This window comes from Pleurodeles waltl, chromosome 12 (genome assembly GCF_031143425.1).
Source record: "Pleurodeles waltl isolate 20211129_DDA chromosome 12, aPleWal1.hap1.20221129, whole genome shotgun sequence".
In the NCBI taxonomy this organism is placed as follows: Eukaryota; Metazoa; Chordata; class Amphibia; order Caudata; family Salamandridae; genus Pleurodeles; species Pleurodeles waltl.
The window spans coordinates 150,693,863-150,765,951 of NC_090451.1; the positions used below are offsets into that span (position 1 = coordinate 150,693,863).

At 44.4% G+C, this 72,089-nt stretch overlaps 1 protein-coding gene across 3 annotated transcripts; it reads right to left on the reverse strand.

The window, feature by feature from the left end:
* Positions 1-17,381: 17,381 nt before the first annotated feature.
* Positions 17,382-60,110, reverse strand: CXCL16 (C-X-C motif chemokine ligand 16). 3 transcript variants are annotated; one of them, XM_069216371.1, is made up of 6 exons: positions 60,027-60,110; positions 39,685-39,823; positions 38,374-38,456; positions 30,967-31,200; positions 22,947-23,096; positions 17,382-21,900 (listed from the first exon to the last, which is right to left on the reverse strand). In XM_069216371.1, the coding sequence occupies exons 1-6, from the start codon at positions 60,073-60,075 to the stop codon at positions 21,821-21,823; spliced, it is 735 nt and encodes a 244-aa protein (XP_069072472.1). In that variant the 5' UTR covers positions 60,076-60,110; the 3' UTR covers positions 17,382-21,820. The 3 variants fall into 3 exon arrangements, with proteins under 3 accessions (XP_069072472.1, XP_069072471.1, XP_069072470.1); XM_069216370.1 differs by lacking the exon at positions 60,027-60,110 and adding an exon at positions 59,449-59,966 and having other exon boundaries at positions 22,947-23,093; XM_069216369.1 differs by lacking the exon at positions 60,027-60,110 and adding an exon at positions 59,449-59,958.
* Positions 60,111-72,089: the final 11,979 nt, after the last annotated feature.

A 72,089-nucleotide genomic window follows, 5' to 3' on the forward strand; every position in this document is an offset into this window, starting at 1 on the left:
TGACCAGGCCCTCAAAGTATTAGATAAGATAAGTATTACATAAGATACCTTGGTTACTCTCAAGAAGAGTTACTGGTTCATGGTTAAATCAGGGTACTGTAGTGGATTTAACTGGTAGTTGTTTGGACTTTAAAAATAATTTGCACTGCGGGGAATTCATGAATCAGATTGAACCTTCGCAAGTCCTTATACCTAGAATTTAGATATGGCATTCTGCAACTTAGCTTTCGCTGTGGATGGAATGCCCTATATATCTCCAGCTCCTACCTCTTCTGCCATGATTGCCCTTAATCAGAAAAGCATTTTCTACGTTTTGTCCTAGTTATGCCATGAATATGAAAACATGGCTTACTCCGACTTGCTGTGTTCTGGCGGTAGGACAAATTAGGTCCGCAATCAGAATCGTCAAAAGTGACAGACTTCATGGCTCATCTTTGGAATATCAAGATATTTATTGTATGCATGACGTGTTGGATGTAAGTATATGTTGCTTCTGGATAAATAACAGTGTTTTTTTTAACTGCTGTTGAATTATCTGGGGAAATTATTCAGGACATGAAACAAAATGCACTTGGGGTAATACCTCCACCGGAATTTGAAGATCTCTGCCTTTAACTGTTGACAGATATTTAGTCCAGTTTATTAATTCTATAAAGGTTTTTAAAGATATATATGAATTGTAACATGCACTAGGGAAGTCTAGGTTTTTAAATAGCTGTTAACTATTTTCAATTGTCTGTCTTGAGTAGGCATTTTTATGTACTTTTTAGCTTGCATTTTTATATTTAATTTCTGGAGGATTGTACATATTGTTTTATATTTATGTGCTTTTACATTTTTATTTTAAAACCGAATAATGTTATTTACTACCACTATTATAGACAAGCCAAAACATGGCTGTATTCTTGAATCTAGGTCTCTCCTGCTCTGAATGTTCCTCTCAGCATCGAATCCCTGCCCACTGTCTCCCAATAAATAGGCCAAGACAGTGTGCATATGCCAGAAGGCTTATTATTGTACAGGACCGCCATTCATTTGTGAACGCCTGGAGCATCATTCACCATCTCGCATTCTTTGTTCATCTGATACTAATCTCAATAGCATTCCTCTCACAAGACATTCTCAAAGTGGTGGCAGATCTTTTAACTTTCTTGCCCCTAAAACATGGAATCTCCTTACTCTCTTTAGCAGACGCATTGCCGCCCATCTTGCTTTCAGAAAGCTATTAAAATGTGGTTATTCAGTACTTCTACATCTTAGTATCTGCCATCCGCCTCTGTGGTTGAACAAACACCAGGATACATTTGTGAGGTCACTGTTGTGCTATATCATTTGTTTTTCCACTCATTCATCTTCTTACTTGTGCGAGCTCTCGTCACCCTTGTGGTACAATGTGTGATATGAGGTGTCATTATTTTGAACATATGGATAGATAACCAAACTTCACAACTCAGTGGATTTTTGGTTCTCCATGAAGGCATTTTAACAGAATGAACAACTTTTCCAGTGGATTTTTGGTTCACCATCAAGGAATTTTACCAGGATGAATAACAATGTTCATGTTGTAATACACATTGGGCCGGTAATGTGAATGCAGAATTGTGTGTCCTATTTTCGGTGACAGTTCGTGGCTAGTGCTTGCTGTAATCTAGAACACTCTCTTCCATTTCCAAGGATCCCAACCTAATATGACTTAAAAAAAGATGTATACAAAATATTTGCGAGCCTGTCACCAGATATAATATTGAGAAAATTGTGGTAAATGGTGCTGGACATACAGAATTCTTTATATGCTTCTTTACCAGCACACAACAACATTATGGGGGTCATTCTGACCCTGGGGACCACGGAAGCACCGCCAACAGGCTGGCGGTGCTTCCTGGCCAATTCTGACCGCGGCGGTAAAGCCGCAGTCAGAAAAGGGAAACCAGCGGTTTCCCGCCGGTTTTCCCCTGGCCAAAGGAATCCTCCATGGCGGCGCTGCAAGCAGCGCCGCCATGGGGATTCCGACCCCCTTCCCGCCAGCCTGTTCCTGGCGGTGAAGAGGCTGGCGGGAACGGGTGTCGTGGGGCCCCTGGGGGCCCCTGCACTGCCCATGCCACTGGCATGGGCAGTGCAGGGGCCCCCTAACAGGGCCCCAGCAAGATTTTCAGTGTCTGCTTGGCAGACACTGAAAATCGCAACGGGTGCCACTGCACCCGTCGCACCTCAGCAAATCCGCCGGCTCCATTCGGAGCCGGCTTCATCTTTGCTGGGGCTGTCCCGCTGGGCCAGCGGGCGATCTTTTGCAGATTGCCCGCCGACCCAGCGGGAAAGTCGGAATGCCCCCCGCGGTCATCTGACCGCGGGGCAGTGTTTGGGCGGTTTCCGGCCGGCGCTCGCCGGGGTCGGAATGACCCCCTATGTTTTATGCAGGATAGAAGTTAGGACATACAACAACTCTTACAGTCTGGGGGAAGAACGCCTATTGCCCATGCATTATATTACACCTAATGTTTAATCTTTATATGGTAGTATATGGTATTCCTATGTTTCAGCTCCTGTCAAATGGTCTATACTATAATATTTTAGGAGCTTTCAAAGATTGAAAGGCAGCACACATTTGAACAGATGTTGGCTCTAAACTAAACATGAAACAAAAAAAACTATGCTTAAAGTTTGAATAGCCTAGTTGTCTCCACAACATAATATCCAAACTTGCAAGATACCAATGAACATGGACGCTGCTAGGACATTAAATAGTAGTACTCTTTCTGAAAATGTTTGAAGAAAAGCCTACTGCAACTTACGTATGTGGAGCTTTTTTTGCACATGAAATAGTAGATGTATTTCAGGGGAATACTCAGGGAAGGGAAGTCTTTCGTCAAAGATGTGAGTAATGTCTGTTTGAGGACCACACCCATCCCTCCTCAACTTTTCCGATTTTTTAGATTTTTTAAGTGAACCAGATATCTGTTTGGTATTGCTTTGTTTTGGATGGTTATTAAAAAAGTGATGGATCATATGGTGAATTAATCTAAGCCCCTGGTAATTAATCAGGACTGCATCTGAGTCCATTGTTATTTTGCACACCATGCCACCTCCGTTTGGACCCAGCTATAGGCAAATCAATTTTGACCATGACCCAGTGTGGACACTCCAGCCCGGACTGCCAGGCCAGGTCCTCCCTGAACTGGAACACAAGCAACAGAGGACTGGTTTCACTCTTGTTAATGCTCATCAGCCAGGTACAGCTTGGTCCATTAGTATAGTGTGAATGGGCATACCCATCCCACTAAGAGCAACACACTGAAGTATACAAAAAAGTGTTGGGAGGAATGCTTGAATTAATATCAGCCACTGATACTTACTTGGGCCGCCTCCCAGCCCATCATTATTTTGCACAGCTGGACGCCTCAGTTTGGACCCAGCCACATCCAAATCAGTCTTGGCCCTACTCCAATGGGAACAGTCAAGCCCACATTTTCTCTGAACTGGAGCACAAGCAACCCAGGACTGGTTTTGCTCTTATTACCTTTCCCACTTAGGGTGACACACTGAAGTATAAGCATTAAGCTGGGGCCAAACCGAGGTGGCAGGATGTACAAAGTAACAATGTATTGGAATGTGGCCCTAAGTAGTTGACAGTGGCTAAGATTGATTCAACCAATTCATCGATCATTCTCTTATACACTTTTGTGAATGACTGGTGTTATGTCATTACCCAACGATGCTTCTGTGATGAAAAAGAGATCTGGTTCAAGGCCTGCTAATGGGTTGCATATGTGATTTCTGTTTGTGCTTCGTGATCAAGCATAAATCAGCACACGTCAGTTGCCTGTTATTTTGTCCCTGTAGAATTGTCAGGTCTGACAGCAGGCCTGCCACTAGTTGCTTGGGTGTTCAGGTTGTAATTCCAAATTTGATCTGTCAAAATATCCCTTGTTTTCAAACCTAAACAATTCTTTTAAATCTTAATATGTCACCCTTAAGTAGGCAGGGTGCATACTATTTAAAAGTAGGACATGTAAATGTTTATTGGTAAGCATGACTTTGCAATAAAAAAGCCTTAAAAGCTAATTTCACTGTAGCAGGGTTGGCTGTTCCATAGGAAAGCACTGGGATACAATACTATGTTTAATACATGTTATTTCTGCCTAGGAAACAGCTTCAAATTTAATTTTGGTACTTTTCGAAATTTTAATTACAAACCCAACTCACTGGTGAAGTACGATTTGTAAGAAATGTTTTGGAAAGATGATCTTTAAAAAGTCATCTTTGCCCTGCCTGAATTTCCTGGAAGTTAAATCTGCATTTTGTTTTCCCACTTCCGGCAGCCAGTAATTAGCATTTCAATAGGCATAAATGAGATGTGAAACTGCTCACAGGGCAGTAACAAAAGCCCCTGGGTGTGAGGAGCTGTTGTGATGCCCTTGACGGGATGGCTTGTGGTCCTGCCTTGTCACAAGCAGATGTAGCTAACACACAGGTCTGCGCTCCTCTTTTGTCTCCACAGCCGGTCCGCCTTCCATCACAGTAGGCCTCTTGTTGACATCACACTGCCAGATTCTGCTGGGATGTCAGGACTTGTTTGACAATTCTACTGGGGTTCTTCAAATGACATTTGTGGCACACTTAACAAGAGGAAAACAGAATTCCAAAACATTTTGTGTGTATCCAATGGCTGTTTGTTGAAAGTTCAGAGTTGTTCTACCAGGCGTCTGTCTCTGAGTTCGTTATGGGTACAGGAAGAGCACTTGGATTACCATAGTATACTGACCACATACACTACCAGTACTCAGACCCCAATTTTAGTGTGAACAAAACCTTCAGAAATCTTGAAAATGGCCAAAGTGGATAAGGTTAGCCCCTTTACCCAATTGGTTAGGTGTTCCCAGGGGTCATATTCATCTACTAGCTTGTGCTATGCATGAATTTGGCTTCTCCAGGCACCCCCTTCAGAATACTTCTGGACCTGTGGAAGATCTAAAAAAAAAAGGCTGAATCTGCTGATTGAGACCTGAGAAGAGCGTAAAATACTCAACCAGCTCTCCCTCTTGAACCACAAAAAAGTGGACGCCAAGGGTCATAGGACTCACCTCCTGCTAAAGCTACAGGGACATAACAAGATAGGAGAGACCTTTTCATGCAGCTGCCAAGCTGACCAGTGGCACCTGGACTTGATGCTTCTGTAAGCCTCTGCCTACCACCCTGAGTCTCTAAGTGCCTCCTCTGAGGTCCCGGGGGACTTTAGATGTTTACCCATGTGGTGTACACAGACTTAAAGGTATATAGTCTGAAGGTAAAATCTTTGACCAGGATGAATCTGGTTGGTGTATCAGATCCATGCTCCATCGTGGTCAGCGTCAAAATGAGCCTCGGTCCTTTTCTACCATGAACATTGACTATCCTTTGCACTTTGTGTCGCTATTTCTACTTAAAACTTTAAAAAGTTGTCTTGAGCAGTTACTTAGGATATAGAATTACCTTTAAGTTTCTTAGGTGGTTATGACATGGCTCATATGCCCAGTAGTTGGTGCAGAGAATGGTCGGTTTGTAGCTCAAGCTGCTGTGGCAGGAGAGCTGGTGAGGAAGGTCCAATGTTAGATTTGTCTTGGTGCTCCAATGTTCAGAGGAAACATTTTACTGGGTTTGAATGGGATAGGAAAGCAAGGTTACATGGAGCATTCGTAGAGGCCTAGGGTCTCATTATGAGTTTGGCAGGCCGACCATCGCCCGCCAGACCCACAGGGAGGAGACCACCGTGAAGCTGGGGGTCTGCTCCCCTGGCCGGATTACAATGTTTCCACTGGGCTGAACGGCGGAAACCTCTGTATTTGGTTTCTGCCTGTCAGCCCAGTTGAAACAGTGTGGCGGCATTTGCTCCTCAGGGAGCCAAGGCCAATGCCATCCCACAGAGGGTGCCCCGAGCACCCTTGGAATGCGCACTGTCTGCCACAGCAGATAGTGCGCTTTCCTAGGATGCTGTGCAGGGGGTCCCCCTGCACTGCCCATGACATGGTCATAGGCAGGGGCCCCCTGCAACTCCCAGCATTGCCTTTCCTGCCAGCCTTTTCATGGCGGGGACCCCGCCATGAAAAGGCTGGTGGAAAAGGAAGTTGTGATCAGCACTGCAGTGCTGAGGTCAGCGCCGCCATAGCTGACCACGACTTTGACCACCGACAAGCCATCGGGATCCATGATCCTGGCGGTGGTGGCAGTCCGACCGCCAGGGTTGTAATCTGGCGGTCAGACCAACAGGAGTGGGCCATCCCGTAAGTTTGGGAGTCACAAGACTGCCAAACTTGTAATAAGGCCCTTATTTAGGAATGTGATTAAGAAGTAAAGTAGGGGTCCAGGGTAGGTACGAAAGTGATTGGGAGGCCATGAAATGCAGGAAGGGAGTGAAAGTAGAGTTAAGATAGCTATTTTGGGTTTTGCCAGGATTCGAAACAAGCTTTTACTCAGTAGGGGTGGGCGGGGAGTTTTGCTATGCTGGTGGAGCTGACAGAGTTTTTGGCATTCCGTTTGGAGCACAGAGTTCACCCAAAAACTCTGTTAGCCCTGCCAGCGGAGTAGAGCTCGCCGCGTGCGCACTGCAGCCCAATTATGGGCCACACAGTGCAAGCGCAGAATTTCTGCGCTTGTGCTCTGTAGCCCATAACTGGGCTGCAGTGTGCACTCACCCAACGTCAATGGAGCTGCTCGCCGGCAGCTACAGAATGGATTCCGGGGGCAGAGGGAGGCAGGGAGCACATGCAACGAGGACCCCCTGGGAGAACCTAGGTAAGTCTTTGTTTTTTCTACAATGTGTAGACTGGTGCACAGCAGCTTTCATTGTTGAGGCCTGGCATGAATTCAGGCCAGGGCCATAGGCAGTGAAAGAAAGCTGCCATTTCAGTCCTCTTGTGCACCGGCCTGTCCCATGTACAATGCACACGGGACAGGCCGGTGCACAATAGGCCTGAAACGTCAGCTTTCACTGCTTATGGCCCTCTCCTGAATGCGTCTGATCTTGGAAGCGCTAAGCAGGATCAAGTCAGGCTAACCTGGCCCGACCCTGCCTAGCACTTTTGAGATTGGCACATTCTGAGAGAATGTCACGGCACGCCACATGGAACTCTGTCTCTGCGCAATTCCACTGAGTTTTTTTTATCAACTCCGTGAATTCCACCCAGGCCTAGTACTCAGGAGGCAGACATGAATCACTCTCAGCCACAGGATGGTAATGCCCCAAGCTTGGTAATCTTAATGCAATGGGAACACCTTCAAGGAGAGAAAAAGGTATGGAAGAAGAGATTCAGCAAGACCCCTCAGGAGCATTGTACTAACTATGTATGGAGTGGGATTTTAGAAGCATCGAGCACAGGCTGTCTGAAGCGGAAATGATGAGAGGTAAGAGCCAAGACTGGAAATACACTTTTTGCATAAATATGCCTGCATATGCTTATCCACTAGACTGCAGATTGTCACTGTAACTTGTACTCTAGCTACCTAGTATAAGTCAGAGAAGCAAACAGGAGGAAGACTGACTGAATTCAGAAAATCTAGGCTGGAGTTATTTGGCAGCCCTGGGGAAAGACCAAGAAACCGTAAGTTGAAGAATAAAATTAAAGGCATGAAACCCAACTGAGCCGACTGTCCCAGAGAGAATAAAACAAACGTGCAAGGATGCTGGATGGATGTGAACTAATTAAAATGCAAGATAAACAACCTAAGCTCATTACAGGATACCAGTGTGCCAGTTTCCCTGTTTCCAAAACCACCATGTTATAAACATGTGTGACATGCTGGAATGTGTACTGTGACTTGAGCCCTGTCTTCCTAAGAGCACCTCTCCCAAAAGGCTTCTCTTTCCCCTGTCTTGCCCTGGACCCTACTTCAAAGAATACCTGTGATAATACTGTTTTAGTAACTGTGGGGCATGCATGGAAGAGGTAGTTCTCAGGAATGTTGAGAGGTGCCTTAGCCCTTGTGAGATACTAAATACTGCAGTTGGCACTGGATTCTATGAGAAATTGAAATGTTATCGTATTTGTCCACTGTTACTGAAAGTGGAGAAGTGTCAGTCTTTGCTTTTGCCTTCTTGATTCTAGAGATGTGTGTAAGTGGATGCATGTTACAATTATGAGATAGGACCAATTACACTGTCAATAGAGTAAACTTTAACCCATTTCGCTGCCACGCCTTTTACCTCTCAGGTGGCAGGCCTTTTTTTGGCTATTCGGGGCAGTTCGCGCTTAGGCCCTCATAACTTTTTGTCCACATAAGCTACCCACGCCAAATTTACGTCCTTTTTTTCCAACATCCTAGGGATTCTAGAGGTATCCAGACTTTGTGGGTTACCCTGAAGGAGACGAAGAAATTAGCCAAAATACAGCGAAAAATCCGTTTTTCTTTTTTACAAAAATGGGGAAAAAGGGCTGCAGAAGAAGGCTTGTGCCAATTTTGGCATTTTATTGGGACATACCCCATGTTTACTATTTTTTGTTCTTTCAGCCTCCTTCCAGATAGTGACAGAAATGGGTGTGAAACCAATACTGGATCCCAGAAAGCTAAACATTTCTGAAAAGTAGACACAAATCTGAATTCAGCAAGGGGTCATTTGTGTAGATCCTATAAGGGTTTCCTACAGAAAATAACGGCTGAAATAAAAAAATATTGAAATTGAGGTGAAAAAAAACAGCAATTTTTCTCCACGTTTTACTCTGTAACTTTTTCCTGTGAAGTTAGATTTGTTAAATCAATATACCGTTATGTCTGCTGGACTCTTCTGGTTGCGGGGATATAAGGCTTGTAGGTTCATCAAGAACCCTAGGTACCCAGAGCCAATAAATGAGCTGCACCTTGCAATGGGTTTTCATTCTATACCGGATATACAGCAATTAATTTGCTGAAATATAAAGAGTGAAAAATAGGTATCAAGAAAACCTTTGTATTTACAAAATGGGCACAAGATAAGGTGTTGAGAAACAGTGGTTATTTGCCCATCTCTGAATTCCAGGGTGCCCATACTGGGCATTTCTCGAATAGACGTCTTTTTCATACACTGTCTTACATTTGGAAGGCAAAAATGTAGAGAAAGACAAGGGGCAATATCACTTGTTTTGCAATTTTGTGTTCCCCCAAGTCTCCTGATAAAAATGGTACCTCACTTGTGTGGGTAGGCCTAGCGCCCGCGACAGAAAATGCCCTAAACACAACGTGGAAACATCATATTTTCCCAAAGAAAACAGAGCTGTTTTTTTGCAAAGCTTCTAGCTGTAGATTTTGGCCTCTTGCTCAGCCGGCACCTAAGGAAACCTACCAAACCTGCCCATTTTCGAAAACTAGACACCTAGGGGAATCCAAGATGGGGTGACTTGTGGGGCTCTCACAGGTTCTGTTACCCAGAATCCTTGCAAACCTCAAAGTTTGGCGAAAAAAACACTGTTTCCTCACATTTCTGTGAGAGAAAGTTCTGTAATCTGAGAGGAGCCACAAATTTCCTTCCACCCAACGTTCCCCCAAGTCTCCCAATAAAAATGGTACCTCACCTTTGTGGGAAGGCCTAGCACCCGTGACAGGAAATGCAATATATAACAACATGGACACATCACATTTTCCCAAAGAAAACAGAGCTGTTTTTTGCAAAGTGCCTAGCTGTGGATTTTGGCCTCAAGCACAGCCAGCACCTAGGGAAACCTAGCAAACCTACGCATTTTTTAAAACTAGACACCTAGGGGAATCCAACTTGGAGTGACGTGTGGGGCTCTCACCAGGTTCTGTTACCCAGAATCCTTTGCAAATCTCAGAATTTGACCCAAAAAACACTTTTTCCTCACATTTCGGTGACAGAAAGTTCTGTAATCTGAGAGGAGCCACATATTTCCTTTCACCCAGCATTCCCCCAAGTCCTCTGATAAAAATGGTACCTCACTTGTGTGAGTAGGCCTAGCACCTGTGACAGAAAATGCCCTAAAACACAACATGGACACATCACATTTTCCCAAAGAAAACAGAGCTGTTTTTCGCAAAGTGCCTAGCTGTGGATTTTGACCTCTAGCTCAGCCAGCACCTAGGGAAACCTAGCACACCTGCGCATTTTTGAAAACTAGACACCTAGGGGAATCCAAGATGGGGTGACCTTTGGGGCTCTCACCAGGTTCTGTTACCCAGGACACATTTCCTACCACCCAACGTTCCCCTCAGTCTTCCGGTAAAAATGATACCTCACTTGTGTAGTTGGGCCAAGTGCCTGTGACAGGGAAGAGCCAAAAACATGTCATAATTGAGGGGGAACCAACGCGGGTCCAAAAGGGCAGTTTGAAAAAAACATTTTTAGGCTGACAAGTGCAGCAGAATTTGTATTAGTAAAGATGACACAATGGTGAGTGGTAGGAATTTTGTGGATTCCTGCAGATTCCGGAAGGTTTGATCACAAAAATGTGTGATTTCCAGCAAAGTTGGAGGTTTGCAGGTCATTGTGGGTAAGAAAATGGTGCGGGGTGCATGTGAAGCACACCACCTTGGAATCACCCAGATGTTTAGTTTTCAATGTGTCTGGGTCTTGTGGATTTTTCTACATGGCAGCGTCCCAAAGTCAAAAAAGTGCAGCCCTCACCATTCCAAGTGGGACGATTTTGAGAGTTTCCAAGCTCTCATGGCCCAAATGTAAAACCAAAACCCAAAATAATCAAATGTCCTCTTGCTTGCCGTGGGATAAGATGTTTTAGTGTACGGGGGAAAGCTGAAAGACTGTTACCTCCTTCAGTTGGGGTGGGGGCATAACCAGGCCCATACTGGTTCGTATCCACCACCCCACTATATATATATTTTTTTATTCCCTGGCATCTAGTAGACTTTCACCCCCCGGGTATGGATCGGGGGTAATTGCCCAATCTGCCCACTGATGGGCAGAACTTTGGCCCCATTTATTTGAGGTGGGGATATGGCCATACCCCCACCCTCTTATTTTGAAAAAAGAATCTTCCCTGGTCTCTGGTGGGCTTTCTTCCCCCTTGGAAGCAGATGGGCCGATCTGCCCCCAAGTGGGGCAGATATGGCCAACAGTAATGTGCCCCCATGGGGAGCGACTCTTGCCCAAGGGGCTGCCCCCCCAAACAAAACACACACATCAATCCCTGATGTCTAGTGGTTTCTGCCCCCCATGGGGGCAGATTCGCTCAACAAAAATAGGCCGATCTGCCCCCAAGGGGGTTAGATATGGCCTAAAAATATTTTGCCCCCCCAGGGAGCAGCCCTTTCCCAAGGAGCTGCTCCCCTTATGAGTAAGCATAAAAAAAAAAAAAGACTCCCTTGTGTCTAGTGGTTTCTGTCCCCCCCACGGGTGGGTCTGCTTAATTATATTAGGCAGATCTGCCCCCAGAAGGGGCAGAAATGGCCTAAAAATAATTTGGCCCCCAGGGGAGTGACCCTTGCCAAAGGGGTCGCTCTCCACATATAAAACAAAAATATTTAAAAACAAATGTATCCCTGGTGTGTAGGGGTTTTCTGCCCCCCATGGGGGCAGAACGGCCTAATTATATTATAGAAATGTCCTAAAAATATTTTGCCCCCCCTGGGGAGTGGCCCTTGCCCAAGGGGCCGCTCCCCTTATGCATAAGTATATAAAACAAATCCCTGGTGTCTAGTGGTTTCTGCCCCTAGGGGGGGCAGAAATGGCCTAAAAATAATTCAGCCTTCTGGGGAGCGACCCTTGCCTAAGGGGTTGCTCCACACATATATAAAAAAAAAAAAGCGAACAAAAAAATCATCCCTGGTGTCTAGGGGTTTTCTGCCCACCCTGGGGGCAGATCAGCCTAATTATATTGGGCCAATCCCCCCCCATGGGGGGCAGAAATGGCCTAAAAATAATTTGGCCCCCTGGGGGATGGCTCTTGCCCAAGGGGCCGCTCCCCTTATGCGTAAGTATGATAAAAAAAAATCCCTGGTGGCTAGTGGTTTCTGCCCCCCCCCCCCGGGGGCAGAAATGGTCTAAAAGTAATTTGGCCCCCCAAAGGAGAGCGACCCTTGCCTAAGGGGTTGCTCCCCACACATAAAAAAAAAAAAAAAAAAAAAAATGGAATCCCTGGTGTCTAGGGGTTTTCTGCCCCCCCCCCCCAGGGACAGATCGGCCTAATAAAAATCATTTGGCTCCCTGGGGAGCGGCCCTTGGACAAGGGCCGCTCCCCTTATTGATATGTACAAAAAAAAAATCCTTGCTGTCTAGTGGGCATTTCTGCTGCCCCCTCGCATCTCGATCGGGCAGCAGAAATGCTTCGAAAGACCCAAAAGGAAAGGTCTTTCCTTTCATGTCTCTCCTGCCCCACCTCCCGGTCGGAAGAGAAATACTTCCAGCGCGATCAGAGGTGACCTCTGATGAGGTCAGCGTGACCTCATCAGACGTACCTGGGGGGAGTGTAGGGGTCGGGGGTGGAAGGGTAAGCGATTCCCCTTCCATCCCCGACTGAGGGGTGTGGGAGGGTGGCCCACCGGAGGAGCGTTAGTGCTCCCCTCTTGGGTCTGGTGCAGGACGAGCTGGTCTCATCCCAGGCACATAGGAACCGTGTGCCAGGATGAGGCCAGCTCAACCCAGGCACCCTAGGGGTTAAGGGACAGCCATTCATTTTCAAATTTTTAGATTATAACTAAACCAAGTCATTTTCTTTGTATTGTGGTGCGGTAAGGTGGTGTCTGTCAAATAAAACGTGTTATAAATTGCTTTGGCCTTATGCATGTGACGGATTGCACTCTGCTGAATCTGCTGCTATTTTTATAACAAGGATTGAACTTAAGGGACTTGCAAAAAAGATAGAACTTGGATGTTACAAATAAGAACAAAAGCATGGAGAATAACTTAATGTGCTATGTATGCTATGTTGTTTGTTCTTATAAAGCACAACTACTCAGTCCTGTAGGAATATCATGATGTTAATACTACATTTCCAGTGGTTCCTGATTGCTAAAGCCTTAGATTTTAGTGAGGTGTTATAAATTATTATAAGTAAACTCTACTATAACCAGCCATTGGGCCCACTTATCTTGATGGTCCATTCAAAAAGCTTCTGAGTATTGTTACAGAGTTGACTGAGTCTCTCCATCTGCTCATAAGCCTGAGGGCTATAGCTGGTCGAGGTCAAATGAAGCAGCCTCAATTTTGTTGTTAATTCTTTCTAAACTGTGAACACAAATTGGTTTCCTCTATCTGTTACAATTACCTTAGGGAGACCATAGTGCCAGAATACCTCTCTAAGGAAGACCTCAGCTAGTTCAAATCCAGAGGGCAACTTGAAAAAGGAAATTAAATTAGCCTAATTGGTAAAACAATCCACTTTAAGAATCTGTGGGACTTACTGAGTTTAACTTTTAAGTCCATGGATACTCTTGACAGGTTGTTGTGGGGTGACTAATGGCTGAAGTAAGCCCATAGCGTTACTATGTTAAGATTTTGCTTGAACACAAATACTACAATAGTGGACATAACCCGTAATAGTTTGTTAAAATTTCAGTAATCAGAAATGTGTGATGAAATCATGAGTCCTTTGAATTCCTGGTTGTCCTGCTGCAGGACTGTCACAGCACACTTCCAGAACAATATTTTGGGTAGTTCTATCAGGAAGATTTGATTGTTCATTATTAAATAAACCACCCTCCGTTCTCCTTCTGTAATCCAGTCCTTCTTGCAACCATTTCAGTTCATATAAATGACTGATTACTTTACAACCTGGAAAATAATGAAATTCTTGTTGGTATCTGGAATCAATAAGATAGAAGGGGGACTGGGCAAGTTGAAGTTTTCTTCTGTAGTTTGAGAAAAAAGAGTCTCTTTTTTCATTTTGATTACCTGGTCTACGTGTGATTTGATAACTGAAATGAGGAAAAAAAAAAGACCAATGGACGTGTCTAGGGTGTTTGGACTTCTTTGATTTGAGATAACCTAAATTCTCATGATCTGTTCAGACTACTGGTACTACCTTCCTCCTGTGTGAGTTGTGCTGGGATGTGCACTGTGACCTGAGCCTTGCATTCTTGATATTTGGGGGTTGAGTAGTTAGTTGAGTCTGTGACATATGGTACGTCATATGTGACATATCTCATGATTGGGGCATGAGTTAGTGGCGGTAATGCACATTCATTTTGGGACTTACAGAGGCAGGTAAAGCACAGATAAAAGTGGGTGCTGCTTGTCAGGGTTGAGGGTGAAGGGTGAAATAGTTAGGCAACTGAGTGCTGTTTGGGAAAGAAGAGAAGCATGATGTTGTAAAAGTGTGAGTTGGGTTCAGGGGTTTTGTCATAGGTTTGCCTTCATCAGTGTAAGATGTGGTAAGATGGGTGAGCCCATATGAGTCGTTTCTCACTGATTGTTGAATGAGAGGATATATGTTTTGTGGGAAAATTTGGTTAGGTAGTATGTTCAGGCAGGTATACAATCATATGATAATGAAGTGCACGAAGTGTATATGTAGGTGCAACTGAGATGAAAGTCTGTAGTCCAGTGAGGTTCACCCAGAAGCAGTTTAGAAGTAACCAAGGATGAAAAATAAGCATCACAATAAAGGTCAGTATCAGCCACGCAGATGCCACTATAAGGACAAGCTAGCATGTAGCCTAAGAAACACAGGTGTAGATCAGTGTAGTGTACCCAAGAAACACTTTAACAGCACCTTGGAATGAAGCTTTAGCTCAAGCGGTAGGACATTGGGCACTGGCATACTAAGGAGTGCTAAGTGGGAAAACACAGGATGGGAACTAAGCACCACAGTGGTAGGTCAGTGGGAACTACGCAGAGACACTCTGTGGGCACTTTAGCATGTTGTGTAAGCATCCATGTTAGAATGGTGGGGCTAATCCAGAAGACGAGCACAGACAACCCCAGAAGGACACAAGCAACAGATAAAGTGGGTCTTGAAGTAAAACGGGGGACAAGGAGATGGAGATTAAAGGAGGAAATAAACAGATTGTTAAAATGATTATTTTGGGTGGGGGAACCAAGAGGAATGTGAGTTTTATTGAGTTAGCATATAGAATGTCCTTCCTCTCTGCCCTTTACCTAGAACTGGACGTCCTTGAAGAGGCATTTTTATAGTGGTGAGAAAAAGTTGGGGAGAGATGGGAGATTTTAGAAGGAAAGAGCACTTCCGTGGTGATGAAAGCCAATGGGACAAGCCATATGCTATGAAATTTTGGTTGCAGGGAGGGAAGGAAATTGCCAAAGAACCTGCAGAAGAAATACACAGACTACAAATACAGGCAGCCTACATACACTACAATTGGACGATCACATAAAAATGTGCAACAGAGGCACCAGAAGTATGGTGGATGCAGCTACTGAGCTCCAGGGTGTCACCAAAGCTGAGCAGCAGCACCAAATTGTAGTTATATTTGAGTGTAACACTTAACATATTTTACATTTTGCACTTTGTCGTGGAACTCCTGCTTCAGTGGGCAGTTACCTTTACTGCTCTAAAGTACTGTATGACATTTTCTTGCAGTTTAATACTTAGTAGCTGAGAAGTCCTGAGGATGCAAGAATGTTGAATTCCTATAGCCCGACACCCAGGGCATCTTGTTTGAGGTCAAGGACAAGAAGCTTTCATGTTTACTTTGTCCTTGAGACAAGTATGCTCAACCCGCTGCAGCACTAATCTTTTGGCTGCCATTTTATATTACCACATTATAGAGCATGAAAGGGAATTTTCTGCTGTTGAGGTAATATTTGAGTCCATATGTTGAAGCTGTTCAAATTTGTATTCATGGTTCATTAACAGTGGTGGCCTGTAATTTTGGGAGGGAGGGGGGCGGGCAGCACACTCACACTCATGCATTCACACATGCATGCACATCCATTCACAACACTCATCAACATTCAAACATACACGCACGCACCAAACATTAATTTAAAAAACACATACACTTACCTTCTCACAAACACACACACACCTTCAGCCTCGGAGGTCCCAGGAGGGTTGGGACTGCTGCCTTCCCTCACTGGCTGACCTTAGGTCAGCCACTAAGGGAAGGCAGCTGTCCCAACTTCGTCACAGAGTGGGATGGGGTCACTGAGACTGCTGACCCCTTCCCACTCTATTACGAGGGGTCACTGATTGACACTCTCCCTGGGCGCGTCAGGGCTTAAACCTGAAGCACCCAGGTAGGGGTCAATGGGTGACGCTTCCTCTCATCACCGAGGGAGAGGGCCTTGAGGCACCTTTGCTGACCCGAGGATGTTATGCCCATAGGAGCTGTGGCCTCTTCAGCCCAGCAAAGTTCAGCTTAGGCAACCAGGAGTCTGCACAAATTGTGCATGTCTCACTCCTGGCTGCCTGACCTGAACATGAAGAGTGTCTGTCAGGCTGACCTTTGCTCAGCCTGACAGGCACTCTCCTTGAGCGGCAAATGGTGGGGGGGCGTGGCCGCTCCGCCTTAAAGGATGGGCTGCGGCTGATCATCAATGCAAAGCCTTTGTTATTAGGATGAGCTCTGTAAATAAATGTTGTAAGCTTGGAATGCACTATTGACTGTGGTTCTAATAAAAAAAAAAAAGTGTACACACCAGAGCTGCCAACTTCACCAAAAACCTCACAGTGTGAGGAGGGGTGGGACTTTTGAGGGGGCAGGGACTCGTGAGGCACTTAAAAGGCACTTTTGCCCCCATCCCAGCCCCAAACCCCCTTCACACAAAAAAATAGAATGCTTGCTGAGGCTGCTGCCGATTTCCTGGGGTGTTTTTACACCCATTAATGGACTTCGGCAGTTGAAGGCCTCCGAAAAGAAGCTGAAAACTACTGTTTACATTGGTTTTAGCTCGTTTTCCTTGCCACCATGTGATATTTGCTCCTCACCAGGAGTCCGTGTGAGGGGAGCCAATATCGTGTGTCACATGGTGGCACTGTGTGAGTTTAAAATAACAATAAGAAGCTATGTATAAAACTCCCCTATTTGCTCCCTGTTTAAATGCAAGACTGATCACTAAACTACTGTGAAATTATAGGTACCATTCCTTTGAAGCGTCATTTAGTAAACTCAATAGATGCATGCTAGCATTTCCAAAAAATATTCTTAATGGAAAATCAGTGTACCCAGTTTCAACAAGATTATGGGAAACATGAAAATATACAAGCATTGGCAAAGCCAATAGGTCTGACATTGGTGGTCAGTATCTTGGTTTTGTTAATGTATGTCTTGTTTTTACATGGCTTTTGTAAAACTTTATTGTTGTGGGAGCTGCCGATCCCTCACCACTGTAACAAACATTGGCAAAAAGTAAAAATATCTTTTGGTCTCAACAAACACACATTAACACAGTAGTTCCTGGCACTGAGCAAAAATACTTTGTGTGTCGATATGCTCCTTGTGAATGAGCAGATTTCTGTCACTCACAGTGAAACCAGAAGATAACTGGATAGAAAGGGAGAGAGAGAGAGGGATAGAATTTTAATAAAAAACAAAAGGTCTTGGTTAATGCCAGACCTAATTAAGGTCTTAAAGAAAGTCACAAACGTACACCCATGGTATATGTCCTTACATTAATGCAGATTGATGCATTTCATGAACTTACAGGTATTTACTGAAGTAGACAGGAAATCATACAACTAGTAAAAAAGTAATAAAGTATTTGTGGGCTGTATTTTGGCACAAGCAAACCTACATGTGTAGATTTACTCATGTGAAAATCTATTGAGCGTGTACAAGTTCACTTTGTATCCAAACACTTTTTTCCCCAACTATGGAAGAAGCTTTACTTCTGCCCTTCACAGGAGTAAAATTACAAACATGCAAGTTAGTAGGTTTGCACAGTTTCAATGGGCATTCCAACCTTTGAACTACTGCTTACCGCTACCTCCAGCCCCAATATGTAGATCTGTGGAAAGGTGGCAAAATAAGGAAATTGCTAGTATTAAAACACTACTATAGTATTAGCCCTGGTATAATCTGAAGTCATACAGTCAGAGCTCTTCTTAATGAGATTGCTGTCATAATTTGTCCCCACGCTACATGGCACCAATAGGACAAGTAGATTATTTTACAGGACAAGAAGATTTATGAAGCAACCTGTCCCATGGACAAGTAGATATTTTATTATATTCCACACTCCTGAGGATGTCTTTCAATCATGGTGCCTCATTCAAGTTGGGGTTGGTGCTCATGATGTAGAAGGATCTTTGATGGGGAGAGGTAGCAGGGCAGCACACACTTTAGAGCCATGAAGAGGACTCCTATTCCAATACTTAGTTTTCTTTTTTGAAGACTTTATTCAAACAAGCATTCTGGGCAACAGTTTTCCTCATTAACACTGCGTCATATCATATTCTGCACCTGAGTGGACCCCATGCACATGTGGTACCCACTAGTTTCTTATGGTTGCATTATTTCACTTCTGAGTGAACCTCATATAGCCAGGTGCAAGTGCCATCTTTCGATTTTCATGGGATAGAGCATCTTCAGCTCCAGGGGGGATAATGCATGGACCCAAAACTGATTTCCTAGGGTTGCTGCATCTCTGAGTCCATACGGCCTACAAGAACTCACAGTCCCTGTGGACCACAAAGACTCACAAACAATAGCCTATCTTGATTTTATGGAGTCACATCACCCCTGCCTCCAGTTGGACCTCGTAGACCCATAAAAGAATGTATTTCTTGATGATCCTGGGCCAGAGCATTTCTGTTCTTGGGTTCAGTATGTAAGAATGGTGTATGCTGATTTTAATTAGGTCACATAGGGCCTGATTCTAACTTTGGAGGACGGTGTTAAACCGTCCCAAAAGTGGCGGATATACCACCTACCGTATTACGAGTTCCATAGGATATAATGGACTCGTAATACGGTAGGTGGTATATCCGCCACTTTTGGGACGGTTTAACACCGTCCTCCAAAGTTAGAATCAGGCCCATAATTTCTTAGTCCAGTCTAAAAATCTGTAGCAATTTACCAAGCACAATTACAACGATAGCTCTCCCCAATGTCAGCATTAGAACAATGATTGTAACTATGATACAGTAACCATATGCAAACCTGACTGTCTCCTACATATTCCTGCTTCACATCATGGTTAAGCAGATCCATATGTTTAACATGTTTGGAGCAACTTCTAGCTTTGTGCACAACAAAATACATCTCACCCAGACTACAACTGAGCTTAATCAAGTACATATTTACTCTACTCAACTGAGTGTGCAATCAGATAAACGATCTAAATGTATTCTAAACAATGTACATTAGAGCCAAGAAAGTACGTTTTCAGTCTGATACACCAGCAACAAATAAAAACACATGCAGTTTAGAAGTAAGAATTTGTTACTCTGCCATGGCTATTAACAGAATGCAAGTGTGCTTCCCTCTCTTTTTTCTTGACCTCTACTCTTGTGTCTTCTCTGAAGTGAGAAGGCACGAGACTTGGTCAATTCCAGGATGTGGCTGTGTGGTAAGTTGGGGAGGGCGTGGCCGCAGTATGCCAGATCCTAGCAATGCCACTGGGAAGTACTCTTAGGGAGAGGGGGCATTTATATATAGAGGGCTAAGAGAATTATGGGACACATGTTGCCAGTGCAGGGCGGCAGAGTAAATGCTCTTACATCTAAGGGGGTTATATTTACCTCAGTGGGTACTGCACTCTTAGTTTGAAGGCAGTTTGCTGAGGGAGTGGGTGTCCTCTGACACCTAGAGGATAGGTCGTGGCACATGGAGCTCTTAGTGCCAGAATGAGGCGGACCCCTCACCTCAAGGGGAGCCAGAAACAGCTCCTGCTTCCAGGATAGGGAGATACTTGGCATTCATAGATCCAGAGCACAGACATATTCGTAGTTCCCAAAACTACTGAAAAGTAGAGTGGGGGGCTTACCTTGTCTTTTTTTTACGCTATTATATTGTTAGATTGGCAAAAATGTTGCATCATATTTACAAAGTGCTGCAATGCACGCATTGTGCCACTTTGTAAACCCTTGCACCATATTATGCCTGCACCAGGCATAATGTATGCAAGGGGGCCATTCCGGTGGTAGGAGGCCCAGAAAAATGGATCAGTGGAATCTATGAGATTAAAATGACGCCCCCTTTGTTTTCAATGGGCCTCCTTTCACTATGCAGGATTAGCGTCACAATTTTTGGAGCTAATCCTGCAAAGCGCAAAACTAGCGTCACCATTTTTGACGCTAGTTCCCTAACGTGCACCATAGTGTGCCCTATCATAAATAAGGCACACACATGGTGGCCTTAGCAGGGGTGCAATGGGGTTCAAGAAAAGTGGTCTGATTCATGGATTTATAAAGCAAATCGAGATTTGATAGATTTTGTTACAAGTATTTATCACATTATTATATGAAATATGCAGTATGTCAGGCAGTTAGTGAGCACACTGGTGAAGGCCTTGTGCAGTACTATATACAAACGAGAGGCTGTGGGTTCATTCAACAGAAAAAGCAACAAATGGTCCACAGTATTTTTGACAAAAGCCACTGAGGGGGTCATTCTGACCCCGGCGGTCTAAGACCGCCGGGGCCAGGGTCGGCGGGAGCACCGCCGACAGGCCGGCGGTGCCCCGCAGGGCATTCTGACCGCGGCGGTAAAGCCGCGGTCGGACCGGCAACACTGGCGGTCTCCCGCCAGTGTACCGCCGCCCTTTGGAATCCTCCAAGGCGGCGCAGCTAGCTGCGCCGCCGAGGGGATTCCGACCCCCCCTACCGCCATCCAGTTCCCGGCGGTCCGCCCGCCGGGAACCGGATGGCGGTAGGGGGGGTCGCGGGGCCCCCTGCAGTGCCCATGCCACTGGCATGGGCACTGCAGGGGCCCCCGTAAGAGGGCCCCTACAAGTATTTCACTGTCTGCTTGGCAGACAGTGAAATACGCGACGGGTGCAACAGCACCCGTCGCACCTTCCCACTCCGCCGGCTCGATTACGAGCCGGCATCCTCGTGGGAAGGGAGTTTTTCCCTGGGCTGGCGGGCGGTCTTTTGGCGACCGCCCGCCAGCCCAGGGAAAAACTTAGAATACCCTCCGCGGTCTTTCGACCGCGGAGCGGTATTTCGGAGGGGGGAACTCTGGCGGGCGGCCTCCGCCGCCCGTCAGGGTCAGAATGACCCCCTGACTCTCCTAAACCGTTTGAGATACTCCAGCATACTATTTGCACAAGAGGGGCTTAGGTGCATGCAGCTCAATTGATCATCCTATCAGCTTTATCCTATGCTCTTAAGGTTCACGTTCATCCCCATCTTGGACAATCCACACACCTTTTCGCCCACTGGGATTATGTGAGAAATGTCACTGTGTTTTGTGAATAGCAAGTAGTCTGGGTTAACAATTCTGTCTGCTGTACTAGCCTCTCCAGCCACAAGTCTGGAGCAGCAGTGAACTCTACTGTACAGTCTGGTGCAGTGATGGATCCAGCAATACTGTACAGAGTAATAAACAGTCCAGCGGCCGAATGTGAAGCAAAGGTGGACAAAACTATATAGTTTAGTGCTTTGGTGGGTCGTCATTCGTTTCATCAAGTGTAGGGTCATTCTGTATAAATTAGAAAAGGTGTGATCCTCCCCCGCCGCTTTCTTTGTACCGTCTAATGTAACAGAAGACTCATGTCAGGATGCCTCTTGGAGAGTCTGGAACAGTGAGGAACATGCTAGGGCCATCTTGTAGATTGATGTAATCGAAAGCTCACATGGTCTGCATACTCGAAATGTCTGTAACTGTGGTGAGCTGACTCAGGTCATCTTCTTGTAGTCTTGTGTAATAAGGAGCACGGCTGGGATGCCTTTGCAAGCACTGGTTAGCCCAAGTGGACAAGGCCTTTGTATGTTCTGAGCAGGCTCTCTCCTAGCTGCGCAGTAGCCATCACTTAGCATTTTGTGTGAGACAGATAGATGCCTTAATTCCCAGAGAAAGCTTCATCTATTGTAGACTGAGTCTCCACTGTCTGGTCCACTCCAACATATTCATTTGGATGAGCTGAAAACATAAAAGAAGTGTCTGAGACATAAGCGCGTAGGACTGTACCAAGCTTCACATCCCTATCTCTCAGGTTCCCGCTCTACCACCTTGGCTTTAGGGATCCATCTCTACAACTTGTGTTTTCTGGAACTACTGCTACCGCCTTAGCTATCAAAATTCAACCATCTCTACCGCCTACACTGTGAGTATTCCCCTCCCCTGTCTATTCTCAGGATTCCTTCCTATTGCCATTGCCACAGTTCATAGGCTCTACCTCGACATCCGTAGTTCAGATGATTCACAGCTACACTCCTTGCTCTAAGGATTCATATATACATATTGTTTTCAGTATCTACTCCCACAGTCCTTGCTCTCAACAGTTATCAATTTCTACTGGCTCTAAGGATTCACCTGCATAACCCTTGCAATCAGGGCCCACTTCTAACACCAAAGCTGAAAGAATGTATCTCTCCAGCCTTAGCACTGAGGTCCACGTCACCCACTGAGAGAGGTGGATGATGTCACACCTTACAGATGATAGAATGTCGTGTGGACCTCTCTGCACCTGTAGGGAGAGTGGACGAACTCCTCAGGGTCAGCCCTAAGGATGATGGTAGTTAAACATCACCACTGCTGGGATGTTGCAATGCTCTCCCCATGTCTGCCACCTATGGACTAGTGGCAGATCTCAGTGTCACCCCTCAGTCAGCACTGGTAGACTTCAGGGTCACACCTGAGGGAGAGCAGTTCAAGTCCTCATTGTTAACACTGAGCTAGCACCATCCAAATGTCACGCTCACTCCCAGGGACACTGGCTAAGGGACTGATTTAGAGTTCGACGGATGGGTTACTCCGTCACAATGGTGATGGATATCCCGTCTGCCGAAATTTAAGTCCCATTATTTCCTATCGGATTTACATTTCAGCGGACAAGATATCTGTCACCGTTGTGACACAGTAACCCATCCGCCGAAATCTAAATAAGGCCCTCAGTATGATCTATACTTATCCCTGGTGGGGCTCTGCCAAAGGTATCAACTTGTAGGCCAAGAGGGGGATCTTACCTTTTTTCCTGCATATTAGGTAGGTGACCAAAGTGACAAGCACAAAGACCACAGCAAGCAGTGAGATCACAGCCACAGTCAGGTGCTTCATCTTATTTGCTGGCGGTGCTGGTGTTGAGTTCTTCAGCTCATCTTTAAGTCCTCCACCTGCTATCGATTTAAAATATATAGTAATAAAATATTAAATCCTCGAGGGCTTCATCTGCATTTGCTATTTTTTTGTTTTTAGTACGCAAATTGAAAGCCTTTAGCTGTGTGGATTAATTTTTTTCTTGGGCGACAACTAACACATCATGTATGTGAAAAGAATGCAAAGAGCTATAGCATTTAATCCCACCTACTGATCCTAGCTACTGTTCCTAAACCCAGACGATTCACTGCTACTCACCATCTTCATTCACACTTCTCTTGTCCTTTGGATACAATACATCTCATTCCCTTCGGCTACTCTTCCTTACTTTTGATGCAACAAGACAGTACCAGTTAGTTCACCGTAATGGACTTTTCCAGACTGAACTTCCTAGCTGAGCCAATTTCAGGCACCAAAAGAACAACTGTTTTCAGTACACAATACATCTATGAGATAATGAATTAAATGTACAATTATACAGTGTACTGTTGAAATGCAAATTAGTCCCTCATGCATGGCAATGCAAGTACTCCATAGAAAATCTAATGGTATACTAAACAGCAAGTAGCATGTGTTGAGAGAGTTATACCCCTCTAGGTGGAGCCAAAGCCCATATTGGTCATTATTAAAGAATTGGTAACAATAGGTAATTGAGATAGCTGTGCTTTCAGACCAGACCTAAGAAAGGCAAAACTGAAACGCTATACCAAGAAAATGTAGTATTTCCTGCTACCACTCCTGATCGCAGTGATGGAAAGGCAAACATGGGCAACAACAAGTGTGACATTCAATATTCCACCTCTCAATTCCCCTCTCAAAGTCGGGTACTTCATTGAGTCCACCTATTATGAAAGTCATTACAATTGTTCTTTGTGATTACAACCCTAGTAGCTAAATGAAGTGTATTAAAAATAAGTATAATTTGAGCACAGGTCAGATTCTCTATGCTGGTATCAGGAAGTGGTAATAGGTTGTAGTCTGCCTCTTTATGTAACCTTATGACATAAGTATTACCCTGGTTGCCACGAGTCTCCTGGTGAGTTGAGGATCTGCTGGCTGTATGGGAAGATCTCCTTTGTGTGTAGTACGGAAAGATTAAACGTTTGAAACTACTCTCATCTGTGTGTGTTTACAACTGCACCGAGCACCGACTAGCAGCCACCAAACCATGCTCACAGAGGAGGAAAAGGAGCCTGACATGCAGAGAAGTATTGAGCACTGATTCCTTACCTATATGTTGATGCAGCTTGGTGGATGTTCCGGTGGGAGTGAACTTTTAATTATCCCTGCAATATCTGATGTAATATAAAGCGCCAATGGCCACCAACGAGCGCAAGGAGCTCATAACGCGTTACCTAACCTGGCTGCGAGCCATCTGCGAGGGTGATCTGTTGTCTACTAATGTGATGTATTGACACATGCTAGTCAAGTTTTTAAGCTCGTCACCTAATTCAGTTGCGAGCACCTGGAAAAGCTGATCGCTTTTAAATGAACTGGAGTGTCTTACCTTCGGTACGTGATCTTGGCAGCTCTTCTTCAAAGATCAGCCTGATCAGGGCAGTTGTTCCTCTTAAAATCAATGTGCATGGGACATCTGATTCCCACTTTAACCACACCCTCCATTGTTATTCATCCAAGAAAAAATAGAAGGATATGTTCTAATCTGGTCTTATTGTAGCCTGTCTCGCTTTCTTCTGACAAGTATTATAAGCACAGCGAGTACTTGTATTAGCACCGCAACCGTATGTAACAACTTTTTGTACAACGTACATTTGCGTATTTCAAATAATGTGGAATAAAACCACGCCATGTTCCAACCTCTAAGGCTTTTACTCAATTCTGGTCCACTCTCACTGAATGAGTGGAGTGGTTTGAAAATTGAGTGGCTTTTGATGATCAAGGATTCCATCAAAGCAGAAAGTAAGTCTTGGTAAAAAACGTTTTGTGCAAAGGACATCATTTTTTCAATTTTGCCTGTAGCAGAAGATCAACAAGGTCAGCCCATTCAGCATGCTTGCAAGGAAACCAAACAGAGACTGGAAACTAGATTTGCCAAAACAAAGAATGCTGCTATGACCCATCACAAGTTTTATAGGCAGCTTCATAATGAATCAGTTGAAGAGTTTGTAGTTTGCTTCAGAGAACTGACAAGCAAAAGTCAGCTGGGCCAAATGACCGATGAATTGATAAAAGACAAGCTCATCATTCGTTCACCCAAAAAAAGATGCGCAAAAGACTGTGTATCAAAAAATAAAACAACATTAAGGGAAGCTATTGAGACAGAAAAGATAGCTGAGGAGTTGAGTGCTTGTATGAAAGAATTAGAGGCTACTAAACACAAACAAATGTGAAATACCTGTGGCTGTCCTCTATGCTCATGGCGATCATTTGTGTAATGTGGTGTCAGTGGTATAGAATTAAAATTCAAATGTTAGTGGATGACTGTGCAAGAGGAGTTGGGAGCTGGGAAAGAACTTGATTTAGGGAAATTCTGTAACAAGTGTGGAAATTACTCTTATAGCTTAGACTTCATAAATCGATTTGCCTCAAACAAAGACTGTTGGAAGTGTGCAAAGAGAGGCTATTTTGCAAGGATGTGTAGGTATAGGGTCAAAGGCAATCTTGTTTATTGGCAGGGAGGGCAAGTACACTGAGAGGGTGTGGAGCTTAGGGGAAGTTGAAGAGGAGCAGGAAAGAAAGCTTAGACCCAAGGTAGACTTTGCAGTCAATGATTGCGTGGACCTTATGGTTGACCCTGGTTCCATGTTCAATACAGTGCCCGAAGAGGTGTGGTTGAAGTTGTGCAGAAGGTATTTTTGGAGATTAAAGATATTAATCCCACTGCTATCTAGAAAGCAATATCAAAGTGCTGGGATACTCATGGGCATATATAGTGATTAGGTGACTGAGGCTGGGCCCAATATTCTTGGTTGGGTTCTTTAATATGACCTCCATATAGCCTGAATGACACACAAGGCCCTTCAACATAACACTCCCGTCTACCTGTCCAATTGGAACTGTCTGGGGGTAGTCGTTCCTTAAGAAGCGCTAACTCCCTATTGTTGAAACCACAGAAGATCAACAAAAAGAAAACCTACAACTGCTCCTTCTCGGGTCTAGCCCCAATAATATGGAACACACTGCCACCCGTAATCAGGTCAAACGCCTCAACTACCTCCTTCAAAAAAGAAGTGAAAATGCTTGTGATGAACAAGTTACTTCAATAGGGGCCCCGGGGGACCCAGCTGGATGATTTTCAGGAGGGCACCTCCGGATCTTGAATCTACCTAACCGATTATTACATTGTATTCGTTTTGCTGCTTGCTTACTCCAGATTGCCTTTTTTACTCTATATGTATGACTTGTCCGCTATTTGTACAGCACTCTGATACCCTGGTGGGCCATGTTCGAACCATATAAAACTCCTCCAATAAATAAAAATAAATAAATAAGTGTAAAGATCAGGGTAGGGGTAAAGATAAGATAACCCTGGTAGCGGACACCAATTTTGAGGACATAGTGAATAAGGCCAAGGATGTCCTTTAGGGAAAGGTAGAAGCTTTAAAAGTTTATGTACATAGAATTTTATTGAAAAGAGGGGCACAGCATATGAATCATCATCCAAAGAGGATACCAGTTGCTCTAATAGAGGAAGCGAAGCAAACGGTGGAGGACATAGTAAAGGATGATGTGGATGTGCCCTGGCCATAAACAAAAAAAATCAAATAGTAAATTAAGGTTCTGCATTGGCCTTTGAAACCTGAATCAGAACATTTTTGTTTACAGTTTCCCTCTGCCTAACATTGGCGAGATGGTTTTCATGTTGAAGGAAGGTAATTATTGTTCACAGTTGGACATTCGGAGCACCTATTGTCAAATTAAGTTGCAACCAGAATCCAACACACTCACAGCTGAAGGTGTCTATAAATTCAACTTTTGGTCTTGCTTTACCAACGGGTATTTTTCAGAGCATGATGTCTGATATGCTTAAGGAGCAATCAAAAGTTGTTTTCTTCGAGGATGTAGGTAAATGAGCACAATTTGATTCTGAAACAAGTGTTGGACACGTTACGTACAGCTGGAATAACATTTAAGGAAAAATGTCATTTCCTTAAAGAATAGGTTGAATATATAGAATACACCATTTGTGTACAGGGTGTGAAGTCACAATCTGACCATGTCAAGGCCATAGAAGATGCTCCTGAACCAAGGGTTAAGGATGAGGTAAGATCCTTTATGAGACTTTTGGGGTATTATGTGAAATTTGTTACGAATGTCTGGAACAAAATAGTCCCCCTGAGAGATTGCTGAGGATGGGAAGAAACTTGAGTGGCATATTCAGCAAGTCAAACCATGCGAAATTGTTAATTCTAAGATCCTCACAAGTACTGATGTTAGAAGAACAAGTGCAACTATGGATGCAGCAGGAGTGGGCATTTTGGCTGTATTGTCTAAAGTTCAAATAGTTTTGAGAGAACTCTTGATTTTAAAGAATGGTCTTTGAAGGAAGACATGAATAAACACTCCATTATTGAAAGGGGGCTTTGGCTCACTTCTCAAGCTATGTGTGGGCTGTGAATGTGCTTTTACACACTGATCACAGACCTTTATTGAAAGCATTGTAGCTTAGCGGTACATGCAATGTGTCTGCATGATTGGCTAAGTGGGCTACTCGTCTGAAAAACTATCAGTACAAGCTGGAGTATGTCCCAGGATGGGAAAAACAACCAGGCTGCCTATCTATCTAGCTTACTGTTACCATTTTGTTAGATGGGAGAGATGGGGACTCTGAAGAGGAGGTGGCTAAGGTGGATGACCTGTTGGTGCACTGTATTGGGTCCATCACTAAGGATGAGTGGGCAGCGACATAGGAGAAAGATGACATTTTGAAGGAAGTACGCAGCTTGTTGAGGAAGGAGTGACCCGATGAGAGTGGTGTGAGTGTTGGAGAGACATATTTTGTTAGGATGATGAATCAGATGTCCTTTGAAAGGGGGGTGTGTATTGAAATGTGGTGGTTGAAGGTTCATACACCTCCTAGTTTAAGAGATTATATGAACTTGTGCATGAAGGTGGCAGAACCCCCTTCTGGGGGCCATGGGGCATGCAGGAGATATTGGGCCCAACTGTGGTGGTTGAGGCCTTTTACTCCTGATATTCCACAGCCTGACCTACTCTGGATCCTGAGCAACTGGGCCGAGTACCCCTTTTGCACTTGACTCTTAGTGGTAGCAGTGGTCAAGGAGTCAAGGATCCCTCAGGGGAGATGTAGATTCAGATCAGCGAAGATGAACGCAACCCATAACTCAAAATGCAAACAGTATGGAAAATAAATAAATATCCAGTCCAATACTCCCTTTTATAAAAAAAGAGGTATTTTATTTCTATCTCTACACATGCAAAGGTATACAACATTCAGAAGAAATAACACAATGCCTCTTGAAGTCTGGGCTCTACTAGATGTCAGGCAAATTCCTAACCCACCCTCCTTCATGTATCACGATTGGGGTTCTTTCCCATTCACTGGTGGCTGCATCCGGGTAATGCAAACTCGAAGGCCATATTCAAGAGTTCTGCCTTTGACTCTTTAGTAATTAGTCAAAAATGTTTAAGGTGCCGCAGGCTCAACAGCAGCAAGTATTTAGGGGCCTCAAAGGCAAAGTTCCAGTGTTACCCACTCTGGCAATGTGGCAGTGTTCAGCATTGCAGAAAGTGCCCTCTCCTGAAGCACTCACGAGTCCAGATCCTGGATAGTAAAGTTGTGCCACTCACGTTGTATGATGCAGCACCTGGCGGAGTAGGCTCTCTTTAGTAAGCAGCACTGCCAATTTGTTCCAGTGATCGGAGCTGCTCTCGCTCAGCTGACACAAAACAAACGAAGGTACAACATCCTCAACAGCTTCCTGTTGATCCTCAGGGAATCTGTTGCAGATTACAGTGTGCGGGCTTAACCCACTGGGCACAGCAGTATTCCTTCAGTCCAGGAGAAGACCCAAACCTTTGGTCAAAGTGGTACTGGCAGCTCCTCCTGGCATACGGGGTTGCCAATGTACTCATGATACGGGAACAGACTCGCCTTATGTGATCACTGTCACATCCCTGGCCCACCCAGAATATAAGGTCATCAATTTCTGCTGTCACAAGTCTTGCGCTCCTGGCCAAAAATCTGTTTACCCTTTGACCCCCTTCAGCATACAGGGTCACCACAGTGGTGTAGCTTGGGGCTTCCCGCACAATACTTCCGATACAGCTCAGAACAAGGCGGCCCTCTCCTGGCACTCAAGAGTCGCAGAGCTTATACTGCACACAGGCAACAGCCCAATCGTTACACAGGCTCACACCTCACGGAATCCTCATGCAGGGCTGCCTATTGGACCTCGCTTACTGCAATGCGCACCTCTATCTCACAGGGCACACTGGTCTTGGCAAGCAGGCAGGTGATGGTGCTCAAGAACAGGTGATCTTGGTGTCCTGGGCAATGACCCCCTCACCCAGCTGGAAGACTAGCAGGCTTTGGCCCTGATTCCTGGTCACAGCCATTAGCCTTACAGAGCTTCCCCTTCTCACACTGCAGGTTTAGCCACTTGGTAGAGTACAATGTTTTGGGGACTCAACCTCAGCTTCTTATAGTCCTTTTCCAGACACCAAATGTAATTTAGGGTCTGAGTCCTTGAAATGTTATTTTGTGGTTTTGCGTCTATGGAAGTGGACCCTTCTCTCTTTCCTCTTTCCTCATGAAAGATGTTTGTCACAGCAGGCAATACTCCAAAGCTCATTGTCCCACAACACCTCTCGTGGGAGGGACCAGAGTTTACACCTGGATGTCAACCACAGTGATATGTGCATCAAAAGGTTAATCTCAGGCCCCCAGCCCTAGTCTTCATGAAACCCTTATCAGCCCTATCTCTCTGCCTGAGATGTGTCAAGGTTCCTTCCTTGCGATCTATCACTGAATCAGAGAGCAGTCTTTTGAAGTGTAAAGGGAGTTTCTTCCTCTTTCCCTCCGGTGTGTGTTTCACCCAGTTCACAGAAATGCAGCAATACACAAATCTGTCTGGGGTGATTCCTCTCCTCCTCCTGTCTTCTCAGGGCAGGTCTGAGCTTCCCAAAATGGAACACAGTGTCCTCCATAAAATTTACCACTGCAGGCCCACTTGTTTAGTATACATTTGCAGCACACATACTGTCAAGCACTAGTACCTCCATGTATCATTAAGTGTAAACATGCATTGTTTATTGATTGTAAAGAATGAGAGGGGATGTGTTGTAGACTGCCTCTTTATGGAACCTCATAACATCAATGGTTCACTGTATGCCATGAGTCTCCTCTGGCTGTCTCAGAAGATCTCGTCCGTGAGGGGTCTCCAAAGAATAAATATTTCAAACTACTGTTTTCTTCGTGATTACTGCTACATAATGTCTCCTTATATGTATTGTTTCTGCTCTAACATTTACTTTATGCTGCGATTCTAAATGTATTTTGTGTATTGTGCGTGATAAGTGTTTGTGTATTTTTAATACTGTATTGTTTTTACCAGAAACTCTTTTAAAACTAGAATGGATGAGGTGCTATAGAAGAAATCTGCTGTTAGGAAATGTCATTGAAAAAAATCTGAACATGAGAGGTGCGAACAAAGATATCTGCAGATAAGAGGTGCTGTCAAAGTTGACTCTGCACATATAAATACATATTAAACTGACAAAGAGGAGGCCCCTGATAGAAGCAGACAAAACACAGATGCCAAGATGGTATCCAGTTGACTGGTCATTCATTGTTCTTATAGACAAGAGTTCTCCTTAATACACTGGGACACTAATGCCCTCCTTAGGTTGTGTTCCTTTTCTGCCCCCTCATCTTCCCCATACTGGGACTTTTTGGCCAAAACTCACCCGCTAATGCATCATTATGGGTCTCGTTGTTTGCATCATCCATTGACTCCAGAGTTGTCTGGTACTCGACTTTTTTGGTGAAGTTAGGGTTCTTGGGTGCTGGCGTGGGACGAGTGGTCAATTCCACCTCTGTGGTTGTGGTGAAGACAAATCTGGTAGTAGGGGCAGCGGCGGCACTCGTGGTGGTGATTTGGGCAGGAGCGGGAGTTGTTTTTTTTTTGCATTCCCACAAAGCTGTGGAAAAGGATTAAACATGTATTTAAACATGCATTTAAAAGCAGTATCTTGAAACAACAGAGTACAAGAGGAGCAACAACAGAGTACAACATAGAGGGTAATGTAATGATGGTCTGTTCTGGCTCAGCGCAGAGCTGAGTGACTATGTTTTTTGCATAAATTCAAACATATAACTCGGAATTTCTCATCGTTAATGTATGAACTTTAGACAGAAAAGACTGAAAATAGACAGGGGCAATGTTTGCTCATTGTTTCTGGCTCGTTCTGTTTAAAGTTCAAACAGCAACTTTGAGAAATTACAAGTTACATGTTCGAAGTGTAGGCACCTCATATGCAAAGTCAAACCAGGTGCTCAACTCTGCACTGAGCCATTGCGGCTTCTGGAGTGGAAAATAGCATACATCTTCAAGAACATGCAGAAACCCAGAGAACAATATACAGAGCACAAAACAAAGCGAATTACCGAGCTAAAGAAGGCGATACCAGGACATGGGCTGTAAAACACAGGATGCAATTGCTTAGCATGAAATACAAAGCACCAAAAGGATTAGAACCAACCACAGGGGCCAGAAAAAAGAGTGCAAAGCCGAAGGTGCAGCAACTTAATAAAAACAGGATGCGAAATACTGAGTTCAAAAATACAGTGTAGGTTAAAAAATGGAGTGGATCACGGGGTAAAGGCGTACCAAGAGTGAGAACAGAATGCAGCAGCATTCAGTGCAACGATAACGATGTACATCTACAGAGTGCAGAAAATCAGTTGAAAACAGGATGAAAAAACATATGAAAAATCTAGGTATGAAACAATAGGCTCTGCTCTGACTTTGTCCGTAAATATACAAGTATGTTTTTCAAGTATAGAAAATATACATATATATGTAGAAGATATCTAGCGTTGCCATTACCTACTTGGCACCCGGTCTATGCTTGCATACCATAAAAAAAAGAATCTTCCAGTGAAAACGTAGACATAGGAGTTTGCATATGGACCTGGGTGAGTTTACCAATGAAAGGCAGACCAGTGGTTTAAATCCATTGTGCTGTTTTTCACTGAAAGTAGATCAGTTTAAATCTCAATACCACTCCGGGATCTCCCTTACCTGCAGGAGGGTGCAGCATGTGAATTGGCTTTGTGTTCCAATGGACCTCCGCGTCACCTCCCAAGAGGTGCCCAGAGAGGGGGGCACTAACTGTGTGCCACTACCTAGGGGGCATGCAATTATAATGCCTCCGGTGACCTTACTTGCCCCAGTGCCTGTGTCGATAATATGGTGCAGAGGCAAAAATGTTCCCTCACCCCAATGCAAATGTGGGAACACCATCATGACATTGGGCAGAAGAGAAATGAGCATCTGCACAATGTGTATTACATAAGAGGAAGCACAAGCCTTAACATTCCTTTTGGTGTTAGGAAGGTACCACAAGGTGCAAAAATCAAAGGTGCAAAGACCTGTTGCCCCCCTGTGGCTCCTCTTCTTTTCCCAGGTCCTATAAAGACTATGCGAACCCTTTACTGCACAAGTCCTTTCCCAATGAGGTTGGGCTTTCCTCCACTTTAGGCCCTCTCACATTCTCTACCATTATGACTACACATTTAGTTAGACATCTCTCTATCCCAAATTAGTGGAAGGGATTCAGCATGATTGCAACAGCACGTCTGTTAAGAACGTGCTATATGTACTACATGAGAATTTATTTAGATGTAGACTTTAACATCTAATGAGAATGCATAGATATTGTAATAGTATGTGGGATAGGGTAAAGTAAACACCAGATCCAGTCCTTAGCCACGAAAACTCTGCACCAGCATGAAGCACAGTGATGCTGTTCCGATGTGCTGCCGCCACTTAAATGCAATGGCGGCAATCCATGGATCTGAACATAGGTACTGACAAAAATGATTGTAGGGGCCATCCGTATAATATGAGATATGACTAAGGGCCGCATTGGTGCTGGAGAGGGCAAAATATGATGTGGGTCATGTGGTACATTTTTGAAGTTTTATTTCATACCCCAGTCTTTAAATTAGAACTTTTCACACAGGTCAATCTGACCAGACAACAAGGGCCTCATTCCGAGTTTGGTGGTTTTTTGGGAAGACTGCCGTGGCGGTGGCTGCCAAAAGACCACCATACTATGACTCACAAAACAAAGTCTGCCAAAATCCAGCCAAAATTCTGAAACCACTAGGGCACTGGAAGGAGGGAAAGAGGTGGTCCAACCACCAGCACCGCCAGCCCACAAAAAACCTCCGAACCTATTACGACCTACAAATCACAATAGCGGTTCTTCCATGGTGGAGGACCAATGGTGGTGCGAACCGCGGCAGTCGGTAGTCACCACAGTAATACACCATACCACATTGGATAGTTTGAAAACCCCACACCTGACACACCTACACACTGCACTATAAAACACACCCCACAATCCTTTGCATCTACAACGCCACACACAGCTAGATAGTGGGCGCACACAGAAATTAGGAACCATAGAATAGGCACCCCTACACACTTCACAAAGCACATATCATACACCTGCACAACACACCCAACACATAAATTAGTACCCTACACATTAGACACCACCGGTCATCCACTCACATCACAGCACCCACACTTCATCACCAATTCAATTTTCCTTTATTTTCTTCCTCACTGTCTTGTCCACCACTACAATATTCCCACAAAAACATCCCTGTTTTACAGATGATGAATTGAGGGTCATGGTGGACGAAATCATCAGAGAGGAGCCACACCTATTTGGATCCCAAGTCCAGCAAACATCTATTGCCAAGAAAATGGAGCTGTGGCAAAGAATAGTCAACAGGGTGAGTGCTGTAGGCACCTATCCACGCACAAGGGAGGACATCAGGAAGAGGAGGAACGACCTCAGGGGAAGGTGCGTTCCATGGCCACCAGGCACCAGCTGGCGGTCCTCAAGACTGGTGGTGGGCCCCCACCTCCACATCATGGGAGGAAAAGGTCTTGAACATCCTGAGGACTTGATAGGAGTGGAGGCGGTTCAGTCACTACACCAATAATATCACTCAAATGTTTTGTCTTGTATACTCACTGATCACCTTTTGACATTAACAGCCAATCCACTCACCAACCCTGTGTCCAACTGTTCACTGGCATCTCACATGTCAATTAAACTCACCTGGGGGCATAGTGTCTGTGTATGGCATGGGTAGTATTGGACTGACAGCACTACAACTCCCAGCAGGCACTGTTCCACCATTAAGAAAACCAGAACAGTGTACTACAATTAAAATTGCCTTGAATGCTAAAATAACAAACAAATCAACCCTCCTGAATGTTCCTCAATTGTACACCCATACAGAGGCCCAGGTATAATGGTTACTCCTATACTGTTGGCCAGCTTTGTTTTCACAGTACATTGTGCAGCTGTTAGTTGACTCAATGATGCCATACGCCTAACTTGGAGATAACCTTAAAATGTAAGTCATTAGCAGACAAGATATGAGTCTATGAATAGACATCTAACCACCAAGATACACCAACATCTTGTAGCAAACTGTATTATATTGGAAATCTCTGTTTCCCATATAGCTCTAACCCAGATTTGGAAGCAGGTGTCAATGTCATATCAGGGGATCAAGGATAGGCTTTGTGTACATGTCACATAGCATGTCTACCGGTCAAAGTTTCATATCACCTGTAGCATTACTTTCAGTGACTGTGTGTTCCACTTCTCCTACAGGTAACCTAGCCATTGTGACAATGGAAAGGACATCAGAGACAGCCACTCAGTGAGGGAAAAACCTCTGGATGTGTGGACATGGCCCATCAGGGACACCTGGAAAGTCAACAACTTTCAGCCTCACCATGCCTACCCTGTTGCTTCAACATCTCAGGCAACCAATCGCCCCCACACCTGTGTTCCAAGGACAGTGTCAACCATCATGTGCCCCCCCAGTACAGGTACCTGAGTCACCAGTCGTAAACCCAGACAGCAATGGACCTGGACCAGTGGGTGTGGGCAAACTGTGCAAGGGGCACAGGCTGTGTGGGAGTAGGGTGCGTGGGAGGGATAGTGTGGGCCAGAGGACGGAGGCTCCTAGGGATACAACTGGCCAGGACACCATCTCCCAAGTCTTGGGAGCTTACCAACAAACTCAAGGTGTGATGGGCCAGGTACTTGCCACAATGGGGGAGATCAGGCAGCTGCAAAGGGAAAACCACCAGGAAGTGATGCAGCAGTGGGAGTCCCAAAATGCCCATTTGGCTGCCTTTGCAGGGGTGCTGAGAGACATGAATACCACCCTGAGTAGGTTGTGTCCAAAACAGCTGACCCCTTCCACTAGCAATGTGACATCTTCCCCTTCTGCATCTGTGGCAGGCAGTGTTATGGAAGCCCTGCCAGGGGAAGGACATGACTCAGATACCCCAGCCTCTGTAGCTGAAGAACCCCCTGGCAAAAGTGGTTGTCCACCTAAACATCCAGGAGGAACAGATGCCAAGACTTCAGCTTCTGCCAGGAAGTGAACTTCTACTGACTGGTTCCCCTTGTGTGTCACTGATGCACCCTGTTAACTGTTGTGCAATCACTCTCCATTTTCCAATGGTACAAGGACACTGGACTTGATACTCCAAATGTTGTAGCAGCTACCCTGATGATTTCATCCACCATGACTGAACCCTTCACTGTTTATATTCATTTGATTTGATCCGATTCCCACATATGAATGTGCACTTCTTAATAAATTCTACTAGACCACAGATCAAGTGTGAAAGTCATTTTACAGATATATGTAACTGTCAGCTGTAATTCCTCTTGCACATAAAAAGATATGCACAAATGTACCAAATTAGTAAAGTCCCATCTCACATGTACTGTTAATCAGGGTACAATTTTCATTTGATGATACTGTTGGACAAAACTCCATTCACATTCATTGCATTTTTCTACATATAGGTTGGGGAAAATGCCAATGATCCCACAGTGAAATACTGCTGCTCACTTTAGTGACACATCATAGGTGTGAATCACTTGCACCCCACAGACCACTGAAGTTAGGGACAAGTCAGTTGTTCACTATCCGAACAGGCAAACAGATTGGTTCAATGTATCATCAGCTAAAGCCTTATCACATATCCATACCATACCTCCCAAATGACCATACCCCATAATACAGACAGAAGTCAGTACAAATGCCCCGAGTCATGGAACCTTCCACTTACCACAGTCAGGTATCAGTAGGCATGCACTCAACTATGTCAGTCTTGATACACATGCACAGTGGCCTGAAATGTGGAACACAGTGACAGCTGTAGTGGTGACCTTCCTGCTGGCCCCATTATGACTTTCCCGCTGTCTAACTAGCGGAAACCAAGGTTTCTGTTGATCAACCCAGTGGGAAAGTATCGGCAGCATTGTCACCGGCTCGTAATACAGCGAGCAGCAATGATGCCGCCAAAAGGGGGCACCAGTACCCTCGCAATGCGCATTGTCTGCACAGCAGATAGTGCGCATTATGGGGATGATGGGCAAGGGGACTTTTACTGTTTCAGTCTGCAGCGACTAATAGTGAACAGTTACTTGTGGACCTGCCACATAATCAGCAAGCCGCTTCCAGGCCCTCGGAGGTACAGGATCCAACGGGTGACCCAGACACCGTTCTAATCCATCCAACCCCGAGTAGATTAGGGCACTAACTCTCCATCCTGAAAATTTGCAGCTGAATAAATGTAGTCACCATGGAGAAGAAAAATATTGCCTGCCACTAGAACCTAGCACTTATGCCTCATTGGTTTACATGATATTTTAACCTTGGCATGGGTAACCTCTGGTAATAAATGTGGCATCCGGTAGCCCATAGCCAAATTTAGTTCTAGGCACATTACCAAGCTCCCACATCCTCTCCAGAGTTCTGGGAGGCGTACCATCCTATTGTTTGGCTAACACTGGGCACAGCTATGATAAGTTTCATGCAAAAACTCACCCAGAGGTTACGCTAGGTACTTCAGCGCCACCCAGCGAAGAGCACTGCCAGATGATGAAGCATGCCACTTCAGTAGGTGAGGGTCAGACAGAGCATTCTATAAAGGATACCCTTAATGACCGTTCAGAATCTACCCACCACAGTATCAAGGGGCTGTAACCATCCTCCATCAGGCTGGAAGTTCAGTCTTGGTGGCCACTGCTAGAAGAGATTGTCACTGTTGATAAAGAGGCAACACAAAAGGATGATGGATGGAGTGCTGAACAATGCAAACACTCACCCCCAGTCACAGATCTGGGTTTAATCCATCGTTCTTTTGCTCACCATGCCACCCCAGTTTGGACTCAGCCATATGCAAATCAGTCTTGACCCTGTTCCTCATGGGTAGAGTCCAGCCCGAACTGCCCGGCCAGGTCCTCCCTGGACCAGAAACAAGCATCCTGGGACCGGTTTCAGGGTATCACCCTTCATCAGCCAAGCTTGATAAAGAGTACATAAAAAAATAGGGCCCCTACATGGCACTCACATACTGTCATTGCAAGAAAAACATAGGGTAGACTTTTGTTTGCTAAACTTTCCTTTACCACTTATTGACAATTGTTTTCAGAGGGATAGTTCTTATTCATTGTTTTTTGCCCTGCAAGTGGCTTTTACCACTTATACAATGTGTTTCAGGTTTTATCAGTCATAGCCTTCTTTACTTGCAATAAAAACAAACAAAGTTAAAATACTAACAAACCAAAACGCCCACCTTCAGAATTTTGATGAAGCCAACATGGAAAGACAGATGCTGAAGTGTGCACATGCATTAGCGTCCAAAAAACAAATGGACTAACATCAGTGGTCGGAAATCAGTGGTGAGTGGTATCCTACTATAACAAGGATTTGAGGAGGAAGAAGGAAAATAGTACGGCCTGGGAGGAGTCGAAATGCGTATCTCACCCTCTTAATTATTTAGATTCAGAGTTCATCAGAATTACTTGTTCTGTCTTGCAGCTGGCAAACATACGTGATTGCACATTAAATTTTCAGTGGCATCACCCATTACAGAATATTAGCTGTACTTGAGCTTTTCACTAAATGTCTGACATCCTTTGGGTTTTATTCCTGACTATCTGCTGTCCACTGGGTTTGTCATTAATTCAGTGTCCCACTGTGCCTCTGTTACCAATCATTTGTTACATGTGGGCTTACAGAGTACATACCTTGATTTTCAAAACAATCTCTCAGTTTCTTCACCCATTCTTCACTGGATTTTCCACAGACTAAATTATTTCCCAACTGAAACCTGTAGTAGAAAAACAAGAAGAGGCAGACTTAGTTAAAGGTCTGTATCAGCAAAATGCTTTTACTAAGTGTTAGATTTCAGAGGCTAGGGGGTGAGTGTTGACAGATAGGCATTTCTGCAGGATTAGTTGTGGGGGTGAAGGTTAAGTTAAAAAAGTATATTTATCGTTAGAGGTCAGGATATGGGTGAGATGTAGGAATGATATACAGGGTGGAGTGCTAAGGATACTGAAAAAGGGTCACAGTAAAAAGAATCAAACATCATTTTTAGGTGTATAACCCAAAACGTGGCAGAATCCTCCCACAAGGCCCTTTTCACATGACAGCCTAGCTTGTAGACCCAGAAAAGAGACAGATAAAAGTGTTGGATATGAAAGAAAACAGTAGCAGGTTACAATTAGGAACCAGGGTCAGAGAACAAACAAATACATAAAGAATGCAGAAGAAAGAGGTAAAGGGGGGAAAACGTGGCGTTCAGGTGGAACCGCTTCCCTCACGTTAAAACAAAATAAAAAAAATAAAGTGCACACAAAGTAAAACTCTGCCCAACAAACTAAATACAAAATAAACTCCAACTATTCGTAGTTTTAGTTTTCTCTTTACTTCACTCAAACATATATCACAAATTAACTATTGAGGTCTAGGGATTAGGTTCATGGGTAGAGTTTGGGGAGATTCCATTGGAGGTATGTGAGCAGATTTGAAGGATGTCAGCTACACGTACGTTAGAAGGCTACTGGTACAACTGAGGGTTAGGGCTGTGTTCAGGAGCTATGGGTGGTTTCATGGATTAAAATTATGATTCAGGGACTGTAGCGGTGCTCACGGTCTGACATAAGGTTGTGTTTTAGGCTCAGACGTGAGTGTGGATGGTCAGAAGTAGGGTTGGTAGGAGGTAGGTTAAGCTTTAGCCTAGGGCGATTTGATGAACTGTTTAGGTTTACTGGAGATGGGTGGGCAATTAGGTTGATTGTTATGGATTTGTGGTGTATGGTTAGCATTTTGTCAGGGAGGTTTTAAACTTTGGGATGGGCTACTTTGTATTGTTAGGTTTGAGTGATACATTTAGTTAAGTGTATACTTTAAGGTAAGGTGCAATGTTGGTGACAGAAACACTAGAAGCAGGGACAAGTAGTTAGGGAGATGGGCCTATTATAAGCCCCCCAAGTACCCAAGCTCACTGTGAATACACTACAATACTCAGAATCTCCCAAACAGTGGTTCTTTACCTGATAATAAAAGAATGGCACAAAATGATTTTGAGATCATTGTGAGCATAACGATTCATCTCCTGCGGTGAGAGGTCCTTCTTCATATGACCATTACAAACCATGCATTGTCCAGCGAAATTTCCATACTGGCACCAACCTGCAAAAAAAAAACAAATAATTGTAGGACCAGGCAATATAACACCTGCCTCATCTTACCATCATGATCATTGGACATTTGGCTTTTGATCTGCTCACATCTTCATCTTTAGGACAGGCTATCACTCACCCCAAGTTAAGGATGCCCTCTATCAATGTTCTTCGGCCTCTTCATTAGATGATGAGATTGAGAATGGCCTTAAATCTCTTTATGGGCCTTACTATGAGCAGTTCAAGTGGAGTGGGTCCTTCAACTCTCTAGTGGTGTGGGAGAAGGTAATTCCTCCCTCCTATTCTGGCATACGGTGCTCAGAAGACGTTCTGTGTGTCTGGGGCACTAGGTGGATCTTTCAGTCTTTTCAATCCTCTAAGCACACCTTTTCCATGCTATCTTCCTTGTTGAGGGGAAGATGACCCTTAGCACCTGTGATTGGGTGAAACTGTGGGTAAAAAGGACACCTCCTGGAAGTCATACAGTTGTGGTTGCAAGCAGCCGGAAGCCTTGGGTTTGAATTACCTAGGGGCACAGCTTCAGGGAGAGGGGGTTGCATGGGGTGGAAATTTTCTTGGGTCATTGAGTGGCTGTACCTGGTCCTGATGCTTGACATAACCAGTGCAGAGGGCCCCTTCCTGTCACTCACTCCACTGCTATGTAATACCCGCGATGATGATCCGATTAATGTGCAGTGTATCTTGGTGCACCTCTCAGGCCTTGGGTGTGGTGCTATGGCAGATGGTCATAAAGTTCTAGTAGTTAAAGTTGGGTCTTCAGTTCCGTGCATTATGGTTCCCTAAGCTGAGAATAGGTACTCCCAGTCCCTTAGTATGCAAATAAATTTTGCTCCGGCGGAAGAGCTGGCGGAATTCTGGCCACCTTATGTTACGCTTGTAATGCAGAATTCTGGCCAAATTCCACCAACTGCTAGGTGGTGGTGTTTTCTCTAATGCGTGTCTCGCGAACAGTAAGTTGGAAAGCGTGAGCGCGAATTGGCAACCCCTACTGTGATTTTTAGGTGCTAGAAAGGCACTTGGTGAGATTTTTCCAAAACAGGGGTCATGACTGTTTGCAGTGAGAAAGCTGCCGCTCAAGAAGAAAATCTACTTGAGTGGCAGCAAAAATAACTCGCAGCGCCCTATGGAGTGTCGAAAAGAGCAGTTTGAGCTGATTTTTCAGCATGGAACGAGCTCCCAGCACTAAATATCAGTGTGAGTGGCGCAACATGCCGATTTCTGCCCATTAGCGCAACTCCGCAGAATCCAGCAGAGTTTTCATGTAACTCTGCGGAATTCTGTGGAGTGAAACTCCGCAAGTTCTGACCAGCCTTACTTATTACCACTGCTCCTGCATGTTATATCTCATTCCGAATGGCTTGGAGTAGGCATACCAGTCCCATATTTTTTCGACACTTCCTGGAACGTGCCTGTCACCCCTTTATTTTCAGTGCCACTGAATGTTATACTGCATCCAGAGATGACTCACTTATTGGAATGGACATCTCAACCCGTAGTTTCCGTGCTACTGCATTTACACCTCATTCCTGGATGGCTCACTTCTTGGAATGTTTTTGTCACCAGTCTTTGTTACCAGTGCTACCACGTGTGATACCTAACTCTGTGATGGCTCACTTCTTGGAGATAGCTCACTTCTTGGAATGTGTATATCACCCTGTTTGTTACCAGTGTCAGCGCATGCTTTACCTCAGTCTGAGGTGGATCACTTCTTGGAATATGTATGCCACCCCCTCAGCTACAGCATGTTATATCACATTCTGAGACAGACCACTTTTTTAATGTTATTGTCAATCCCATTGCTACCAGTGCTAATGCATGTTATACCTCATTCTGAGACGGCTCACTTTTTGTGATATGCATGGCTTACTTTTTATTTTTAGTGCCACTTCTTGTTATACCTCATTGTTCACTTCTTAGGATGGTATGTCAACCTTTTATTTTCAGTGACACAGTATGTTATACTTCCCTCAAAATGGGTCACTTCTTGGAATGTGCATGTCAACCCCCCTTCTTTTTTAGTGCTACTACATGTTATACTTCATTTTGAGGCGGCTCACTTCTTGGAATGTGTATGTCCCCTCCTTTGTTACCAGTGCTGCTAAGTTATACCAAATTCGGAGATGGCTCACTTATTGGAATGTGCATATCAACCATTTATAATACCTCATATTATTTCTCATTCAGAGATGACTCGCTTCTTGGAATACGAAGGTCATCTCTTTTGTTACGAGTGCTACTGCATGTTATAACTAATTCTGAGGTGGCTCATTTCTTGGAATGTTTATGTCAGGCCTGCTCTACTTGGCTTCCTTCACCTACATTGCTGTGCACAAGAAATGGACTGGAGTAGAGCATGAAGTCCAGGGTAGCCCACTGTGACCCTGTGCTGGCTAAGCCTTCCTAATCCTGTCAAATAACCCACCAGCAGCCCCAGCTCGACCCATTTTAGTGGGTACACCACGCTGCTTGTTGGGAAATCCCAGACTCACCCCCCCCTAACATTATTGACTAAACTACACTCCTGGATTGGCCAGCTATATTTATTTAACTGGCTGATCATCATAGAGTTATGTATTTTCTGTCCCTCTAGGGAGTATAGCAATTTGTGTTTTCAGGGATGGTGGTGTGTGCTGAGTAGTCAATTGACTGAGGTAATTTTCTTTTTTAAGGGAATGAGACCCCATCTCCCTGAGCCTTTACAGCCCTGGGGATCCCTTCCCTCATAACCCAAAGTGGGTGCACAATGCCCATGTGAAGCTCCCACAAGGTTGAGGGCAATGGTGGGAGCCTCAGGGCTCCCACTACCCCGCCATTTCCCTTCATGTACCCATCTTGGGTGCAGTGTGAGCATGCAATGATCCCGCCTGGTGGGAGCCGGATTTTGTCAATAGTCAGGTTGGGTGGGAGCAATCTGAGTTTCCCTGCAAAGTGTGTGGTCTGGGACACAAATGTCTACTCTCACCCTGCAGGAGCAGTTTTGCAGCTCCTGCTGGGTGAGAACAGACAAGTTTTTCCTACCCGCAAGCTAGGGGCATGGAAACAGTGTCCTGGGGTAGGCACCATAGAACACAAGTGAGCTGACACCAGGAGAAAGGGTTCCCGGGACCCTTCAAGGCTCATGGAGGGAGGTTGCACACATTCCCTAGGCCTGTAAAGGGTTGGTGATGGAGGTGTGCACCTGTGTCCTCTTATTTGAAAATTCTGCCCAGGGGATGGGGCTCTTGTGGCCTCAAAGGGGCTCAGAGGAAGGGGTGGTGCTCCCCTTTCCCTTTCAGTTACATGGCAGGCCCCAGGAGTGGGGTTCCTGAGGCTGAAATAATCTCAGGGAGGAGGCCCAACACACATCCCCCCTTAATAATGATATGCATTGACCCCCGGCACATGGGCAGACCCAGGTGTCCTTTAAAGTTCAAAAATATGGCAGCCACCTTTTAGGATTTTTGAAGCGATCCTGCAGGAATACCACAAGACTGTGACAAAAAAAATATTTAAAAAAATGTTTTGGTCCCTAGAGGGTCCCTCTTTCATCCACCACAGGGGCTAGTGGGGCAGCATATAGCTATCCTGCCCCCCTAATATCTTTTCTTTACTCATTTTTGAAACAAGGGTTTTAGGGCCTGATTTACAGTTTGGCGGACGGGGTTACTCCATCACAAGTGTGACGGATATCCCATCTGCTATATTACGATTCCATTATTTCCTATGGACATCGTAATACGGCAGACAGGATATCCATCACGGTTGTGACGAGTACCCCTCCGCCAATTTCTAAATGAGGTCCTAAGCCCCCTGCCAGAGTCCAGTAATGGTCACCACAATATTTTTGTTTACTCAGTGCTCTATTTTTGTGCTCGCTGGACTCTTGCAAGAGTCTCCCTAACCCAACCGTCCAGATATACAAATATTTTGTAACCTTAATTTCTCAAAAACTACTGAATAGATTTACACCAAATCACAGAAAGCAGCTTTCTGGACGAAGATTTAGCTTCCTGACAAATCTGTTTTAATACTACAGATTTAGCAGCATTGCATTCCAAAAAAAAGTCTATAGAAAATGCATTGGTCCCCGTTCATGGATCACCCCACAACTTTGCAGGATGGAGCTGGGTGGATGAACTTTTTTTGGAACATTGGAACATTTTGGAAAGATTTGTCCAGTAGCACCAACGGTATTAGCAAATCAAAAAATGCTCTTCCTTTGGAAATGCAGCAGTAACTATAAGTGCCCACTGAGGACCGCTAGTGGGTTTTATATATATATATATATATATATATATATATATATATATATATATATTCCACTCCACCAGCAGCGTTTAACAGCCAGCACCAAAATGCTGGTGGTGCACCCCAAGCTGCCCGGGCATTCCAATATAACATATAACAATCCAGTTCCTCAACGATAGAAGAATAACAAGGGGGCCACTCCAGGTAGTGCTGAAGATCAATATTTTATTTCGTCCAAGCATGAAACAATGGAACAAAGCATCAACACGTTTCAGCTGTATCTGGCCGTGTTTACGACATCAGCATTTTGGCCTTTGTTTTGCTTCTATTGTTGAGGAACTGGATTGTTTTATATATATATATATATATATATATATATATATATATATATATTTTTTTTTTTTTTTTTTTGAGTGTGTACGTATAAAATTCATTTTTTTTCTTTTTGAGGGGAGCCCCAACTTTTTTTTAAATTAGTTACATATTTTTTTCATTTACTGGGGGAAAACCTCCCCAAGCCCCTTTTGTTTAGCTACCTTTACCACCCTATACCATTACCCAGCCCTAAATGAAAATGATGCATGTGTGGTAAATGTATTGCATGGTAATGACAGTGTGGTGAAGGCTGTTTACCTTGTATGAGTACTGTGGAAAACTATTCCGCAAATTGAGTCAATTAATCCAGAACACTCTTAACATTGATTCAGTACTTATATTGTTAGGCTGTACTCTGGAGCCAACTCATTTATCTAAAAAACAGATATGACAAGTCCTTATTGCGATACTGGTGGCCAGATCAGTGATAATAGAAGATAGGAAGAGCGCACAACCTCCTACTGAAGGAATTCCATGAACTATGGGATTTTTAGGAATTTAATTTCCAAACGTATGGGTATCAAGCAGCAAATGTGTTCAATGTTTAATTTTATCAAAGGTTACAGGGAAGTTATAGTTAGGTTCTGAATTTCCTCTTACAAAACCATAGAAATTCAGCATTTATAGTTGGAGTTCTTTTAAGTAACTATAACTCGCACCCTAAGGTAACTATAACTTGCCCCCTTGCCAGGCACAGTTTTATTTAATCAATAACTTTATTGCAAATGTTGCAGTGATAATATCAAAGATGCCATACAAGGTCTCATCAATTAAATAATATTTGGAGTAATTAGCTGTACATGGCGATGGTGCGAGTTATAGTTCCCTTCGGGTGCGAGTTAATTTTGAGTCTTCAAAAATATATTTTGTTTACTGCTTTGAGCATCTTGGATGCCATGGGGACAAAGAAAGGGCTTACTAATTTTCCATCCCCATTCAATCCATTGTGGAAATCAAGATTTCTCAGCAAGCTAGATTAGAAGGCTTTCTATTGCTGGAGGGATTGCTGTTGTCTCAAAGTTGGAGATGTGTTTTCAAAGGGGACGATCAAACAATTTGTGCAGATTAAAAAGAGTATGGCCTGAATGAGGAGGATAGATTTGCAATGGATTCTCAACCCGTCAATTAAAGGGGGTTGAGAAAGATGAGCTCCTTTCTTACAGAGAGTGGCAGATCCAACATCTAGTTTCTTAGAAATAGACAAAGAGGGCACAGAGTGGGTGCTTTTATGGGGCTTGTGAGGAAGGACTGTACATAGCATTTGACAGGGGGCAATGGAGGAATATTCTTTTTGAATGAAAGCAAGGGGGCTGCCCATGCCCAATGGAGGAAAGCTAGTCTAAAACGTCTGTTTCAGTGGCATCTTGCACCAACCTGCTTCTAAGCTATTGATAGTAGGAGACTGGAAACTTGTAGTTGAGAAAGCAGTACAGCTGTAATTTCTCATACATAGTTGTGGACTGCAAGCATCTACATAATTTCTACTTAATTTTTGGGAGAAGCGTGTGCACATTTAGCAACTTCCAAAAAGAATACTCCTAAAATCTAGCATGTAGAATTTTAATTTCTAAGCGCATTGAATTTGGACTTCATCTTTTATTCTATAACACTGTTTGTTTGAACAATAAGTGAGTTTTAGCATAATATGGTGGTGAGCCATCTATTTAGGGTTTGGAAAGCACTGACAATCATGAGCTGACCATCCATAGGCTGCAATGTGGAAACTAACCGCAGGGAATGAGTCTCAGTTATCTATGTGGTTATAGCAGTAAAGGGGGCAGCTCATTGTTCTGGGGGACAGCAAGTAGACAATGCAAGGGGTGAGAGTCAATGGGCTGGTCGGGAATCCATAAATCCTGAGAATCTATAAGGTGCAGTATTAAAGATACTGAAGGTTACCTTTCCATAGAGGAGAAAGGGCTGGACCTTGACCATCCACAGAGTGGAAGAAGGAGACAGTGAAGCCACAATGGAAGGCAGCTGGCTGGATGGCGTATAGGAAGTCAGCTATCCATGAGAGGTACTCAGGAGGAGTAGCAATCCATGTAGAGATAAAGAAGGCTATCTATCATGTTCATTGAGAAGAGTGCTTGTGCGCTCCACATAAAGAGACAAGGAAACTCTTACTTGCACCCTCTTACTCCTCTTTTAGACTTTTCTATTTGCACTCTTTATTGCTCTCTGTCCTCCTTGTACAATAGTCTTATAACAAATTGAGATACGTTACCTGGGAGAGGGAAGAAACTAGTAATTCAAGTAGGTTTTCCAAATCTTCTGTGCAGAGACTCGGTTGAGAAGCTCATTCTCTGGCTGGGACGGTTGGACTTGCACAGTGTCCTATACTGATATGACTTTTTTTATATTTCTCCCAGGAAAAGTACAAGCCTACTATTATTATTATTCTGCTCCATATATGGTGTTATGAGTTGTCCCTACTGTGTCAATTTCTAACACACAAACAGATTAAAGAGTCTATAAATCAGGATACTTGCTACTGGGCGAGTGTGCATGGTAATGCCAAGACTAGTGGAGATTGTTGCACTTTGAAAAGGGTGGAAATAGTACAAGATACAGGGCACCCTTTGAAGCTGTGGAAACTGGAGTAACAGGATAATTTAATGAGCGGAATAAGGCAAACTATGTTTTTTAGGAGAACTTGGACTAGTCATATTCCCCTTAAAATATTTGTTAGGAAGTAAGCTACACTTTTTAACTAGTACATGTTTCAGATTATTTGGTGCACACATTGATCATTGTCAGGCACTATACAGCCATCAAAAGTAAGCTATTGCAATAGTTCTTCACATTAAGATATTTTGCTTAACCTGAATACAGCAGGATAAGTACAACATGTAATAACTGCCTAGTTGTATGGTGTTTATATGCCAAAGAGGACCACAGAATGATGAAATTTGCAACATATTATTTTGCTGTAATGATTTGAGGGCCCTAAATGCATTCAAATATTTTTTTCTTTTTCAATTAATATTTTCAATCAATGTATGTTTTTTATCAAATTATTTTCACATCTAGATGGTAAAAGAACAACTTATTCTTTAAATGTGTATTTTCTTTGTAGAACAGCAATTTATTTTACATCACGCTGGGTATAGTGTGGCTCATGCTGTTATCAGTTTCGAAGGCCTGTGTGTCATATCCTTGACAGTTGCTAGTTACAATAATTACGAAGGGCACGAGGATGAGGGTCGAAAGAAACGGATATATGTTCGTTTCGGTTGTTACCAGGCATATATTATATACATATTCAAAGGAGGCAGTAGGTGGTGATAGTAGCAACAGCAAGGTGAGGAGAGACAGGAGAAGCGCAGTTAGATTCAATTATGGGCACATTTTCTTGAGGGAGGATTCCTGAAGGAACAGCTGTCCAAAATGTCTTTGTAAGAGAAAGGCTTTCAGCTCCTTTTTGAAGATAGGCAATAAGGGGGTGGTACATAATTTCAGGGGTAAGGAATTCCATGTTTTAGTTGCATTATTGAGAAGAGTTGTGCAATGAGTCATTCCTTTGTAAAAGTCAAAGGCTCTAGCAACAAAGCTTCTGCATTTCACAATTGTCTGGCGCCTCCGAAAGCTTCAGTTTGTTTGCTAGGTACCAAGGGGTGAATGTACCCCAGGCCTTGTGGGTGATATAAGCAATCTTAGGGCTTGATGAAGCGAGCACGCAGGGGATCACTAGGCTAAAGGTATTCTGACCTTCACTAACGAATTTTGCATAATCCTCCTGTTGCTTACTTACCTTTTACTACTGAGATTGTTTTACTGATATTTTAACCTGTTTTTACATGCCCTTGTTCAGTGGCATTTTGACACTCCTCTCCTCATTAAGGGGATCACTAGGCTAAAGGTATGTTGACCTTCCCTATCGAATTTTGATTAATCCTTGTGTTGCTTACTTACCTTTTACTACTGAGATAGTCTTACTGATATTTTAACTTGTTTTTACATGCCCGTGTTCAGTGGCATTTTGACAGTCCTCTCCTCACTAAAACTGCCATTTTCCACCCTCCTGCTTGTTCCAGCTAGAGCCGCTATTTTGGGAGGCGGTCTAGTCTTTCTTGCCTGCAGCTCCGGCCCACAATAAAGGGCTTGATGATGTGAGTGCGCAGTGGATGCGCGCAGCAGGCGAGCCCAAGGCAAGCCCGTCTGCGCCAGTCTGCGCCCGATCGAGACCAGACACCAGGAATGCTACCCAGGGCTCTCCCGAAAGCTTACTCTACTCAGCTTCTCAACTGTTAGCTATCAGAAAGGACACTTCTCACCTCTGTAAACACTCTTTAAATCCTGACTCCCCTATTATACTTTGCAATGTGTGTCACTGGTCTCCCTCGTCTCATTTCCCATTCCAGTAGCAGAACAGCTTTGGTGAAGGTTGCCAAATCCTTCTACTCAACTGTCGTTCCCTGCCTGTGCATAAACTCCATATTTTCTCACTATTAATTGATAATGCTCCGGAGGTGTTATTTCTAACAGAAACCTAGCTATCCGAGGACTCTGGTCCTGATATAGCCGTGGCTCTTCCCCATGATTATCATATATACCGATTAAACAGACCTCACTCCAAAGGAGGTGGAATCGCAATCATTGTTAAAAAATACTATAAATTCTACTACCCAAAACTTGTCTATTACAGACTGTGAAAGTCTCTTTTTTTCATTAACAATCAATCCTACCTTTACTCTATCTGGAACAATAATTTATCGTCCTCCTGGTCCGGAGAGGAAATTTCTTCAGGCTTTACAAGAACTAATATCAGACTTTGATTGTATGAACTCTATTTTCACCATTTTGGGTGATTTTAATATTCAAGTTGATGATGAATATAACAATCTGGCAAACACTGTTGATGGATCTAGCAGCTTTAGATCTGCCACAGTTGATCCAAGGCCCCACTCATATTAAAGGACACACCATCGACTTGGTGTTTAGTAATTTGTCAAACCTTACGGTTTTGCCTCTACTCCCTCGAGCTTGGACTGATCACTATCTAACTTCTCTTTTACTCCCTCCTACCCTTGCACCCCCTCAGTTCTCGTCTAGCAATACCACGCATCGCCCCTGGTCTAAGTTAAGTCACAAAGACTGGATAGCTAGTTTAGAACGTCATCGTCCGTTCTCCACTACTAATGAGACTTGCTTGGCCTCAACATTTAATGAATGGATTTCCAACTCCCTGGACAATGTATTTCTGGCTAAGACCGTCCATAACATTGCACGTACCAAGAAGTCCTTTTGGTTTTCTCCTAACATAAAAGGAGATATGTAAAGAGTTAGAAAGGAAATGGAGAAAAACCTATGACGATTACTCTAAACGTGAATATAGGGCAGCAATTAGAGATTATCATGAGGAAATTAAAACTGGGAAAGGACTGTTCTATGCTGCCAGAATAGAACAATCCTCCAATTCTCCTAAAGAAATCTTTAAAATTTTTAAAGAATTAACTCAAGACCCTTCTCCTTGCAGCCCAATTCAAGCATCTTCGGAGCACTGTAATAATTTGGCAGCTTTCTTTCATGAAAAAGTTCTTGATATTCAACAAGGCTTCTCCCACCTCTCCGCACAAGAAGCCACTACGGCATTTCAAGACCCTTCGAATGTCACTTTCATAGCGTTTCAGCCTCTGAGAACCTAGTTCTCGATCTCCTACGCCTTATAAAATCAGGCTCTCCTCATGATCCGGCCCCACCATCTATATTAACCCTCGGAGCGGACGTTATTGTGCCTGTTCTAACTAGGATTCTCAATAATTCTCTCACCTCTGGTCAGCTTCCACAAAACTGGAAATATGCTGTCATCAAACCTTTATTAAAAAAGCCTAGGCTTGATCCTAGGTCATTAAGCAATTATAGACCATTTGCCCTTCTGTCGATAAAATCTAAAATTATCGAAAAACATGTTAACAAACAAATTTCAGGCTTTCTCGAGGATTACAATCTTCTACATCACACTCAGATGAGTTTCAGACCTTTGCATAGCATGGAATCTGCCCTGTTGGCGGTTACCGAGGACACCCGTCAACGCTTGGATTCAGGTGGCTATGCAGCAATTATGCTTTTGGATCTGAGTGCTGCATTCGATACTGTAGATCATAATATTATCCTTCAGAGAAACTCTTGGATTGGTTTTTCAGGGACTCCAATTGAGTGGCTCTCTGACTTTCTGAAGGACAGGGCCTTTCAAGTCCTAGATTGATCTTTTTTTTCTAAACCTATGCCACTTAGTTGTGGGGTGCCGCAGTGCTCCTCTCTGAGCCCTACTCTTTTTAACATTTATATGTCCCCCCTGGCAAGAATTATTGAGCCACATGGACTATCTCTAGTATCTTATGCGGGTGATACTCAGTTGGTCTACTCCTTCTCTGCTAAGAATACCCCAGAACAAGCTAACTTATCTTCCTGTCTCTCGGATGTCACCAGATGGATGATAGAGAGCAAGCTTAAGCTCAACGATGGGAAAGCAGAAGTTATGATCATCGGGAATCCTTCCTTACTTAGGTCCCCATCCTTAGCAGTGAACTTGCCTAAGATCTACATCCGCCTAAAGATTGCGATAAAAAGCTTGGGCTTTTAGCTAGACCCGCACCTTACAATGGAATGCCATTCTAAGAAACTGGCAGCTACCTGTTTCGGTTTTCTAGGAACCCTCAGGAAAATCTTTAAATTACTTCCATTTTCAGCCAAAAGACTTCTTACTCAGACTCTGATACTTTCACGTCTCGATTATGGGAACGTACTGATCCTTCGCTCTCCTTCACATGTTCTAAGGAGACTTCAGGTGGTGCAGAATGCTGCTGCTCGCCTACTCACAGACACTCCCAGATATTCATCTGCCACTCAAGCCTTGGCTTCCCTCCATTGGCTTCCGATTGAACAACGCTTTATTTTTAAAGCTATGCGTTTTATTCACTGAGCCCTTCTAAACAAGGGCCCAGGCTTCCTCAGACAAATGATCACTCCCTATACCCTCCGGAGAATACTCAGATCTTCTTCAGCTTTTTAAATTAACTCCTTTCACGCTAAGAAAGTTAGATGGGGGGGTAGATCCTTTGTCTGTAGAGCAGCTAAGATCTGGAACTCCCTCCCCTTGGAACTTTGTCATGACATGTCAGAATCTCCTTTTCGTAGAAAATGTAAAACTGTATTGTTCCCTGTTTAGGTCTGTTCCTCTTACCTAGTGATCTTCCTCAGTGCTCGGAGGCCTTCGGTTAGCCATGCGCTCTACAAATCCTCGAAACTAAACTAAACTTATAAATCACCCTGGTTTCAATGGGAAGCCAGCGAACAGCGACAAGCATTGGTGGAATATGGTTGTTTCTTTTTGCCCTATAGATGATGCAGGCCGCTGTAAAACTGATATGTGAGGGTTGAGGTAGGTCTTGATGAGACCTGTCAAAAGACAGTTACAATAGTCCATTCTGTAGAGAATCAGTGATTGGGCAGAAGATTTCTGGTCTTGCTCAGGAATGTAGTGGCTGTTTCTCCCAAGAAGGGGTAGATGATATTGCGCATTCTTGCCCATGGTGCTGATTTGGGTTTGAAGGCTGAATCTTTTATCCAGAGTGACTCCCAAACATTTGGCACTTTCAACAATGGTGGGTTTGCTATTGAGGATGTTGAATAGAGGTGGTGAATTCAAAGAAGAGAAGAGGAAGGATTCAATTTTGGATGGGTTCAGTTTTAGGTTATGAGAGGTCATCCAGTCTTGAACTGAGATTAAGGTGTTGACAAGATGGGAGATAGTTCAATCTGTTTTAGCCCAAGATTACATGTTACATTCTATAACATTTCTTTCTGCTTGTTTTCAAAGACAGCACAGGTGCTTAATGCCATCATTTTTCAGTTCCTCTTAGATGCCTTAGATCAGTGTTGTCCAACCTTTTTATCGCCGCGGACCGGTAAATGTTTGTTAATTTTTCCGTGGCCCGCTTGGGAGGGCGCAATGCTCTGCGCCTCAGCCGCCCGCCACAGTGAAATGAAGTTGAAGTTCCTCGGGCGGCCCGGTGCCGAATGATCCACGGACCGGCACCGGTCCGCGGCCCGGGGGTTGGGGAACACTGCCTTAGATCATATTGCAGGGACTAACATTTGGTCTAACTGTTCTGTTTCTGTCTTCTGTCCTCTAGTATTTTTGGTATAAATTGATAATTTGTTTGTGTATGATTGCGAGACACTCTAACATATAAGCAGTTTATTTCATCATGGTTACTAATAACTAGTTGATTTCATACCTATAATGTGTGATCCCCTCTCAAGGGATTTGTGACTTATTTGAGTTTACCACCGTGGCTTACTTTAGATATTTGCATAACAAGCAAACATCCCCTCAATATCAGTCCTTTGTGCCCAACTTATGGCATAACCAGGCTTTGCAAAAATTAGTAGACCCCATCAGTTCCATAGTGAGTTACATGTACCTCATGGTTGGTGAGCCTGCTCTCCCTTAAAAGAACACTCAGTACCCCCGTGGATAGTTTGTTACTAACAACGTGTAAAGCGTGCTAACACCAAAAGGATTTATGACACTAAGAGAAATAGAGGAATTGTCATACTCATAGCAGATTTAACAGCTCAATTTTGGGAGAAGAGCGAAGTAATTAATCTATTAAATGGAAGCACAGTAGTACCATCCAAAAGGAAGGTCAAAGGTAGTTAACAGTGCTGGGGCCTACACAGAAATTGATGAACCCCCAGTATCTGCTGACAAAAAGTGGGCATCTTTATTTGTCCAATGCCACTAGAGCACAAGTAATGGACAAGAGAATACTGAATTTAATTTTTCAAAAACAGCAGGAAGAAACTAATCACACCACCTTGAATGAAATATTCAAATCAACAGAGCAGCATTAAAGAGTGCAGGGAAGAGGTGTTACACAGCAGAATCTGGTGGCTCTCGAACTAACTCTGGCCATCACATTTAGTACATATTGAAGGTGTTTCTGAAGGAATTTAGGTGAGACAAATGTAAAGAACATGACTGTAAACAAGTCTTTGCCTGAGAATAGCTTATTGTCTTCCTTCCATTTATGGTAAAAACAAGATAGTCATAATGGAAATATCAAGCCTAAAATGCAGAGTAGATCTGCGCAAATACCCAAAGATCTCATTCAGGTCCAAAGACAAGGCTTTGGCATAAAGTCTAGTACTAATCTCAGGTGGCCAAAGGTCACTAGACAATGAAAATGATCATCAGCAATCATGACATCTGTTTTTCCAGTTCCAGAGCTGAGTCTGAAGCAGTGAGAGACCATACAAAATCTGAGCTCTCTCATGCATTCCTAGAAAGTGCCACCCAGATCCTCCTGTACATAAAGACGGAGAATGATCTGGGTGCCACCCGCATACACGAAAAAACAGACAGCCAGCATCACAGATCAGCCTGGCCAATCAAATTGAAAAGATGGGGTGACAAAACAAATCTCTGTGGGTCCCTGAGGGACAATGCCTGGGAGCCAGATAGGAATAGGAGTATTATCAGAAAACGTGCAAATCAATTGTTCACACAGCTACTAATGCCAGTCTCTAGGATCCAGCCCAGGATGATGCTGTTAGCAACTGTCAAACACCACAGATAAGTCATGAAGAATCAGGTAACCAACACTACCAGTATCAGCTGGCAATGGGGGTGTGGGGATGGAAATTACCGGGTGTCATCGAAGATAATATTATCTTTTAAAAAGCTTCTTACTTGACCAATGAGATGACTTCACAGAATTTTCACCTCCAAGTGAGCCATTCGTAAGCAGGTGAGGTCCAAAGGCAGACTGCTTCATATAGCTGAAACTACCCCCCCCCCCCCCCAGCTATAAGTCAAGAAGAGATGAAGGCCCTCATTACAAGTGGCCTGAAGTTAGGTGTGATGACACCCAGTATATAATGATAAAGTGAGGTATGCTATGTATTGGCTGTGATGAAGAGCATCTATTATGGTTATTTACCCAGAAAATGTGTCACAACCTGTATTTTGTTGCTTTCTGCACCAAAATATGAATGCCCCTGTAATTTTCTGAACTCTCTCACATTTTAGAGTCTCCTTTTATATTCTAAAAAAAAAACGCATAAATCATATTACAAATCGAATATTGTTAGACCACTTGTAATGAGGGTTGAAAAAAAATACCAGAGTCGAACAATAGCAAAACCACAAACTATGGCCAGGGTCAAGTGGCAGGAATTCAGAGGGCATACTGATTGACATGGCTCACAATATGTTCCAAATGAGGTGCACTAAATCTCTTATTTAAAGAAATAACCAGCTTTTTTTTAAATACTGTGATCGGATGTTGCAGTTACGCCCCTCGGTGGTTTTAAGAACGGGGGGACACATTTTTACCCCTTTTGACATTTTCTCTGGCAGATAGCCCACGGATTACTAGAGGGATTTGAACGTTCAAAAACATCATGATTGATTCAAGGGGAATTAGCCCTGAACTTCGAAGGTCAAATTCTGGAAAGTCTGACCTTTACGGAGCACTCTGAAAGCAGTGAAAAGGAAGCCGAGGAAAGCCCACTTCAGCCTTCCAACTGGTTAGCGGCTTTATTGTCAGCAATCTTCTGGTAAAGTAGGAAGCTAAGAGAGTTGTTCAACTCCTGGTAGGGTGGGAAACTGTAGGGACCAGCAGAGAGTTAGTAAGGATCTGAACATTACAAAAGATCTACGTACTTGCTGAAAGTGACTAAAGAATGGCATTTGTGAGCTATTGTCAGACCATGTTATACCTCAATCCTTGGCGAACACCTGAACTCCCTTAATTCTCATTCCCCTCTACCCTACCCCTTATTCATTATCAGCCTCTAGCCCTGAGGTTGTTAAGTTATATACCCCGCAGGGATGTGTAGCTCTCTGCATTTCTAGTAGATTGTGAACCGCCTGGAGCCCACATGAAATCAGCCCCTGTACCACCATGAATGGTGAGCTTGCAGCACACTACTGATAAATGTTGAAACCCAAGTGCCCTCGCCCCCTTTGTAAGGTTAACTCCAGGTATCTCCCTATGAATGTTATACCCTGATGTCCCCACAGTAGCCCAGTATCTTTTACATGGCCCTGTATTGCCCATGGATAATGAGCTCTCTCTCAGTGCAAGGATGGACAATGCCAGTATGACAAATGATTGTCAAATACCGTCACTCTGCAAAGCTGGTTAGTAGCATGTACAATACCAGGATTACCAATCATCCCTGATTTGTTTGGACATTCATATTTATCAGTGCCATATCTCTGAAAGAGCTGTATGCCTGATTCTGGATCCATGTGCCAGAGTGTTGACCTACCCACTATCTGACACATGACATTAAGAACCACAAAGCACTTGTTTGTGAATGCTTTAAAAAACAATATCTATCCTGTGTGATGTTCGTAGTTTCTTGAACATACGTGCAAAAAGAATCCCTTGTGTGCCAGTTGATATATTGAGATATTTAAAAGAACGTCCCAACCTTTAAAAGAAAGTCCTAACACTTTCATTTCAAAACTTCAAAAAAGACATGCTTTATTCATCAAAGGAGCCGAAATAGTACTTTAATTTATCTCCAGCGACAAGCTGGTTTTAAGAACAGGCCACAAAACTTGTTTGCTCCAGTTATTCTAGACACCGCTACATTGGTTGGTAAAGACTGGTTCAAAAATAAATTGCACAATTGGATTTTAGGACACAATTCAGTGTGAATTGTTGAACGATAGAGTGTCCCAGATCTGCCTTGGAACAATATGGTGACCATATCTATAAGTATATACCTGTTCCCTACCATGGATGGAAAGCTACCTGTTCTACGATGGATGGTCAGCTTCCAGTGCCCAGCGGGATAGGAAGCCTCTGACATGCCATACATATCCTGCTGTCTAACCCTCAAGGGGGCATGAGGTATAAACTGAAAACAGCACCCATGGACGGTCTTCTCCATTTACCCCCAATCCACCATGGATGGTCCGCACTGTCAATACCATCAGTCATTATCATCTCAGATGATCAGCCTATTTTCTTCCACCATGGATGGTCCACCATCTTCTATATCTGTTTAATGGAAGTTCAGCCAGTTGATAAACACCCCTTCCCCTGGATGACCCGCAACATACAATGCTGCTTTGAATGTCCACACCAAACCCTGTCTAATACTCAAAGGAAGTCAAAGATGTGCGTACTTCTACTTTCCCAGACATTTAAAGGCAGAGAATCATTATAACAATTCAGCATTTATAGTAGAACTAGGGTTGCGTACGTCCAAACTTATGTGTCTCACACTCTTTTATTTGGGTTTTTACCAATGTCACTTTCAATGTAGCCTTGCAGTTTAGAGGCACTGTTAACCAGTTATCGTTCCCCATCTCGGCTGTGCTTATTTTATGCACCCCAAATGAATGAAGGAATGAGGCGGACGAAACAATATTACAACTTATGATTTACTATCTGACCTAAAGTTACAACAGTGGGAACATCTATCACACAGATATCCTAGCTGTTTTTGCTATTAAATGTTTCTGCTGGTGCATTTGCTTAAGGGCTTAGAGATGTAGGTATAGGCAGCAAATCTTAGTATAATGGGTCAGAATTGGGGGCACTGGAATCCCGCAATACTACAGTCACAGTGGATTTGCTGCATTGGCCTTCTGTTCCACTGTCTGTGGTTAATTTGCAGATGTCAACAGAACACTTTTCTTTATAGATCAAACGTTACTAAGTACAGTACGTGGTGCAGTACAGTAGCATGCACTTTGCAAAGACCAATGGGCAAACTTCAGCTGTTGTTTGCTGTATTCAGGAATGATGAGAATTGTTCTGAAGAGTTGAAAGGTAAGCCAAGATAACATTAATAATTTCAGTGTATGCACGGAGAAGGGCTTTTGTCTGCCAAGTGAAAAAAGTCAGACTTACTTAGTATCGAGAAGACATTTTTCTTCACTGTTCATACAGATTTATGTTACACCACAGGCACTGCTCCCAAAGCAGCAACTATTTTCAAGATGGCACTCAGGGTACAGAAAATAAAAAAAAAATTCATTTAAGGACCTACAGAGCCTCCGATATTATGTAACGTAAAATTGTTTTACAAGAAGATTTCTTAGCTGCAAGAGGTGCCTGCAGATACCTGTGGTGTGGACAGAGTAAAAACAAAACAAACGGAAGCCCAGTTCTCAATATAAATGAGAAACGTGATAGGAGTCCCCACCCCCTTTAAGTTCAAGGGGCGTGCATGAGTAGACTTCTTTTCATGTCAAGTGCAGCAGTGTATGTTTGCACAAGCTACTTTACTCTGTGAGAGAATGAATTACACATTGAGTTGCAAATCAATGTTCCCGTGATTTCATGCATGACAACCTCACTGTTGGTCGGTGAATCATGTAAATCTAACTAATTTGTCTAATTCTGGGCCATGAGGGAACAACCACTCGCAGGTCAGCAGGGTGACAAGATGGCCGGAGCAGGCACCAGCAGAGCCACCTGGAGGGAAGAAACCGGTTGGTGGCTCGAGGAAGGAGCCTCCTGAGTGCTAGCCTTGCCGTCTGCTGCTGCCCAGGCATTCCAGTGAACAGGTGAGGCCGAGCCGCCAGGTGGCAGGGCTGGCTGACCAGATGACCAGCCAGTGGATGACCGACCAGATGGCATGGGCGCTGGGGGAGGGCCAAAGCAGCTAACTTTCACTTTTGTCTCTCCCCTGGAGTCTGTCACCCCCCCCCCCCCCACTTAGAGGGGGGGCTTAATAGTTGAGGAAAAATGGCTTTCCAAGCAGGCCAGAGAGTGGGGGTAGGCTGGGGGCTTAAACCTCCTTAGCTCCTCAGGCACCAGACAGGTGGAAGGCACCAGCCCAGAGCTTCCTTACTCGATGGACTCGTGGTGACAGTCCCAACCCGGGGCATTGTGGCTGCAGACAGTGGCGCACCCTCATGCACTTCAGGTGTGTGGAGCAGAGGCAGGATCCAACGTGAAGGCCCAGACCAGGGCCAGGCCAGGGTGGCACTGGTCTAGGGAGAAGTCTGGTGCTCCTGCAAACTGGACAGCTCCCGTAATCCCCCCAGCCCTGTCCGAGGTAAGAGAAGGCATGGCTTCCCCTGGGAAGCCATGGCTCCAGGCACCGGTCAGGGTCACCTTCCCTACTCAGGCCAGCATGGTGTTGGACTGGGGAGGAGTCTGGGGCTCCTGCGAGGTGGACAGATCCCATAATACCCCCATGACAGGCGGGCAACCTCATGGCTGTCACCTAGAAAGCAAGGGCTCCAGGTTGCAGGCTCCAGGCAGGGCCACCTTCCCTACCTGACCTTGATGTGGGCAAAACCATCCCCAGTGACATTTCATTCTCAAGGCCAATCCAGCCAATGGACGATTGTGGGTGTGCCAGCTCAGTGAACCACGACACCAGAGCAGCCTTCCCAAAGTGAATTACACCCAACCCTAGTTTTATTAGGATTCGCTACAAAGTAACAAAGGATTGTCTCGCATTTATATCTTTACAACCTCTTTGTATGCTTTTTGGAAGCTTTAAAATAATAAACCCATTTCATATTAGCCTGGTTCTTGGCCAGATTGTGAATTTGTTTCCTTCTTATGTCAGGCAGCTGACACTATTTCCGGGCCCAGCTCTTGAAAAAAGTCATTAATTTTAATGCCCTTCAAGAAAGAGTGGCTGGGGCCACCTGTCTTTTATTTGAATAAACACCGTCTCTTGTTAGCCTTTGGCAGTGAAAAGCTTTCCCAGGACCTAGAGACACCGGACAAAAGAAATGAAATCCGATTGATCGGACTCAAGCATTGAAGGTCCGCAGTAAACTGGAGCGTGAGGCTGTTCTCGAGCGCGACTGTAGAGAGGAGCACTCAAGCAATGAGTACAGGAATCAACACTCATGGAAAACAGAGCCCTACTGTGCTCTATCTTTGTTTTAAAATAAGAGACCCGCGTACATTTTTCAGTTAGATCACAGCTTTGTAACTGCTGTAGCTTTTCATCGGTGTTAAAGTAATGAGGACATTTATTCCAACCCAACAACACACCACACGCAGTACTCACCAGTGCTCACGAGCTGAAGCACGAGGCAGACGAGGAGAGCCCCCTGGGTCCCGGCCGGAAGGAGCGAGGCCATTCCGCGGGTCGGAGGTGCGATCCGGGGTCGGGTTTACGCCCTCGCGGGGAAAGAAGCTCCGCATTTCATCACAAAAGGGTGGTGAGAAAACCTTTGCCCAGAGCGCCCGCACACCACTCCAGCAGGGTGTGGGGTGCCCGCGGGTGTTGTGCGATTTCCTCCTGGGTTTGAGGGACAGAGAGCGAGGTCCACAGGTGACCACCTACTGCGCGCCCGACATTTCCTCGGAATGGCTGCCGCGCTGCCTCGAGCTCCCTGCGCAACTGACCTACTGTTGCTTTCGGTTTCACAGGCGGGAATTTCCCTGGTTTCTCTGATGGAAAGCGGTGCCCAAGGGAGGAAAGGGGCGACGTTATCTGCTACTGTGCAGAGGTGTCAGAAAGCTTCCTGTCATAACTAACTTTCTAATTCTCGTGAAATGCGTGCATGAAAAAAATAATCCCTCCCGTTCTCCTTTTAAGGGCTGCACACGGGAAAAATATACAGACCCAAGTCCCACACCTACCGTTCCAAGCACTGGGGAGCCTTTCATGTGATGCGCCAGGCTGAAACATCACCGAGTGACTGGCGCCAAATCTACTGAGCACGACCTGGGCCACTTAGATGAGACGGGCCACGACCTCATAGCAATCAATACATCAGCACAAAACTACAGGGAGTGCAGAATTATTAGGCAAGTTGTATTTTTGAGGATTAATTTTATTATTGAACAACAACCATGTTCTCAATGAACCCAAAAAACTCATTAATATCAAAGCTGAATATTTTTGGAAGTAGTTTTTAGTTTGTTTTTAGTTTTAGCTATGTTAGGGGGATATCTGTGTGTGCAGGTGACTATCACTGTGCATAATTATTAGGCGACTTAACAAAAAAAAATATATACCCATTTCAATTATTTATTGTTACCAGTGAAACCAATATAACATCTCAACATTCACAAATATAAATTTCTGACATTCAAAAACAAAACAAAAACAAATCAGTGACCAATATAGCCACCTTTCTTTGCAAGGACACTCAAAAGCCTGCCATCCATGGATTCTGTCAGTGTTTTGATCTGTTCACCATCAACATTGCGTGCAGCAGCAACCACAGCCTCCCAGACACTGTTCAGAGAGGTGTACTGTTTTCCCTCCTTGTAAATCTCACATTTGATGATGGACCACAGGTTCTCAATGGGGTTCAGATCAGGTGAACAAGGAGGCCATGTCATTAGATTTCCTTCTTTTATACCCTTTCTTGCCAGCCACGCTGTGGAGTACTTGGACGCGTGTGATGGAGCATTGTCCTGCATGAAAATCATGTTTTTCTTGAAGGATGCGGACTTCTTCCTGTACCACTGCTTGAAGAAGGTGTCTTCCAGGAACTGGCAGTAGGACTGGGAGTTGAGCTTGACTCCATCCTCAACCCGAAAAGGCCCCACAAGCTCATCTTTGATGATACCAGCCCAAACCAGTACTCCACCCCCACCTTGCTGGCGTCTGAGTCGGACTGGAGCTCTCTGCCCTTTACCAATCCAGCCACGGGCCCATCCATCTGGCCCATCAAGACTCACTCTCATTTCATCAGTCCATAAAACCTTAGAAAAATCAGTCTTGAGATATTTCTTGGCCCAGTCTTGACGTTTCAGCTTGTGTGTCTTGTTCAGTGGTGGTCGTCTTTCAGCCTTTCTTACCTTGGCCATGTCTCTGAGTATTGCACACCTTGTGCTTTTGGGCACTCCAGTGATGTTGCAGCTCTGAAATATGGCCAAACTGGTGGCAAGTGGCATCGTGGCAGCTGCACGCTTGACTTTTCTCAGTTCATGGGCAGTTATTTTGCGCCTTGGTTTTTCCACACGCTTCTTGCGACCCTGTTGACTATTTTGAATGAAACGCTTGATTGTTCGATGATCACGCTTCAGAAGCTTTGCAATTTTAAGAGTGCTGCATCCCTCTGCAAGATATCTCACTATTTTTGACTTTTCTGAGCCTGTCAAGTCCTTCTTTTGACCCATTTTGCCAAAGGAAAGGAAGTTGCCTAATAATTATGCACACCTGATATAGGGTGTTGATGTCATTAGACCACACCCCTTCTCATTACAGAGATGCACATTACCTAATATGCTTAATTGGTAGTAGGCTTTCGAGCCTATACAGCTTGGAGTAAGACAACATGCATAAAGAGGATGATGTGGTCAAAATACTCATTAGCCTAATAATTCTGCACTCCCTGTACTGAGCTGTCACCACTCTGCAGTTCCTCTAATATTAGCAGCACTTCTACCTTCACGATGATGTGTCAAACGCAGCACCGTGTGCGATAATGGCTTACTCTATTAAGCATTCTGCCTCAGCAATAACCTTGTGTTATTGTCAGAAAAAAAGCTGCCACCAGCATCACCAATATTTGTATTTTCACCAATACACTCTGTCTAACCAGCCTCCCCATCGTCGTTAGCAGTAAATTACCAGCCAGCCCCCCCAAACACCTGTTGCATCACCAATAGCCCTTTCATCATTAACAGAAAACTCAGGTGATCAGCTGTCAGCATTGCCATCATCCCATCATTATCAATAGTAAACTATTGACCCATCACCAACTCCTGCCTTTACCAGTAGTAAACTATAGCTCCATCAGCCTTCCATTACTATCAGTAGTAAACTATGGCCCCATCGCCAACCTTCCATTATCAATGGTAACCCATTGCCCTATCGCCAACCTCCCAATATTATCAATAGTAAACTATCGACCCCAAAGTCAACCTACTGTGATTATCAATAGTAAACCATTGCCTCGTCACCAACCTCCCATCATTATTAATAGTAAACCATTGCCCCATCAACCACCTGTCCTTATCAATAGTAAATTATTGCCCCATCGTCTGCCTCCCATCATTACCAACAGTAAATATCACCCCTTTGCCAACCTCTCATCTTTACCAATAGTAAACCATAGCCCCATCAAACTTCAATTACTATCAATTATAAACTATCACCCCAAAGTCAACCTCCTGTGATCATCGGTGGTAGACTATTGCGCCATCAACCTCCCATCATTATCATTAGTAAATTATTGCTCTATCATCAGCCTCCCATCATTACCAATACTAAACTTTCACTCCATCGCCGGCCTTCTCCCACTATCAGTATGGCATAACCTACATTGGCATCTCCCATCATAATCTCTAGTCACCTCTAGGCACCTATTTTCAACCTCTCCATTATTATTAGTAGTACATTATCTCTCGATAGACACTCTCCCCATCACTATTAGAAGCAAACAAGTGCCTCATCACCAACCCCTCCATCATTATCAGTGGCAACATATTGTGCTACAGACACTATCAGTAATACATAACTGCTGCTTCTTCTGCTTCCCTTATTGTCAGTTGTAAGCCAGCCTCCCCGTCATCAGTGGTAACCAATTGGCACATGACCCAGATCCCTTCCCATTATCATTGGTAAACTGTTGCTGTTAGTACTGAAATATTGCCCCATCTGCACCCATCTCATCACCGGAGCAGCAGTAAATAACTGCCTCAGCAGCATCATTGACACTAGCAACAATTGCCCCATGGGCAACCTCCTTATCATTGTCAGCAGTAAACTACTGCATCACACCTTTGAGTATTAGAAAACGATCCCCCCACAGCCAGCCTTCACCTTATCACGAGCACCAAAGTAGTGTTCCAGCACCACAATCCCAATCACCATAAACAGAAAACGTTGACCCATCACAGGCCTCTCATGAATATCAAAAGAAAGTAAGAGCCCAATTGCCATCATTACCAAGCGTGACTGAAGGTGTCACACGTGTAATAGGACCCCATAGGAACTGGTCTTATTCTATAGCTTTCCCCACTGATTACAGTGGGGCACTGTCTATTGTGCCATTGGTTTTCCTTAAAGACCTTAAGTGTGGGACTAGTGATAGCTGATGAGGCAGATCACCAGACCACCTTCATCATCTAAACCATTCTGCAAAGATCTTGGGGGCCCTGAGCCAAACGGAATTTGGGGCTTCCTGTTCACAGCAGCTTTGAATATATGGTACAATTTTAGCTCTTTCATGCCCTTTTTGGCCGGGTCACTAATAGTGCACAGGCACACTGGTCCAAATTCTAAAAATTCCATTTGGACACTGGTCCAAATTCTAAAAATGTTTACATCTAATATTGAAGGATAGCGGCGTTTCAATATTGTAACACAGCAGCAGCTTACAAACATTACTGCAAATATTCTCTGTATTGTGACATTCTCATTTTTCATTTGTAAGGTCCTGATTTTATCTAAAATAATTTGTTATGGTTGTTGCTTGAAACATAAACACAACATTTCTCTGCAAAATGTCTGTAATAGACTTTCACGTATCGTCCACACTAAAAATAAATGAAGGGAGAACTTATTTAAAAAATCTGTTGATGAATTATTCAAGTTCATCAGGGCAAGACTCTGCAGACAGAGCTGGGTCTATCAAGGGTGCCCTGAAAGGCTGGGGCCCTGGACCAGAGCCCACTTTGCCCATGCCTTAAAACGTCTCTGGCTTTATGTGTGGAAAAATGCTCAGGGCAGTATTTGACTCCTGATTAGTGAATGTGAAACATCCAACATCCTATCAGAAAAACAATCCCATGTAAAAGCAAAAATGTATAAAAGAATACACATATTGGGTTAATCACATAATTATTTAAATTCCCACACACAGTATGAATGTTGAATAGTCGCAAAGAGAAATCAAAATAAATGTGGAGCAAGATGTGTAGGGAAAGTTACTGATCAGAGACCTATAATCAAAGGCAAATGCCTATTCATCGGTCAAAGAGGGTGTGCAGGCAACCATGCCCGCAGGCCACCATCCAGCTGGGTCAACCAACATTTAATGAAGGGGCAGATGTCAAATGACCATGCTGGTGATAAATGTGAGGTGCACTGTCAAGGGCACCCAAAGGTGAGGGTACAACATCAGTAAAATATATAGCACAATTACTCAAATAGCAAGAAAAGTGGTTGTGTTAACCCAAGTGTGATGCAAGTGTCCAACAATGAAGAGGAATGGAAGAAGTGAAATAAAATAACAGAGCAGATACGGCTAGAGCACTATGGGAGTCCAACAGGGAACTTTAGCTGGTTCTAAATCCCAAAGATAAAATGGTAACTAGCGTTTATAAAATATGTCCTTTCTCTATAGGTAACATATCCTTCAAAATCCTCCATAGGGTTCCAGAGATGTAGATTTTTAAAGTAATAAGTACCTTTAGCATTAACCACAAACAAGCATTAGTCAACAAAAACTTTGGAAACATTTGAAAAGTTTGGAAAAGTTAGTTCAGCAACTCTGGCCGAGTTAGGTGACCAAGTTCGGCAGGACAAATGTCCAGGGGGCTAAAGAAGATACTTTGGACAGTTAACTGGCCATTAGAGTGTTGTTAGAGCAAGAGCCAAACTTTACAAGATGACTGCCATAGACGATAATAGAGTGGTCTTGATGCTGAGGGATGCAAGCCCAAAGGTGCAAAGGTGCTCTGGGTGCTGGGCGGTCCACGGGGGTGAAGTATGGTTGAGTCCTTGGTCCACAGGTGAGTGGGGGCAACTCTAGCCACAGAGTTCAGGTTCCCATGAAGTCCTCTTTGCAAGGTTCCAAGGCCTGCCGATGCAGACCTTGCGCTTTCACAACACTGGAGTCACAGTGCAAGTCATTGGTGGAGGCTGGTGTCCCTCTTGGGTAACAAATCCGGCCACAACCAACACTCATGAGCCCACAGGCATGGGCGCACCTTTTGGCTATCTCTGAATTGTCCTTGGGGGTGCCAGGCATCCGGTAGTGGCAAGGCTTCTGTGGTGGCTACCAAAGAGGCAACTTGGGCTCCTGCAGCTTTATTTCCCCTGTGCTATTCTGGGGGGCAGCTAACTGACCCTTGAAATCTCTGCTTCTCTTTGGGGCTGGAGATCAATGTTTCCCCCAGCTAGGCATGCAGAACAGGGTCCAAACGCTACTTGCCCAAAATTCCAGCAGGCGCAGTTGCTCTGGTGTCATAGCCTTTCTTTGTGCACTTCCAATGAGTTCAGAGTGGTCTTTTTCTTGTCCTCTTTCCCGATCTAGTGAGTACTGAGGGTCAACGTGCCAGTGGTGCCATTTTTTTCCAAAGAAAGTACCCTTAGGGGACCTAGTGGTCACTAGCCAATGGGCTAATAGATTCCATCCTACCTAGTGACAAAGTTCCTGTGATGTGTGGCGTCTGGATATCCCAGAATTCCACTTTCTTGCTCCTTCCAAGATGGCACAGCCCTTCCTTGGTCGTGAGGAACGAGGTCGCCCACCCTAGAGGTTTGGCTATCTGGGGACAACATGGCCATGGTAGAACAGCTTTTGGCGCGAGTTTCCGGCTTCTAGCCCTGTCTTCAAACTGTCTGCAAGAACAAAAGGCTCAGGGGTGTTGGGCCGGGCTGCCCATCAAGCTTGGTTTTCCCTTTAAAGCACACCTCCAGGCTAATCTGCTGAGTGGCCATCCTGGCAGAGGAGGTGACACTTCGCTGCTGCAGCACTGCCTTTGTCATTGAGCCTGGGAGTCATTCACACATCTCCCCAGACAGTCACGAAGCTGTCTATGCATGTGTGCCTTTGTGAGGCCGCTGGATGAGCAGAGCACAGAGTGGTCACTTTTCCAAAAGTGGCCAACTATTAATAGTGACATTAATTCTGCTGTGGGCATTAGATCACATTTAATGTCACGATTAATTTGATACCTCACATGACCCAGTTTGGTAGCATTCAGTCAAAAGCTAGCATGTTGGATTTGCCACCCAGTAACCCTGTGTTAGGCAATGGGACTACCAACTTTACCCACAGCAAAACGACAATTTGGATGTGTTCCTGTCGAGACATATCAAAATATACATGTCTCACTTACCAAAATACAGATCCCTGCCATGGGGCTCTCTAGGCCTTCCTTAGGGGAGACTTGTATATAATATTAAGGGGCATGGTGGCTTTGTCATTGATTTGAATGGCAAAGTCGAACTGACAGGAACACACTGTCCTTCCGATCTGCAGTGGCAGGCTGGGTGCCATTTTGTACTTTACCACATGAAGGGTGGCACAGACAGTGCTGCAGCCTTGAGTGGACACTGTGCATTATATGCCCTGGGTATCCTGGATACCACACACTAGAGACTTATAAGTAAGTCAGGCCTTGCAAAATGGGTGAATCCAATTCGATGCATACTTAGTATGGGGCCAGAACACTAGCACTGAGGTCTAGTTAGCAGGCCTCAGTGCTCTCAAAGTCAAAAACCCAGCAGCCTCAGTCCAAAAATGTGGGGATGAACATGCTAAAAGAGGCATTTCCGTACAACTTACAAATTCGTTGTAAAGACATGCACGATAAAGGCATATGTGTGGTAAAGGCAATAGCCCTCATTATGACCCTTGCAGTTTTAAGACCGCCAGGGTCATGATGACGGTTCGACAGCCATATTACAACTGCAGCTGTAGCACCACGGTCAGACCACCAGCACCGCCACTGGACAGACTGGCGGTGCTGGCAGTCCTTAACCACCGCAGTGTAGCAAGCAGTGCTGCCCTGGGGATTACGACTCCTCTTTCCGCCAGCGGGCTCATGGCGGTAGCACCGCCATGAAATGGCTGGTGGAGACGGGGTGCAGAGGCCCCCCTGGCCAGCCCCGTCACGAAGTTCACTGACTGCTTTGCAGACAGTGAACATTGCGACGGATGCTCGTGCATCCTACGCACTACAGCATTGCCGCCGGTCCTATTATGAGCTGGAGAAAATGCTGTAGGCCATTTTCCAACCCCGCAGGAAACTCTTAATGGGGCCCACAGGGAGGTGGCTGGACTGGCAGCAACCTGCCCATCAGGACTTCGGCAGACGGGCTTTTCTGTCCGCCAAAGTCATAATCGACCCCAATATGTGAATAAAGACATTTTGTGGTAATAGACACGTAGTAAAGGCATGCGTTGTAATGCATGCAGGGTTCTGTCATACAACTGAGACAGCTTGTCAGCTGCACATGAGTAATTTAATTTTGTGATTAAAACCAGTGATTTTCAAGGGGCCTTCAGCCCACAGCTATGTATGTCTGCAAATATGAGTGGAGATCATTCTTATTGTTTATATAGGTGAGAGTCTGGTGATTCAGTGAGTAAGCACGGGGTGCCGAGAGCAATGTGCATCAGTTTGGTTTGTTTGAGTGACAGCAGTTGTAGGTTAGGTGAACATCTGCAGATGTGTGACCATGTGTGATTAAGTGTGCATGTTTCAGGAGATTCTGTGAGTGAGGAAGGACTTCCTCATACAGCAGATGCAATATGCTGGTCTTAGGTTCCAAAAATGTAGAGTATGGGTGGGGAAAAGCAAGGTAAAACTTGGAGAGATCTGCTGAGGGTGTATGTTTCTAGTGGAATGGATAGGACCTCTGGAAACCAAAGGACTGAGCAGGTCAACAGTAGGTTCATCCTGAGTCACCAGTGAGCAGATTCCCCTTGGCTTTCTTGGTCCATGTTCATCTGTGCGGCACAGGGCCATGTTGGAGATGAAGAGGAGCTGTTCAGATCCTGGATTGACAAGTATCTCTCACTGCCTTGAGTTGGCCACCATTTGGGAGGATAATAGTGCCCTGGTGCCAAGGTGATAGCGTGAGAATTCTAGCCCCTCATGTTCAGATTGGGTGGGAGCTGCTAGGGCCTGACGCACAGGTGAGGAGTGCGAACTATCTGAGTATCTTGATTCTCCATGCGGTGCTTTATTTAAGCCAGTGGTTGGAAGTGGGTCCGACCAACACTCATTTTTGGGGACAGGGACTTATTTTTCATCATCAGACTTAGATCCAGAACAAGTGTGAAAAGGTAGAGATGGGAAAGAGAAAGATGGAAAAACAGTCACAAAGTGCAAAACAAAGGATGAAAAAGAACCTGCAAAAGTGAGATAAAGGGGCAGGGAGTGTCAGGTGGTGGATGAAAGAGGCGAGATGGAATCAAATCTAGACAATCTTTGTTTTGGGCAAGTCCACCAATGTTTCTAAAAAAATTGGAACTTGACACTTACTTTGTTACAATTTAAGCATTGGCTATGAAGGTGGCATCCTTCTTACAGTACATAAATTAGATTGAAGACCAGGCAATCCATGTAAACCATTACATCAACAGTGAGGTACACTTATTGCAATTTACAATTCAAACAATTTACCACCTCACAGCATTTGAATTTCCTTACCTGAATCCTGCCTATTTCATTATCTCCCCATGAGCCACCTGTGCATCCGGAACTTGTTAACAAATTAAAAATATATAATTTGCTCTTCGATTAACCATGTCTGACGCTTATCCTGCAGAAATCTTGTGGTTCCTAAACCACATCAAACATGAGGAGGCATATGTATTTAGTCTAATAGAGTATGGGGTTTCTTTGGGGACTGTTTACAGGGATTCTGTCTGGGTACATACGTCCTGCACGTGGACTTTGACCTCAGGCATCATTGAGCCCCCTCCTTTTCAGGACAGAGCCAGGTACCGTTAAGCACTGTTTGTGGGGTGGGTAATTCTTAATTTATGTTGGTGGTTGCAGATGGGCCACACTGGAGCCCACTTTTGGGGATCTCTGCTTTTTTCCATATCAGACATTGAACCTGAGCAACAGAAAGAAAAACATTAAAAGGGAATAGAAGGAGAAAGTGAAATATGGAAACAGTGACAAAGAAAGGAAATAGGAGAAAAATAACCTGAAAGAGAAACATAGAGGGTCAGAGAGTGTTCAGTGGAAATTTAAAGAGGCATGGGATGAAATTAAGATTATGCAGCCTTGGCACCCTCCATATTGCTGGCCGTAAGGTTGGGAGCAACAAGTTGGGCCTCAACATTTATTTTTTTACAAACTAAGTACTGGGGGTGGGTGTTCGTTGACCGGAAACGGGTACAGATCACTGCAATATTGCCTCTAAAGCACACGCGCTCCATCCTCAAAGTGTGATCAACATCACACTGTGACTTCCCTGGTGTGAGGTCCCTACAAATCACAAGACCACAGAGTCTTCTCAAGGGTGCTCCAAAAACATTCCAACATTATACACTTGTTTAGATGTGAGTCCCATTCAGTGACCTACTTGCACATTTATTGCTTCATATGATAAGAGCGTGGAGCCTACTTCAGAATTTAATTCAATGAAGGGTGGGCTTTAATGCTGGTGGTGCCAAGTGCAACAATCGTTTTCACTGCACCCCCCATGACCTCCTTCTCCATTTTTCCCTCACTACCACCCTCCAACAGTGCCTCTCATCCTTCCATAACCCCTCTCTTACATGTATTTCATTTGTTTTATAGCGCTACTCATTCCAGTGTTGGGTGTCAGAGCACTTTACATCAAACAGATTGCCAAGAATTAGCATAATTATCCCAAGGCCAGCATTATCCTTAGCTTAGTGTAGATATGTCAATATGCCATGGGCACCCCACTAAGAAAGGAATTGCCATTGTTATGCCAGAGACAATACTGTACCAATAGTGAGCATCCTCATGCATGTACAATCAATTATGCCCAGCATAATTCCAGAGGTGGGCACCTATCATGCTGTGGTTGCCCACAATAAAAAAGAACTAGCACCATTATGCCATGGCAAGTAGTATCCAGGTTTGTGCACCATCATGACATGGATGCTAATAATATACCAAGAATTACCACTCTTATGCTAAGGCCTTCATCATTTCAGGGGTGTTTCCTGGCATGCCATGGATGTCCAGACCATGGCCGCATTTACTACCTTAATTACAGGGTCACCATCATGGCAATGATGCCCATGTATACCAAAAATTACCATCATTATTGCAGGGCCAAAATGTTACCAGGTGTGTTTCAGTAGGCACATCTCCCTCACACAATTCTATGCACTCTTGCACATACACAAACATCAATATTTAAGATGACGAGGCAGCCAATGCTCACCTTGAAAATATCAAGTGACCTGAGATTACAATTGCAAATCCTAGCAAGCCTGACTCAGCCCTTCATCCTTCCGAGGTGAGTAAATTGAAAATCATTAAACTGAGCAATTGTAATACCTGTTTTTGCAGTACTTAGAAATAATTGATAGTGTATGAATGAAGTGCTCTATAAGCAACAATGTATTACTCAAGACAATTCTTTTAATTTAATGTTTATAGCAACTTGATGCAAAATACGGTCGTACTTTAGACCCCTAAACTCTTTGGCCGAAGTCCAGGTTCAATGCCAACTTACCAACTGGAGCCAGGAAATTTAGTGAACTGAAACCCACAAACATGATGATGGCGAGTTCTGGGCAACGATCAGTCACGTGATACTTATAGGATTACTCGTTTGTTAGTACACTTCAAACTCCTTTCATTATTTATCGACCTACTCAAGAATCCACACTATGGGGGTCATTACAACATTGGCGTAAATGCCGCTTACCGCCATGCAGAAGACCGCCAACACACCTCCGCGGCCGCGGAAATCCGCCACAGCTATTATGACCCACAGCTCGGAATCCGCCAAAATTCAGACACCCACACAAGTCCACCACACCAAAGGTCAGTGATAAACTGGCGAAAACAAAACCTCCACCGTCACGCCAACAGAAATACGCCCACACTATCATGACACACGAATCCACGCGGCGGTCTTTCAACCGTGGTAGTCCATTGGCGGTACACACTGCTGCGCTCAAAATACACACACTCTTACAAAACACAGCCACATTGGACAATTCGAAATACACACACCTGATACACATACACACACCACTCCCACACACCCATTACAATATAAAACACACACCCACATCACCCACAAACCCCTACGACAAAATAAGTGAGAGAAGGCCAGAGAGAGACACTACAAACTACTACCAAGCATCCACAGGCACACAATACCATCACCCACATAACTTCCACACACCTCACACAACACACCACTAAATATCACCCCACTTATCACTACACACACCACCCCACACATCACCCACACCACCCCAGGGCATGGCAAAGACACCCCAGGTTCTCTGAGGAGGAGCTCAGGGTCATGGTGGAGGAAATCGTCCGGGTAGAGCCACAGCTATTCGGATCACAGGTGCAGCACACCTCCATAGCTAGGAAGATGGAGCTATGACGCAGAATAGTGGACAGAGTCAACGCAGTGGGACAGCACCCAAGAAATAGGGATGACATCAGGAAGAGGTGGAACGACCTAAGGGGGAAGGTGCGTTCTGTGGTCTCAAGACACCACATCGCGGTTCAGAGGACTGGCGGCTGACCCCCACCTCCTCCCCCACAACTAACAACATGGGAGGAGCAGCTCTTGGTGATTCTGCATCCTGAGGGCCTCGCAGGAGTAGATGGAGGAATGGACTCTGGTAAGTCAAATCTTTACTATTACTTTCCCCACCCTACCTGCATGCCATCACATACCCCCACCCTCACCCTCACCCCCATCACTCCATCTCCTCACAAATGTCCCAACATCACAAACCACACATCCTAACACCAAGCCCTGCATGCAACAACAAAGCATGGACACCCATCACCAAAGCATGGCCTCTGCACATACCCATACACTCC

Coding starts and splice junctions, on each gene's coding strand:
- CXCL16 (XM_069216369.1), bottom strand. CDS start 59,521: ATGGCCTCGCTCCTTCCGGCCGGGACCCAGGGGGCTCTCCTCGTCTGC. Junction 38,457..39,684: donor TGCCATTCTTTTATTATCAG/GTAAAGAACCAC, acceptor TTTCTACTACAG/GTTTCAGTTGGGAAATAATT. Junction 23,097..30,966: donor CCATAATGATGCATTAGCGG/GTGAGTTTTGGC, acceptor TTAAATCGATAG/CAGGTGGAGGACTTAAAGAT.